Source organism: Apium graveolens, chromosome 4, assembly GCF_009905375.1.
Source record: "Apium graveolens cultivar Ventura chromosome 4, ASM990537v1, whole genome shotgun sequence".
In the NCBI taxonomy this organism is placed as follows: domain Eukaryota; kingdom Viridiplantae; phylum Streptophyta; class Magnoliopsida; order Apiales; family Apiaceae; genus Apium; species Apium graveolens.
This window is the reverse complement of record NC_133650.1, coordinates 241,824,630-241,896,718: the sequence shown is the minus strand read 5'-3', so window position 1 is coordinate 241,896,718 and position 72,089 is coordinate 241,824,630. Positions and strand designations below refer to the sequence as shown.

At 37.4% G+C, this 72,089-nt stretch overlaps 2 protein-coding genes and 2 non-coding genes across 4 annotated transcripts; all 4 read left to right on the top strand.

Annotated features, from left to right (window-relative positions):
* Nucleotides 1-2,863: 2,863 nt before the first annotated feature.
* LOC141722365 (small nucleolar RNA R71) lies at nt 2,864-2,970 on the top strand. The gene has a single exon (XR_012575384.1). It is a non-coding gene; the product is annotated as a small nucleolar RNA R71 (small nucleolar RNA).
* A 13,583-nt stretch (nt 2,971-16,553) lies between these two features.
* LOC141722989 (small nucleolar RNA R71) lies at nt 16,554-16,660 on the top strand. Its single transcript, XR_012575985.1, has one exon. It is a non-coding gene; the product is annotated as a small nucleolar RNA R71 (small nucleolar RNA).
* A 24,172-nt stretch (nt 16,661-40,832) lies between these two features.
* On the top strand, nt 40,833-42,911 carry LOC141720754 (anthocyanidin 3-O-glucosyltransferase 2-like). The gene is made up of 2 exons (XM_074523365.1): nt 40,833-42,556; nt 42,714-42,911. The coding sequence occupies exon 1, from the start codon at nt 41,014-41,016 to the stop codon at nt 42,481-42,483; it is 1,470 nt and encodes a 489-aa protein (XP_074379466.1). The 5' UTR covers nt 40,833-41,013; the 3' UTR covers nt 42,484-42,556; nt 42,714-42,911.
* Nucleotides 42,912-50,433: 7,522 nt separating this feature from the next.
* LOC141719462 (uncharacterized) lies at nt 50,434-51,312 on the top strand. Its single transcript, XM_074521844.1, has one exon. It carries the CDS (start codon nt 50,434-50,436, stop codon nt 51,310-51,312), a length of 879 nt encoding a protein of 292 aa, XP_074377945.1.
* Nucleotides 51,313-72,089: the final 20,777 nt, after the last annotated feature.

Below are 72,089 nucleotides of genomic sequence, written 5' to 3'. Positions count from 1 at the left end.
ATTTGAAAAGTCCTTGATGAATCGCCGATAAAAACCCGCATGACCAAGAAAACTACGGATTCCTTTCACAGAATTAGGTGGGGGAAGATTTTCAATGATTCCCACCTTGGCCTTGTCCACCTCCAGACCCTTGCTAGAGACCTTATGCCCAAGGATAATGCCTTCACGCACCATAAAATAACATTTCTCCCAATTAAGCACCAAATTAGTTTCCACGCATCTTTTGAGTACGGCGCGCAGATTATTCAAACATTCATCATATGAGTGTCCAAAGATGGAGAAGTCATCCATGAACACTTCGACGTTATTTCCAATCATGTCAGAGAATATAGCCATCATACATCTCTGAAAGGTGGCCGGTGCGCCACATAACCCAAACGAAACTCTGCGAAAAGCAAATGTGCCAAATGGACAAGTGAAGGTAGTCTTTTCCTGATCCTCTGGTGCAATACAAATCTGATTATACCCGGAATAACCATCCAGAAGACAAAAATACTCATGATCCGCCAATCTGTCAAGCATTTGATCAATAAATGGAAGGGGGAAGTGATCCTTCCTTGTGGCTTTGTTCAATTTTCTATAATCCATGCATACTCTCCATCCTGTAACTGTTCGAGTAGGGATGAGCTCATTCTTTTCATTTGCGACCACAGTGATACCTCCCTTCTTAGGTACACATTGTACGGGGCACACCCACGAGCTGTCAGAAATAGGATAAATGATGCCTGCATCTAGCCATTTCAGAATTTCTTTCTTCACCACCTCCTTCATAATGGGATTCAGTCTTCGCTGCTGTTCCACAGTTGGCTTACTACCTTCCTCTAGCAGAATTTTATGCATACAATATGAAGGACTTATCCCCTTGATGTCTGCTATGGTCCATCCTATAGCCGATTTGAATTCTCTCAAAATCCTTAAGAGCTTGTCTTCCTCACTACCTGAAAGGTCAGATGAAATAATAACAGGTAACGTAGATGAATCACCTAAAAAAGCATACCTCAAGTGTTCAGGTAATGGTTTGAGCTCCAAGGTAGGTGCTTCCTCTATTGATGGTTTGAGCTTCCCTTCAGAATTCTTAAGGTCAGAAGTACCAAGAGATTCAAATGGTATGTCCAGCTTTAGCTTCCATGGAGAAGCGTTCAGATATTGTAATTGCTCGTTGCTATCTTCATCATAGCTGTCAAAATCCTCCACTAAGGCCTTTTCCAATGCATCAGACATTAGCATGTGATCGAGTTCCGAAGTAACCGCAGTATCAATCACATCCACTTTTAAGCACTCCTCATCTTCTGTAGGGAATTTCATTGCCTTGAATACATTAAAGGTCACATCCTGATCTTGGACCCGCATAGTAAGTTCACCTTTTTGTACATCTATCAAGGTACGGCCAGTAGCCAAGAAATGCCTTCCCAAGATTATGGGAATCTTCTTATCTTCCTCAAAATCCAGAATAACAAAATCTGCTGGAAAGAAGAGCTTATCTACCTTGACGAGCACATCCTCAACTATGCCCCTTGGGTAAGTAATGGAATGGTCAGCCAATTGTAGCGACATGTATGTGGGTTTTGGATCAGGCAGATCCAGCTTTTTAAAGATCGACAACGGCATCAGATTAATGCTTGCTCCCAAATCACAAAGGCACTTGTCAAAAGTTAGATTGCCAATGGTGTAAGGAATGGTGAAGCTTCCTGGATCTTTCAGTTTTGGTGGTAACTTTTGCTACAGAACAGCGCTGCATTCTTCCGTGAGAGCAACGGTTTCAAGGTCATCCAGTTTCACCTTCCTTGCAAGAATAGTCTTCATAAACTTCGCATAACTAGGCATTTGTTCCAGAGCCTCAGCGAAAGGTATATTGATGTGAAGTTTCTTGAACACCTCCAGAAACTTCCCTAACTGTCTATCCAGCTTTTGTTGCTGCAATCTCTTAGGAAAAGGTGGTGGAGGATAGAGTTGTTTCTCCCCTGTATTAGCCTCAGGCAGAGTGTGTTCAACAGTAGTCTTCCTTGGTTCCGCCGCTTTCTCCTTTTGCTTAGATTCTTCATCTCTAACTTCAGCTTCGACTTCCTTTACCTTTTCAGCATCAGCCACTTTTCCAGACCTTAAGGTAATAGCCTTGACTTGCTCTTTAGCTTCCTTCCTGCCTGGTACTTCCGTGTCACTGGGAAGAGTGCCAGGTTGACGATTGAGCACTGCATTGGCTAATTGACCGATTTGATTTTCCAAGGTCTTGATAGAAACCGCCTGACTCTTGCACAACAGCTTAAGTTCCTCAAAATCAGCACTAGTGGGTGCAGCTGTACTTCCCTGTTGAGGATATGATTGCCTTGTAGCATACTGCTGTGGTTGCTGGAATCCAGGTGGGTTAAACTGTTTACTCACTCCTTGCTGATATGGTGGCTGAATAGCATTCTGATTATTCCCCCAGCTGAAATTTGGATGATTTCTGTTATTAGGATGATAGGTCGCTGGCACAGGCTGCTGTTGTCACTGATAATTATTCACATACTGAACAGATTCGTTGACAAGAGAACACTGATCCGTAGCATGAGAACCTGCACAAAGCTCACAAACCATAGCTATTTGATTAACTCCATACGTAGCCAGAGAATCAACCTTCATTGATAGCGCTTGGAGCTGGGCTGCAATAGCGGTGGCTGCATCAACTTCCAGAATACCTGCTACCTTGCCTGACGTCATCCTCTGAGTTGGGTTTTGATGCTCATTTGCAGCCATCGTCTCTATAAGATTATACGCCTCAGTATAGCTTTTAGCCCATAAGGCTCCTCCAGCTGCTGCATCGAGCATGGGCCGAGATTGGGCCCCCAAACCATTATAGAAACCAGTGATCACCATCCAATCCGGCATTCCATGATGTGGACATTTTCTCAACATTTCCTTGTAGCGTTCCCAAGCCTCGCACATAGATTCTGTAGGTTGCTGCGCAAACTGAGTAAGAGCACTCCTCATAGCAGCAGTCTTTGCCATTGGATAAAACTTCACCAGAAACTTTTGCGCAAGATCTTGCCACGTAGTGATGGACCCAGCTGGTTCAGAATGTAACCAGTCTTTAGCCTTATCCCTCAGTGAGAATGGGAAAAGCCTCAACTTGATAGCCTCATCAGTCACGCCATTATACTTAAAAGTGCTGCAGATCTCGACAAAATTCCTTATGTGCATGTTGGGGTCTTCAGTTGCCGCTCCTCCAAAAGAAACAGAATTCTGCACCATCTGAATAGTGCCCGGCTTGATTTCAAAGGTGTTAGCTTGAATAGCCGGATGAAGGATGCTTGACTGAATGTCATCAATTTTAGGCCGAGAAAAATCCATAAGAGCTGGATCAGCTTGAACAATACGATCTCCCATGTTTACTGGTTCTTTCTGCTCAGTTCCTGAATCCGAATCCTCAAAATCTAACTTCTCCGGAATATCAAGAACTTCATCTGTCTCCTCAGCTGTATCTAAAGTCCTCTTGCGAGCACGAGAACGAGTTTGCATAAATGCTTGCTAAAGTACCTGAAACACAACCGAAAAGAGTAAGTAACTACTACGTCCTAATCACTGAGTCCTAATGACCAATGATGGTAAGTACATAAACTAAACAAATACGCCGAGTCCCCGGCAGCGGCGCCAAAAACTTGTTAGGGCGAAAACACGCACTAATATTCACGCAAGTATACGCGTTCAAGTAATATAGAATATTTTCTAGTTCGTTCCCTCAGAGACTCAGACTAAATTATTGTCTAATTAAACTCACTCACCAATGTATGATTACTTCTCAATGTTAAGATAATAACACTTAAAATTGTTGATTAAATATTAACTATAATTAACTACTTAATTAACCACTTAACTAACACTTCAATTTATCAATAATAAAACACTCATGAGATCACAACTTCATTATTACTTCCTTCTATAGCCATTGTTATTACCTTTAGCATGTGACAGTGATGATATTAATCGAATAACACGAAACTGATAAAAGCCAACTTTCATTGTACTAATACCATTCTACCAAGCATCCACAATTAAGATAGAAGTTGAATAGTCATCAATTATGTTGAGTTCCTATATGTCTACAGAAATTGACAACACAACGATTTAAGCTCAAGTTATTCCTTTTGATTACATAGGGCAAATAAAACTGTTAGAGTTACCCACTAATCATGCACAACGTACATGAACCTATGCTAGCATGGCAAGTTCTAAATCTCAAGATCCACCGTCGCTTCACAAGAGATTAACACCCTATCTTATATGTTCGCGACGCACATAAGACGAATACGCACAACCAATACTAGATATCATGCAATCATCACACACTAAAGTATTAAACAATTAACTAAAGAATTCCATAATAAATCCGTTGCAACCCCATGATCACGATTAGCCCATAATAGAACTTATCGCCATCATGGGTTCATATGAAATCATGATAAACAAACACAAGAAAATAATAACCAAACTAATTATATTAAAACAGAGTACGTCACAAGAGTAAATAAGTCAAAGCAAGAAAACTAGCATCCAACATTACAACGAAACAAGAATCACAAGAAAATATGCTTCCTCTTCGTTGCGGTGTGCTAAATCGGTCTTCTTCCTTATCTCCTTCGCTTCTTGCGTAAAACACAATCTAAAACATAATCCCATTAATACTCTCTGTGAAAACGTCTCAAATCTACCTATATAATAGTCCCATAAAACTCAGATTACATAGAAGTTGGAAGCCAAACAGAAGTAGAAGTCTAAAATAATTTATCTTTTTCCCCGACCCTGCGCGGCCGCTCAGCATAGCTGCGCGGGCGCGCAGGTTGCTGCGCGGCCGCTCAGCATTGCTGCGCGGGCGCGCAGGCCTCTACTGGAAAAAATCCAGGTTTGCTCCATTTCTTCGCCGTAATCTGCCCATTCCTTTCCTCTCGCAATGGTGAACACATGCCAAGGCTTATTCTTGATGATTCCTCCCCCGAAATGCAACTAATACCCTGAAATGCATAAACACTAGAAAAACGCATCAAATACACAAAATACTTGATTTCAAGACACCAATTTAAGCCATTTTAAGACGTTCTAAGTGGTATAAAATGCCACTTATCAGAGGGCACATCTTTTGAAGCACCATATCCATTCAGGGGGAGCTGCCAACACTCACTTCTGAACAACAGCTTGTAATCTCAGATATTTCTTCTCCACCTACAATACTTGAATCCAACTCTCAAGTGCAAGCTAAATCAAGTGACTTGGTTCAAGAAACCTTGCTCACCACCCAGATACTACAATCAGATAGGGATAGGCTACTAGCTGGGGTAGACCTTGATGACACCATCAAAACCATGGGGGATTCATCAGTTTTTACTGAAGACCCCATGGATGTCATAAATGCACCTTCATGTGTAAATCAGCCTTCACAGGCTGTTAGGTGTGAGGGTAGTACTCCTGAGGGGGAGCTATATAATCCTCTCCAATTTAATTGGAGGTTCCTCATGTATGAACAACTCCCCTCACAACCCTAGCAGATATTGCATTAGCAGTTAGTGCTAAGAGTACAATTTCCAATTATCCTGCTATAGGGGAGGCAAGTTTATCACATTCAAGTGACAGTGTTTTGCAAGAAGCACAAGGGTTTGAGGCTGGTGTACATGACAGTAACCCAATCAAATCCCCTTCAATTTAATTGGAGGTTCCCACTACAAGTGGAGGACAACACATTGTCATAAACACAGAGCAATCTGTGAGTAAAACTGTGACTTCAGTTACAGGTGGTTCTGATTCCTCAACAGCTCAACACTTAACCTCAAAACCTCAACAACCACACATTTTATCTCAATGGCTGCAAGAATCTGGCTCTCAACCTACATCTGTAGATGATCTTCTAGTTGAGCAGATTTATGGACTGGCAAATATCTCACAACATCTACTCACTTCCAACATGAGCAATCAAGACTATCAAGCTATTATGCTTACATACAATGAAGAAGTTGAGAAACAGAAGAAGAAGATTGTGAATGATGCAGAGCAGGATGGGAATGTAGATGCATGGCTATCTCTGGATTTTGTGTTGCAGATGGTGATAAGTGGCATTTTATACCACTTAGAGCGTCTCATAACAGCTTGAATTGGTGTCTTGGTCTCAAGTATTTTGTGTATTTAACACATTTTCTAGTGTTTTTGCATTTTAGAGTATAACTTGCTTAGATCGGTAGTTTTCATTAAATAAAGCTTAAGGAAGTATAACTTGCGAATCAGTCTAGGTGTGATGAGCAAAGAAATCAGCACAAACAGGAGCAAAATGAAGAATTTTCCAGAAGGGTAACACGCGGCCGCGCGCTAGGAGCACGCGACCGCGTGCCAGCACGCGACCGCGTGGAGGCAGCATGCGACTGCGTGTGTGCGGAATTTTAGATTCTGGTTTTATTTGTTTTCAATTCTGTTTGGGCTTTTGTTGGCGCGGCGACTCCTGAACTCTTATATAAACCTTATGGGAAGACGTTTTCTTCAACAGGAGCGAAGGCGAGAAAATTGAGAAGACCGTTTTAGCACACAACAATGAAGAATAGGGAGCATTAGTTTATCTCGTGATTCTTTTAATTCGTTGTAACAGTGGATGCTAGTTTTCTTTATGCTTTGAACCTTAATACTCTTGTGATGTACTTCATTATTTATTAAGTATTTTTCATCCTTATATTGTTGTGTTATTATCATGCTTTCATATGAACCCATGGTGACGATGAGTTCTGCTATGGGCTAATCGTTATCATGGGGTTCTAACAGATTTACTTATGGATTTCTATAGTTAATTTGTTCTGATACCTTAGTGTGTGGTGATTGATTGATATCCTGGTATTGGTTGTGCTTATTCGTCTTATGTGCGTAGCTAACATATAAGATAGCATGTTAATCTCTATTGAAATGATAGTGAATATAGAGGTTTAGAACTTGCCATGCTAGCATAGGTTCATGTATTTGTTATGTATGATTCGTAGGTAATTTTAACCATCTTACTTGCCCTATGTAATCACGATAGATAACTTGCGCATTAAACCGTTATGTTTTCAATTCTTATAGAAATATAAGGACTAAGCATTATTGGTGTCTATTCAACTTCTATCTCTTTTGTGGATGCTTGGTAGTAGGGTATTCGTACAACGAAAGTTGGCGTTTACTAGTTTCGTGTTATTTGAATAGTGTCATCACTGTCACATGCTAAGGTTAAGAACAATGACTCGGAATAAATTAGTAATGAAGTTAGAATTCCATGTTTGTCATATATAGTAGTTCAACCTCAATTCTCTTAATTAATGTTATTTAGTATAATCTCTTAGTTTAGTAAAAACCCAATTTGTTATTTGTCTTAGCATTGAGCGATAACCATACATTGTTGCATAGGTGCATAAATTGAACTTAACCTAAACCAGTCTCTGTGGGAATGAATCTGATTTATATCTTATACTACTTGTGAACGCGTAAACTTGCATGAATATTAGCGCGTGTTTAGCGACTAACAAGTTTTAAAAACTTGTTAGTCGCTAAACACGCACTAATATTACACGCAAGTATACGAGTTCGCAAGTAGTATAAGATATAAATCAGATTCGATCCCATAGAGACTGTATTGGTTAACTATCTAAATTACGCACATAAACAACAATGTATGGTTATTATTCAATGATAAGACTATAACAAATTAAGATAGGTTAACTAATATTAACTACGAGAATTAAACACTTAAATTAATAAATATTAAACACACATGAGATCCTAACTTCATTACTACTTCATTCAATAGTTATTGTTATTAACCTTAGCATGTAATGGTGATGATATTAATCGAACAACACGAAACTGATAATCGTCAACTTTCATTGTACGAATACCATTCTACCAAACATCCACAATTTAGATAGAAATTGAATAGGCATCAATTATGTTGTGACCCTATATGTCTACAGAATTTGACAACATAACGATTTAAGCACAAGTTATTCATGATGATTACACAGGGCAAGTAAAATGGTTAAAATTACCTACGAATCATGCATAACAAATACATGAACCTATGCTAGCATGGCAAGTTCTAAACCTCTATATTCACTGTCGCTTCAATAGAGATTAACACGCTATCTTATATGTTAGCTACGCATATAAGACGAATAAGCACAACCAATACCAGGATATCAATCAATCACCACACACTAAGGTATCGGAACAAATTAACTATAGAAATCTATAAGTAAATCTGTTAGAACCCCATGATAACGATTAGCCCATAATAGAACTCATCATCACCATGGGTACATATGAAAGCATGATAATAACACAACGATATAAGGCTGAAAAATACTTAATAAATAATGAAGTACGTCAAAAGAATATTAAAGTTCAAAGCATAAAGAAAACTAGCATCCACTGTTATAATGAATTAAAAGAATCACGAGATAAACTAATGCTCCCTCTTCTTCATTGTTGTGTGCTAAAACGGTCTTCTTAATCTTCTCGCCTTCGCTCCTGTTGAAGAAAACATCTTCCCATAAGGTTTATATAAGAGTTCAGGAGTCACTGCGCCAACAGAAGCCCAAACAGAATTAAAAACAAATAAAACCAGAATCTGAAATTCCGCACGCACGCGGTCGCATGCTCCCTCCACGCGGTCGCCTGCTGGCACGCGGTCGCGTGCTCCTAGCGCCCGGTCGTGTGTTACCCTTCTGGAAAATTCTTCATTTTGCTCCTATTTGTGCTGATTTCTTTGCTCATCACCCCTAGACTGATTCCAAGTACTTCCTTAAGCTTTATTTGATGAAAAATACCTATCTAAGCAAGTTATACTCTGAAATGCAAAAACACTAGAAAATGCGTCAAATACAAAAAATACTTGAGTCCAAGACACCAATTTAAGCTATTATGAGATGCTCTAAGTGGTATAAAATACCACTTATCACACCCCCAAACTTGAATTGATGCTTGTCCTCAAGCATCACAGACTCAAACTCAGAATAAATCATGCATGAATGTAACTATATGAATGCGGCGATCCCCTCGCGATGACTAAACCAACCAACACATGACATATCAACAAATGCAATTAGGCGACTAAAGATCAATCAAATCACGCAAGCTAACATATAACTAGAAATGTGGTGTGTGTGAATGCTTAACAGATATGCTCTGAAACTAGATCAATCATCATAACTTAATTATCTTCAAGGCAATCACACGCTTATACGAAGAATATATTCTAGACACAAAATGACTTATAACACTACAAGATTATTGGAGTTTATTATGGATTCATGCTTTTATTCAACACATAAAACAAATGCTTATTTGATCTTGCAATGAGTGAGGTCCACAAAAGACTTATGCAATGGTACCCATTTAGCGAGCGTTAGGTTAGCGGATCCCAGACTATAAAAGCCTTAGGTCACTAGGCACAAAGTCCCCTAAGAACTTAATAACTCGAATACCAAAGAGCCCACTCGTGATCAATTGTGCATTAAACTATATTTTTTTCTCGTTCTCTTTTTTTTCTTTTTTTTCTCTTTTTCACACATATATTTTTTTTTCAATTTCTGAGCAAGTATGTTTCGCTCCATCTTGTTCAACCCTAGACTACTCTTATACAATACGAGCCGGCTACTAGACAATTGATGCCTAGCCACAACTAGCAATGAATTATAATTTTTTATCTCCAATTTTTATCTTTTCATGTCTTTTATCATTAAGAGCCTAGCATGCATTCTAAGTATAAGCAATAGATTAACCTCAAAAACCATCAAACCATGACAACGATGTAGTCCTTAAGCATACTCTAAGACTTAGTGAAATTACAAGTGTTTCTAGCATGCATGTCAACGTAACGAGATTCAACATCACTCTAACGCTATCATTACACACGCATCAATATCACATATTAATTGGTAAAGCAACACAAAGGGATCATGGTATATGCATGAGTTATATGACATGATATATAAAGCTATAAATCCTTAAAAAAACTATATGGCAAAAATATGCAACTATATGAACTAAACTATCATGAAAATGCAACTACATGACACACACACAAATATGTTCCTTAACTACTACCCCAAACTTAAAATCTTCACTGTCCCCAGTGAAGGTAATAGAAAGGGACACAGGGTAGACCTACTCAGACGAATCATCATCATCACCCTCAGAGGGTGGAGTGTCAGGAGGTGGATAAGCAGAATCCTCACAAAAAACGGGCCACTGGATGTCAGCTCCAAGGCCTCTAAATGCAGTCCCAAGTGCTTGGGTGAGCTCCTGCGCAAACCGACTCTGCGACTCATACATCACATCCATCCTCCTTGAAAGCCTCTTGTATTGCACATCAGCCAATCCCGAACCATCTCCTCCCTGGGCTCTCGAAGAGCCTGTCTCTCCATGAGCCTGACTGGGCCTAGCCATGGTAGCACCAGCTGCTGGAACTCCTCCTGGAAGGTGATACCCCAAACCATGTGTGACTCGGGCTCTCCACCCGTCCACTCCTGCATCACATTCAAAGTCAATGAATCAATAGGAGCGGCCGGCATCTACAGCTGCTCATAAGAAGGCCACTGGACTCCAACTGCCTTGCAAAGCTTCGTGACAATAGAGGCATACGGGATAGAGTATTACGATTTCCCCCTCAAAAACTTCAAAATCCCTTGGTAGATGTACTCGCCAAGGTCTACATATTCATCATTTAGAATACCCCATAACAACCTCGCCCTCTCCATTGTAACCTCATGTGCATGCAAAGAAGGAAGAATATTAGCACATATAAACGCATTCCAAGCACGAGCATACCTGTTCATCCGACAACAGGGAAAGTATGATAATCATTGGATCCCTTTTTGAACTTCCACACTGTGCCCGGCTGAAAGAGAGTAGCAACAATCAAGTCCAAATCAAAGTCCTCAGGGGCCTTTGAATTCCAGTTCTCCTCATGTGGTTCCATTTGTTGTTGTCCAATCACATGGAGAATCGCCTTGGGCTGATAATCAACAGTAAGCCCACGAACAACATAAACCCATTCTTGTTGGCCTTGGCATTCGCATAGAACTCGCGAACAATACTCATCAGAACCGCCTTAGGTGATTCGTAGAATGTAATCCATCCCTTCCCAGCAATCATCGGCAGCAACTCACCATCCCTCCCTGATGGCAAGAACCCCCTCTCCCTCATAGTAGGCTTAGTCAGAAGCTTGGCGTACTCTTCTTCAGCAGCCCTATTAAACATCGGGACCTCGCAGCAGTATTCCTCAAAGAATCAGTTTCAGTCGGATTGTTGCTGCTGCTACCGACAGTTCGTGATCTCTTTAGGACCATGAGAACTAAGAATATGAGTTGGAGAGTTTGTGTTTGGTGTGTAGGAGAGATTTTATAGAGTTGAAAGTGTGTGGGATGTGTATGGAGAGGTTGTATGTATTTATAGGGCAAGATTAGGGTTAGAATTTGATTAGGAGTGGGGATTGTGGCTAAGTAGGGGAAGAAATCGTGGTTTAATGGGTAATATAGCTTCTGGAACACTCTTGATAAAAACTTTATTTTTTTGTGAATTTTTTTTACAGTAAAAAGTATTTTTCAAAAGTCAGGGTCGCACGCGGTCGCGTGATACCAGCACGCGGTCGCCTGCTGGCACGTTGTCGCGTGCTCCTAGCGCGCGGTCGCGTGCTAGGCTACCGGGAAAAAAAAATTCTGCAACTTTTTTCGGATTTTTTTTGGGTTTTTGTATAAAGTACTATATTCTAAGGTGTCCTATGATCTCATATCTTGGGTTGCCTCCCAAGAAGCGCTTCTTTTACATCATTAGCTTGACGTGGAGTTATGTGATCAAGTTGACAATAAAACGGCACTAATCACTTCACGGTTTACTGTATCCCCATAATAGTGCTTCAATCTCTGACCATTTACTTTGAATTCTTGGCCCGGGTCGTTCTCAAAAATCTCCACCGCTCCATGTGGAAACACAGTTTTGACGATAAATGGTCCAGACCACCTTGATTTCAATTTTTAAGGAAAAAGTCAGAGACAAGAGTTGAATAGAAGAACTTGTTGCCCCGGCACGAATGACTTAAGCGATAGCTTCTTGTCATGCCACCTTTTTACCATTTCCTTGTACATTTTGTTGTTTTTGTACGCTTGAAGTCAAAATTCATCAAGTTCATTTAACTGAAGCATTCGCTTCTTCCCAGCTGCATCTAGATCAAGGTTTAACTTCTTCAATGCCCAATAAGCCTTATGCTCAAGCTCCGCAGGTAAATGACATCCCTTACCATAGATAAGTTGAAACGGGGACATCCCAAGAGGAGTCTTGTATGCTGTTCTATAAGCCCAAACAGCTTCATCGAGCTTCAAAGACCAATCTTTCCTTGACGGACAAATGACTTTATCTAGAATGCGCTTGATCTCTCTATTAGACACTTCAGCTTGACCATTAGTTTGCGGATGATAGGCAGTAGCAATGCGATGATTCACATTGTAGCGTTGCATCATAGAAGTGAACTTATAATTGCAGAAATGCGACCCTTCATCACTTATGATAACGCGTGGCGTACTAAACCTTGTTAATATCTGCTTATGAAGAAAACTCAACACTACCTTTGCATCATTAGTCGGTAGAGCTTTGACTTCTACCCATTTCGAGACATAATCGACTTCCAGCAAGATGTACTGATTATTGCAGGACGAGATAAATAGTCACATGAATCGATTCCCCAAACATCGAAGACCTCAACTTCAAGTAGCACATTTAAAGGCATCTCATCCTTTCTGGAAAGATTCCCCACTCTTTGGCAATGATCACACCTTAAAACGAACTTATGTGCATCCTTAAACAACATAGGCCGGAAAAAACTTACTTGAAGAATACGAGCTGTTGTCTTTTCACCACCATAATGTCCACCATAAGCTTTGGAATGAAAGTCTCGTAATATCCCCTCCGTCTCACAGAATGGGGATACATCTCCTGATGATCTGGTCAGCTCCCTGTCTAAACAAATATGGTTCATCCCACATGTACCACTTCACCTCATGCAGAAACTTCTTCTTTTAAGCCGCATTCATATTAGGAGGCATTATATTGTTAACAAGATAGTTCACAATATCTGCGAACCATGGCTCTTCCTCCTGAATTGCGAACAACTGCTCATCAAGAAAAGATTCATTGATCAATGTCTTATCATATGAAGTAGAATCGGGATTCTCCAATCTAGAGAGATGGTCAGCTACTTGATTTTCAGTACCTTTTCGATCCTTGATCTCTAACTCGAATTCCTGTAGTAAGAGAACCCAATGAATAAGTCTAGGCTTCGAATTCTTCTTTGAGACCAGATAGTGGATGGCAGCTTGATCAGTGAACACTGTCACCTTTTTCCCAAGTAGATACAATTGAAATTTCTCAAAATCGTAGACAATAGCTAAAAGTTCCTTCCCCGTAGTAGTATAATTCAGTTGAGCATTATTTAGAATCTTATTAGCATAGTAGACCACATGAAATATGTATTCTTCTTTTGTCCAAGAAATGCTCCAACTGCATAATCACTTGCATCACACATCATCTCAAAAGGTTCATTCCAATCGGGTGCAGTTATTATAGGTGCCGAGATTAAACTCTTCTTCAATGTCTCAAACGCTGCAAGGCACTCGTCATCGAATTTGAAAGGAACATCTTTCTCTAGTAAACAGCACAATGGCTTTGAAATTTTCGAGAAGTCTTTTATGAAACGCCGGTAGAAACCCGCGTGACCAAGAAAACTGCGAATTCCCTTAACAGAAATAAGTGGAGGAAGATTCTCAATGACCCCCACCTTAGCCTTGTCCACCTCAAGACCCTTATTAGAAACCTTGTGCCCGAGAATTATGCCTTGACACACCATAAAGTGATATTTCTCCCAATTGAGAACCAGATTGGTCTCAACGCACCTTTTGAGGACGTGTCCAAGATTTTTTATGCATTCATCAAAAGAATCGCCAAAGACTGAAAAGTCTTCCCTGAACACTTCCACATTCTGTCCAATCATGTCAGAAAAATGGCCATCATACATCGCTGAAACGTGGTTGGTGCTCCGCACAGACCGAAAAAAACTCGTCTAAAGGCGAATGTACTGAATGGACAAGTGAAGGTAGTTTTCTCCTGATCCTCTGGAGCGATACAAATCTGATTATAACCTGAATACCCATCCAGAAGACAATAGAACTCATGACCAGCCAACCTGTCAGGCATCTGATCAATAAAGGGCAGGGGAAAGTGATCCTTTCTAGTGGCTTTGTTCAGCTTCCTATAGTCCATGTAGACTCTCCACCCCGTGACTGTCCGTGTAGGAATAAGCTCATTCTTATCATTTGCTACCACAGTGATGTCACCTTTCTTTGGCACACATTGAATCGGGCTTACCCATGAACTGTCAGAGATAGGATAAATGATCCCTACATCTAGCCACTTTAGAGTTTCCTTCTTCACTACTTCCTTCATGATTGGATTCAGTCTTCTTTGCTGCTCGACTGTAGGCTTACTACCTTCTTCTAGCAAAATTTTATACATACAGTAAGATGGGTTGATTCCCTTGATATCTGCTATAGTCCATCCAATTGCCGATTTGAACTCTTTCAGAATTCTCAAAAGCTTTTCCTCGTCACTACCTGAAAGGTCAGATGCAATAATAACAGGCAGAGTAGATGCATCACCTAAAAAAGCATACCTTAAATGTTCAGATAAGGGCTTAAGCTCAAGAGTAGGAGCTTCCTCAATAGAAGGCTTGAGGCGTTTAGGAGCCTTGCTCAATTATTCCATTCCAAGAGATTCAAAAGGCATATCAATCTTCCTTTTCCAGGGAGACGCATTCAAATATTGCAATTGCTCATCTCCTTCGTCATCTTCACTGTCTGAATTTCCCAACAAGGCTTTTTCTAAGGCATCCGACCTTAGCAATTGATCAAGTTCCGATGTGACCACCGAATCGACCAACTCAACTTTTAAGCACTCCACATTATTAGTAGGAAATTTCATAGCATTGAACACATTGAAAGTCATATCCTGATCCAACACTCGCATTATAAACTCGCCCTTCTGCACATCAATCAAGGTTCGGCCAGTTGCCAAGAAAGGTCTTCCCAAGATTATGGGAATCTTCTTATCTTCCTTGAAATCTAGAATGACAAAATCTGCAGGAAATGAGTTTGTCCACCTTTACTAGCACGTCCTCCACAATGCCTCGTGGGTATGTAATCGAACGATTAGCCAACTACAAGGTCATGTAAGTTGGTTTGGGATCAGGTAAGTCCAACTGCTTGAAGATTGACAAAAGCATCAGATTGATGCTAGCTCCCAAGTCGCATAGGCATCTGTCAAAAGACACCTTCCCAATAGTATATGGAATAGTGAAGCTTCCTGGATCTTTAAGCTTTGAAGACAACTTCTGCTGCAGCACAGCACTGCATTCCTTCGTGAGAGCGATAGTCTCTAAATCATCTAGCTTCACTTTTTGAGAGAGAATACCTTTCATAAACTTTGCATATCTAGGCATCTTCTCGAGAGCCTCAGTGAAAGGTATGTTGATGTGAAGTTTCTTGAACACCTCCAGAAACTTCTCGAATTGCTTATCCAACTTTTTCTCCTGCAACCTTTTAGGAAAAGGTGGTGGAGGATAGATCTGTTTCTCCCCTGTATTACCCTCAGGCAGAGTGTGCTCAACAGTAGTCTTCCTTGGTTCCACTTCTTCATCCTGCTGCTCTACTTCTTTCTCAGCTCCAGCTTCCTCATCCAACTCTTGAGTTTGTTCGGGATTAGCAACCTTCTCAGACCTCAAAGTGATTTCCTTTACCTGATCCTTAGCCTCCTTCTTCCCTGGAACTTCAGTGTCACTAGGTAGTGTACCAGGTTGACAATTTAGCAAGGCATTGGCAATTTGACCAATTTGATTTTCCAAGGTCTTGATAGAAACAGCTTGGCTCTTGCACATAAGCTTCAACTCCTCTAATTCATATTTTTCATTAGTTTGCTGTAGCTGGAATTGTTGTTTTGGCGTATACTGCAGTTGCTGAAAACTAGGGAGGTTGTACTGCTTGGATGAATACTGCTAATAAGGCTGTTGAATCACATTCTGAGCATTGCTTCAACTGAAATTAGGATGATTGCGGTTGTTTGGATGATAGGTGGCTGGCACGGGTTGCTCCGATCGCTGGTAGTTGCTCACAAACTGAGCTGATTCATTAGAAATTATGCACTGATCAGTTTCATGGGCACCAGCACAAAGTTCACAGACACTAGTGATTTGATTAACTCCATAATTAGCCAAAGTGTCCACCTTCATTGTCAAAGCCTTAAGTTGGGCAGCGATAGCAGTTGCTGCATCCAACTCCAGAATTCCTGTAACTATTCCCTGAGTCAACCTCTGGGTAGGATTCTGGTTCTCATTAGCAGCCATCAGTTCAATAAGTTCATAAGCTTAATCGTAGCTCTTATCCCATAAGGCTCCTCCTGATGCTACATCAAGCATAGGCCTTGAAGTAGGACCCAATCCATTGTAGAAACAGTTGATAATCATCCAATCAGGCATGACATGGTGTGGGAACTTCCTTAGCATCTCCTTATATCGATCCCAAGCCTCACACAGAGATTCTCCAGTTTGCTGCGCAAACTGGGTAAGAGCATTCCTGATTGCTGCTCTCTTCGCCATGGGAAAGAATTTAGTGAGAAACTTTTGAGCAAGATCTTCCTAAGTTTCTATAGACCCTGCTGGTAGAGAGTGTAACCAGCACTTAGCTTTGTCCCTCAGAGAGAATGGAAAGAGTCGTAGCTTGATAGCATCTTCAGTCACACCATTGAACTTAATGTCGCAGATCTCGATAAAATCCCCGATGTGCATGTTGGGATCTTCGGTAGAAGAACCCCCAAACTGAACTGAGTTCTGTATCATCTGGATCGTGCTTGACTTGATCTCAAAAGTGTTAGCCACGATGGCTGGTCTAATGGTGCTAGACTGAATGTCATTAATCTTAGGCAAGAATAGTCCATCAAAGCCTTCGGATTTGCTGCTTGATCACCCATAGCTGCTATAATTGGCTCTTCAACTTTCTAGTGTTCTATTAAGAGTACGCGAACGCGTATGCATACACCCTCGCTAGATCACCTGAACAAGACAAGGAAACAAATAAGTAACAATGTCCGAGTCAATGAACTTTAACGACCAATGATGGAAAGCACATAAACTAGTAATTAACACTGCAGTCCCCGACAGCGGCGCCAAAACTTGTTAGTCGCTAAACACGCGCTAATATTACACGCAAGTATACGAGTTCAAAAATAGTATAAGATATAAACCAGATTCGATCCCACAGAGACTGTATTGGTTAACTATCTAAATTACACACCTAAGCAATAATGTATGGTTATTATTCAATGCTAAGACTATAACAAATTAAGATTGGTTAACTAATATTAACTACGAGAAATAAACACTTGAATTAATCAATATTAAACACACATGAGATCCTAACTTCAAAATTACTTCATTCAATAGTTATTGTTATTAACCTTAGCATGTAATGGTGATGATATTAATCGAACAACACGAAACTGATAATCGTCAACTTTTGTTGTACGAATACCATTCTACCAAACATCCACAATTTAGATAAAAGTTGAATAGGCATAAATTATGTTGAGATCCTATAAGTCTACAGAATTTGACAAATAATGATTTAAGCATAAGTTATTCATGATGATTACACAGGGCAAGTAAAACGGTTAGAGTTACCCACTAATCATGCATACAACACATGAACCTATGCTAGCATGGCAAGTTCTAAATCTCAATATCCACTGTCGCTTCATAAGAGATTAACAGGTTATCTTACATGTTCGCGACACATATAAGATGAATAAGCACACCTATACTAGATATCATACAATCACAACATACCAAGGTATTAAACAATTACCTAAAGAATTCCATAGAAAATCCGCTAGAATCCCATGATCACGATTAGCCCATAATAGAACTCGTCGTCACCATGGTTTCATATGAAAGCATGATAATAACACAATGATATAAGGCTGAAAAATACTTAATAAATAATAAAGTACGTCACAGGAGTATTAAGGTTCAAAGCATAAAGAAAACTAGCATCCACTGTTATAACGAATTAAAAGAATCATGAGATAAACTAATACTCCCTCTTCTTCGTTATTGTGTGCTAAAACGGTCTTCTCAATCATCTCACCTTCGCTCTCGTTGAAGAAAACGTCTTCCCATAAGGTTTATATAAGAGTCCGGGAGTCACCGTGCCAACAGAAGCCCAAACAGAATTGAAAACAAATAAAACCAGAATCTAAAATTCTGCACGCACGCGACCGCTTGCTCCCTACACGTGGTAGTGTGCTGGCACGCGGTCGCCTGCTCTTAGCACGCGGTCACGTGCTACCCTTCTGGAAAATTCTCTATTTTGCTCATGTTTGTGCTGATTTCTTTGCTCATCACCCCTAGACTGATTCCAAGCACTTCTTTAAGCTTTATTTGATAAAAACCACATATCTAAGCAAGTTATACCCTGAAATACAAAAACACTAGAAAACGGGTCAAATACACAAAATACTTGAGACACCAATTCAAGCTGTTATGAGACGCTCTAAGTGGTATAAAATGCCACTTATCAGATGGATCAAGTCTTGGCTAGATTCAGGGATGAGTATGTTACAATTCTTCGGAGCAATGCCAAGGCCTTAAGTCTACAGGATGTCAATGATGCAGTCATTGAGGTCAACAAAGCTCAACTCAAGGCTTTTCACCTGTTTGGTAAAGCCCTAGAACTCAAGTTGACTGGTCATGAAGACAAAATAAGGAAGTTGGTGAAGGAAAAAATGGATGAGATCATCCCATCTCAAGTACAGATCACCTCCAAGTTCAAGCATTTTGTTGATCAAATGTCGAGGATGGATTTTACTACCATTGAAAAGAAAGTCAAAAATCTCAAAAAAATCCTTCATCTCTCTTCATACAGTGCTCCAACAGCAAATCACTCATTCAAATGACACAAAGGTCAAGTTAGAACAACTTCACCAAAGCAGATATGAGCCTTCAGCTTTGCTCATGGATGGCATCAAACAGGCTGTGGAAGCAATTTCGGCTCCTCAACATCTACTAGCTCTTATCAGCCTGGCTCCACTTCTACAAATCTGCAAATCCAATCTCTCCAAAACCAAGTCTCAAAATTGCAGACCTCTAATGCTTCTCTCAGTGCACAGGTCCAAGCCTTGACTTCTCTAGTCAAGAGTCAACAAACAGACATCCAGACCCCGGTGGACTCTCATAAGCACCTTCAAATGCAGAATTATGTTGCTTTTGGGGCATCATGGGGAAGCTCAACATTTCACTGTCTGCTTTACCTGAACAAATAAGGCCAGAGTTACCAACTCCCCTCCTCATGCCTGTCACCAAGACTAAGGGGGAGATTGAGGCTAGGATTCAACAATCCAGGGATGCTAAATGAAAATCCAAAGAGTCTGTTCAGGTGGGACAAAGCTCAAGTGCTCAAGTTGATGTTGGGAAAAAAAGACTATCAAGGGCTGCAAAAGGACCCAATCAAGATCAGGAATTCAATGACCTTCTTGCAGTACTAAGAGTATCTCTTCAACACAACTATATGGCTTGCAAGAAAGCTTTGGGAAAGAACATCAATTTCATAAGAGCAGTGGTGGTGAAAGTTGATAATTTTCTAGAGAAAAAGATTGTCATGAACATCAATGATGGTGGTGTGGACAGGTGTCTCCAGGTGACTCTTCCATATCTTCAAACTTTAAGAGCATCTGAACTGGATGTAATGATTGACAGCGTGAATCCAGTTATTCAAGAAGATACTCAACTTCTCCAAGATCTCAAAAAGGCACAGATAGCGGCTTTTCCAGAAGCCTATCTATATCCACACAAAGGAGTATTTTATGTTTGTCCAACAACCAGTCAAGGAAGGCATCTCATTGTTCCTAAACATTGTGTCAGATCAAACATGAGGTTGATCATGACATTGCAGTCTGACTTGAAGCATAAAAAGAACAAAAAGCATGAGGATGTTGAAATGATAAAAATCTTGGACAGATATCTCTTGAATCCTGACACCATGTTGCCAAACACTCAATATAATTTAAGGAAAGATGGGGATGATGATGAGCAGAAGGATGACAAACAAAAGCCTTTTGGCTCAAATCCAAGTCAAACCTTTAAAGCAACTAGTAGCAAGGACAAAATCAGGGGGAGAACAAAGAAGATGGAAAGAAGAATGATGAGAAGAAGAGAGGAAGTGAGAGGAGAAGCAAAAAGAATCATGATGGCTCAGAACCACGCCAAACCCTAAAAATCCAAACACAACTAACTCAACCTTTGGCTCAACCTTCAAAGTCAAATGTCTCAAACATCAAACCACCTCAATCCTCTAAGCCCAAATTTCTATACAGACAAACTGCTAACTCTTTTCTAAAAATTCCAATCACCACAAGCCAAACATCACTTAAGAAAATCTCAACCTTACCTTCTGTCAAACCATCACACAAAACTCATTTCAAGTCTGTTGGGAGAAAACCTAAGAAAGCTAAGCCTACTGAAAAAGTTGAAGTTACTGAAAGGGCAATCTGAAATTGTTCCAATCAAAATGATTTTCTACCCTTAAACCGGTGCAGTTTAGATGAAGACTATTTTCAACAACTGGCTAAGGAAATAGTTAGAGTCTGGGTTGTTACTCTAAAGCAAGTAAGAATCTACTTTCAAGATGGATCCATCACTTTTCTAGGAAGAAATTTGATGGACACTCTCTCTCCAACAGAAATCAAGAGAGTGATAAGTTTATTGAAGGATAAGGATACTGCTACAAGAGCATAGAGATCAGTTCTAGCTGAATGGTTGATTACAAGGGAGGAAAGAAGAGCAAGGAGTGAAGCAGAATATGAGGAGAAAAGGAGAAAGTATTATGAGGAGACTGAAATGTATATCAAAAGATCAGAAGAACTTAAAGAAAAAGGGATGAGCAGAATCACCAAGGATGGAAGATTTTTAAATGTAAAAGCTGGCTCATTTTCAAGATTCAGAATTCAAATGTTAGATGGTTATCCAAAGCAAGACGGACTCAAAATGATAGAAGCTCTAACAAGAACTCCAATAATAGAAGAACTTGAAATTCTTGTATATTTAAAAGACCTCATTATAGCAGAATCAGAAGTTCCAATCTTTATCTGATACTTGTAATCACTCAAACTCAAAATCATCTAATGTACAATTGTTGTAATTGTGTCAATTTTATATTAGTCTTATTTTCCATTTTAACTTGGGGTTAGTCTTGTTAACAGGCATGAATTTATGTTAAGCAATCTTCTCACAAATTGGGGGAGATTGTTATGCAAGACATGCATGTACGTTAACAAGACTAAATCAAATTAACAATCCTAAGTAAGTTGTATTGTAATCTTAGTTTGTATTTTGTATTGTAACATTAAAATATGTAAAAATGTCAAAGAGCAGACTGGAATCTTTTTCTTTTAAACAGTATCAAGCCTAAGAATTCTATCTGGAAGAAGATCAAGAAGATCATGCCTCAGAAGAATTATGAAGAAGCTTGGAGTTGAATACTTATGTTTTGGGAAAATGTTCTAAGTCAAGATCTCTACAAGTCACAGATTTAGTGTTAAAGAGAAGTCATTCGAGAACTTCACAATGACTTATAGAGAACTCATGAAAGCTACTAGAGAACTCAGAGATATTGACAAACCAAATTGAAGACATGGAGATTGGAGATATCGACAAGTCATTTCTTCACTAGAGAACTCAGAGTTATCGACAAGTTAAATTTCACTAGAGAACTCAGAGATATCGACAAGTCAAAATTTACTAGAGAACTCTGTGTTATCGACAAGTCAAATTTCACTAGAGAACTTTGAGATATCGACAAGTCAAAAAGTCACTAGAGAACTCAGAGATATCGATAAGTCAAAGTGAAGATATGAAGTGGAGAGATCTCGACAAGCCAAATTCTCTTATAGAGAACTCAGATACCTCTACAAGTCAAATCAATAATAGAGTAATTAGAGATCTCGATAAGCCAATATACTTATCGAGATGTCAAGTTTTCTATATGCCTAAACTGGAGATCTCGAGGTAAAATCTCAAAGTATAAATTGCAGACCAGTTCAATATCCAAGATTAACAATCAACAAACAATCCAACCAGTTGGATTGACAAGTCTACAAAAAATAGCTTGAAGAGTGTGCAAGATCAAGGGTGAAGATTAACTGACAAAGGAAGATCAAAGTTAACACAGTATGCAAAGATATGCTAAGCCAAATTTGGATGATATACTTTTCCTAAAATAGAAATGACAAGTGACAGTTTACTAAAGTTAATGGCATGTCTTATTATACACTGTGTAAACCAGCAGTTAACTGAGATATAAAGTAAACAATGGTCCTTTGTTACAAGTAACAATTTAGATCAGAAATCTTATATTCTCTCAAGGAAGAAGCTAAGCTCTTTATTAACAAAGAGCCTAGAAATTTTATAGCAAAACATTCTTAATTTTAATATAAAATTAAGTGAGTTTTGAAAGATCTGTGTTCACTATTATTGCATGCTTAAATTCAGTAGTAACACGTATCACTGCAAGATTTACACTTACTTTGTTCAAACCATAAATACTTCAAGAAAAGCATAAAAACAAAAAAACACATTCACCCCCCCCCCACCTCTGTGTGTAATTCATCACCTAACATTTAAGATATTCATTTCTTGTCTGACAGACTATAGGCTTACAAGTTGCAGTTCTAGTTCTTGTTTCTCAATCTCAAATTTTCCATTCACTTATGATAGCCTACTCATTTCCTCAATAGCAGCCACCATGCTTGTATGAATGTGAAACATTTCTACATTCATCTTTTCAACAGTTTCCTTATATTGTGAAGCATTCAAATCAATGGTGGTTAGGATAGGTACCTCAGATTTTGATGCAGATGATTCTCCTTCCTCCAAGGTCATGAGAGTATAATTTTTATATTCTTCACCATCATATGTGTCATCTCAACTTTGTCCTTCAACAATATAAGATTTTTCTTGTTATTTTGTCAGAAGTGTTTCATACTTAACTTCAAGCTCCAAATATGCCATATCTTTCTTCACCTTCTTTGGCTTTCAACATTGTGTGGTAAAGTGACCAAGTTCATCACATTTTTAGCATCTAATCTTTGATTTGTCCACAAATCCTGACTAATAGCCACTTTTTCCAATTGCATTTTACTGAGTATTTTCTTTCTACTTGTTGTTGTAGGATGTTTGACCTTTACCCTTGAAGTACCTAGGTTTTTTGACTTATATTTGAAATTTCCTCGCCATATAGGCCATAGACTGGTCCATTTCATCCAACTCATCAAGAGTGTAATACTCATCTTATTTCAACTCCATAATGACTTGCTTTTGAGGTTCCTTGTTCTAACGCTCAATAGGTTGTACAACTTGAGTCCGAGATTCAGTTTTATCTTCATTTATTTTCTTGTCATTAGCTATCAAGGCACTTGACACATCTACAACATGTCCTTGACTTAGCTTTACTGATTTTTTCTACATCATCTTTAGCTCATAGGTTTTAATAATACCATATAAAACCTCCAAATTTATTCTTCCTATATTTCTCCTTTCTCTTATTGCAGAGATCTTTTGTTCTAAATGGTCTGGAAGAGTAAGCAAGAAATTGAAGTTGACCTCCTCAGCTTCATAGAACTTGTCATGCAGCTGCAAGTCATTTATCAATTTGTTAAACCTTTCAAAAACCTCAGTAATGCCTTTTTTAGGTCTAGCCATAAAACCCTCATCTTGTGAGATCGGAATTCTTCTTTAACTTGAACTTACTTCCTCAGTACCTTCAATAGAATCTATGTCTTCTCCAAGATCTTCTTGGCTGACTTACAGTTGATAATGTTGTTGTACATGACATTATCAAGAGACTCAATCCGAATGAGTTGTAAGCTATTGTCAAGTGAAACTTTCTCCTTTTATGGTTCAGTGTATGTAGATCGATCTTTCGGAGCATAGTGACCAGGAACGACCATATCACCTTTACTTTCTTCAGGTACCCTCACCATAGAAATGAAGGGTCCATGCTTGAGAATTTCAAGATATAGTGGATGAGCTATCCTGATTAACAACATCTCCCATAAAGTGTAGTTCACTTTATCAAAGATAGGAATCTTGATACTGCTAAGTTTCTGTGCACTCATACTTTGAGGATCTAATCTGTTTACTTTTAGATTTTGCTCTAATACCACTTGTTAGGTATGAAATGCAACACATAGGGAGGGTGAATGTGTTTTCTTGATTTTCTTTGAATAACTGTCTTGAAAATTAGATTGGGCTTTGGAACTTGAACAACTAAATGTCAATTTGTAGTAATTAATAACTTAATGTAAAAGACATAAGCAATTTATCAAAACTCACTTGATTTATATTTAAATCAATTTTGTTGTGCTAGAAATCTATGTTCTTGAATAATAAGAACTCAGCTACTTCTCTTGAGAAAATACAAGATTTCTAGATCTGTAATCTTTTTCCTAAACAAAGGACCCGTGACATATTTTATAGATCAACATGCACAGCTTAGACCAACTTCAACCCAACTCTAAATATTTACTTTTACACCATTTTGGTGTAAAACTCCTCTCCAACCCAACTCTAAAAGTTACACCATTTTGGTGTGACAGCAAAAGTTACACCAAATTTGGTGTCACACTAAATTTTTAGAGTTTTTGTATATTCTCATGTTACCCTTGTACACCTTTAATAAAACAAATGTGTTCCATTTGTATCCCATTACTTTATTACTTTTAACTTTTAACTTTAGTTTTTGTATCCCATTACTTTATTACTTTTAACTTTTAACTTTAGTTTTATACTATAATAATAAAATAATCTATTTAGTACAAGAATGTTGTAAAATTTAGTGTTGGTGGGTTGGAGTTGAATTTGAGAATAATGTAGTTTTTACACTATTGTGGTGTAATTCACTAAATTTTTAGAGTTTTTGTATATTACCATGTTACCCTTTACTCCTTTAATTAAATTAATTTTTTCATTTGTATCCCATTACTTTATTACTTTTAATTTTAGTTTTGTACTTTAATGATAAAATAATCTATATAGTACAAGAATGGTGTAAAATTTAGTGTTGGTGGGTTGGAGTTGAATTTGAGAATAGTGTAGTTTGTACACTAAAAAATTACACCAAAATAGTGTAATGGGTTGCGGATACTCTTACAAAGATTACACTAAAATGGATTAACACATTTTCTAAAGTTATTTGTCTGTTTCCATTTTGAGTGCAGCAAATCTACATGTAATCTTACAGGTTAGTGACCCTCCTTTGTTCAGTTCATTTTGGCCCTTGATCTTGCATTCTTCAAGCTGCATTTGTAGACTTTCCAATTCAATGATAGAATGATTTGTTGACTGATAATCTTGGATCTTCAAATTGTCGGTATTCTGAATTTTGAGCTGTTGTCGAGATCTATTTTTATGTATAGAGAAGTCATATAGTGACTTATCGATATCTCTACTTCTCTATAGCATTATGACTTGTCGATATGTTTAGTCTTCTATGGGCAGTTTTGATTTGTCGATATCTTCATTTCTCTACATGCAGTTTTGAATTTTCGATATCTCCATGTCTCTACATGCAGTGTTGACTTGTCGATATCTCCACTTCTCTACATGCAGTTTTGACTTATCGACATCTCCCCTTCTCTACATGCAGTTTTGGCTTGTAGATATCTTCACTTATCTACAAGCATTTGACTTCTCTATAAGTAGAATGACATCTCTACAAGTATAGTGGCTTCTCTATAAGTTATTCTGACTTCTCAATAGACATCCTTGTACACCTTCATCTATGACTTGTCGATATGTTTCCAAAAACAACATTATTCAATTTTAAACTTCTACACTTCTCTATGAGGCGTGATCAGGCTTAATCATCTTCCACAGTTTATTCCTTAGCTTGATGGATGTTCATAGAAAAATTTTCCGGTCTAATCTCCCTAACATTTTTACATACTTAAGAGATACAATTACAAAATACAAAAGATTATTATATAACTAAATTTTAGGGTTGTCACTAGTGACTTAGTCTTGTTATGTACAGACATATCTTGCACAATAATTTACGTCCTGAACCCGCCCCATTGAGAATCCTAGTACTCGGTACTTACACCTAAATATCTTAATTTCCTCTTGACAAAAAACATACCTTAATTTCCTTCTTCCTTGCATATTTTCTTTTAATTAATAATTTTTACTTATCATAATTAGACCTTACTTACAAGTAAAAAAAAATCTTAATAAAAATTGCAATTTTTTGTTTCCTCTTAAAATATTAACATTCTACTTTCCATTAAGTCAAAATATTAATATATATATATACATAATTACAAGTAAAAACTTATATATTTTTAAAAATAAATAAATTTGTATGCATATACACAAAATAGTTTATTTGCATACGCATTCTATTCATGCGAATTGAGTGGGTATTTTGGGCGGTAATTATCGCCTACAGATATTTTGGTATTTACTTTTAAGAATGTATGGTAGAAAGGGCTTTCATCCTTATATATATTATAATAGTATAATTTTAATATTTAAATAAATTATGTAGATATTTGTTACGGGTCTCGTAAGTTCGGCCAATATAGTCAATATTACAAGGTTAGCTATAATTTTAGCTAAGAATAATATTTCATTATAATGTAACTTTTTTAATACAATATCTATAATTTTAATTTATGACCTGTCACGTAAATTTTTAAATAATAGTTTTCTTAGTTACTCCAAATTTATTATTTTAAACTTATCTTATTAGGATATCTCTAACCATGATCTTATTAGAAAAATTAGGAAACTTCTTGGAACAAAGTGTGGGTAGTCTATTCTTGATATCTAGCAATTTTTTTATTTGAAATGCACAGGCTCATTTGGGATTTCTTAAAAAATGTAATTTATGATTTAAAATTGAAAAGTGTCATATAAGTGATATGAATATTATAACTTATAAGTTATTTAGGCGTCTGGACAATTACTTATAAGTTACTTATGAGTTGTCGAGGTGTTTGGTAAATTATAACTTATAATGCCCACAAGGGTTGACTCAATTGGTTAAAAAGGGGATAACTAGGTCACATGTTCGAATCCCAGAGGAAGAGAATTTAGGATTATGTCTCTTGAGCCAGAGCATGTCGCTTAAATGCGGTTTACGTTGGTTCACGTGATTTGCAGGCTATTGCGTGAACCCGTAAGGTTTACCAGTGCGCACCCACCCGAAAGGTAGCGGTTACGGGTTACCTACGATAAAAAAATATAACTTATAAGTATAATTTTTTTAAAAAAATAAAAATTTAATATAATATAATTGAATAAATAAATAGAAAATTTTAAAATGTATTACCTAGTGCGCACCCGAAGGTAGAGTCTGCGGATTACCTACTAAAAAAAATTAAAATGTATGTTGACCACTCTTTTCGGAATGTAAAGAAATGAGGCGGGCGGAGGAAGTATTATATAAGTGTGACTCCTTTGTCATATCCAATTGTATACTGTTTTTTTAATACTCGACACGTATTTTAAGGTGAATGTTAAGTATACTTTCATATTTATTTTTAAATTTTTATTTTTTTTATTAAACTCTAAACAATATATTTTTATATGTAAAAGAAAAAAAATTAAAAACTACTTACAGAATTTTATTTTAAAGGAGTATTAAAATGTATGTCAAGTATTTGTCCCCAATATATATTATATAGGAGCAGAGGGAGTAATAAGTAATTTAGGAGTTTGAATAAGTTTACTTATAAATTTAAATAAGTGTTAATTTATAAGTTATTATATACTTTTTATAAAAACAATTATATTTAAATGTAACGGGTTTTTTTTTATGAATGCATGATTTAAAGAAAAAAGTTTAAAATTAATTAAACAATGTCAAGCGGACAACTCATATTCATACTTTTAATTTAAAAATCATTAAAATGAAAAATAAGTTAGAATGAAAATGAAAATGAAAATGTTGAGATGACTTCACTTTCATCATAAGTCTAAATATGATTATTTTAATCGTCATATCTTATTTACCCAAACACTCTTAATAAAATAGAAACGTCATTTACATCATAAAATAGGCGATGTGAGCTCCCAAACATACACAGGGTCAGTCATTCCTTATTTTTATTTGCTAAAAGTAAATGGTATTTCCCGGTGATTAACGGTGTAAGAGCTTGCTCCAATAATTACTTAGCATTCTCCTGGTAAATATTATTATTAAAATGATTCTTAAAAACCTAAGATACAAAATTAATATTTTACTACAACAACTCTCCTCAATTTATTCTTTATATATTTTGTATGCATTTTTTTATCTATATTTAAGGAGAAGTATGGTGAGATTTGTAAAAAAAAGAGGGAAAATAATAAATATCAATATATATATATATATATGAAAGAGGAATGAAGATGCTGCTTAATATTTGAGGAAAAATTGAAAATCCTAAATATTTGAGGATCACTTAAAAGTGTGTTAGAGACATTTTTCCTTTCAAAGTGGACAGACACCCATCTGTCTTTTGGCTTATTTGTGTCCTCACTTATAAGTTATTCTTATAAGTTATTCTTATAAGTTACTTCTGATTTATAAATTTGTAATAATTTATTGATGAGTCCCAATTTATAAGTTGAATTTATAACTTATAAGCTGATAAGTGAAATGTCGGTAACAACATATTTTTTTTCAACTTATTTTCATTTTTTTCCTTTTTATTAACTTTAATTTTTAAATTATATGTTTCAAATGTTAATTTAATTTAAAATTTATGAATTAAGATAATTATATTTAGAAATTAATTATTTTAGTTCGTTTAAATTAAAAAAAAATTAACTTATAAGTAAAATTATCCAAATACTTATATAACTTATAAATATTCATTTACTTATCACTTTTAAATTATTATTTATTCATTTTAATTCATAAGTTACTTATTAAAATAAGATTTCACCATCCCTATCCAAACATAGAATTGAACCCCCGCTCATAAACACCACCGTCTATGGCAGCCACAATGTCCACTGCCGGGTTATTCTCTCCGGGTAAGAACCCGTTTCTGGGTCCGATCCCTCTTTCATCTTCCTTTGTTATGCTTGATAAACTTAATATTAAGTTGCAACAGAGGAGCTGCATGCGTTTTGTAGTGGAAGGTGGCAAATCGGGTCCTCGAGCTGACAACCAGACAATACTAGAAGTGTTAATGTTTGAAGAAGATACGAGGGAGAGATTTACTTGTGTTGTCGCGGCTGTTATGTCTAGTCTTGGGATTATTTTTATGTCTGTCTTGGCTGTTTATTACAGATTCTCTTACCAAATGGAGGAGGTAATTACTAATTACTTCTATGTATAGTTAACACATTTCATGTGATATACTAGCAATGTTGTTACTGTAATTGCTTTATAAATTAGGCATGTGATTGTGTCGAGCCGAGTTTTGTACTGATTGAGCTTCGGTTGTGACGCTCGTAAGATTATAATCCAGCCGGTTTAGAGTACTAGAAATGGTGTGTAGTTCGAGCTCGGTTATAAAGAAAGCAAGATTTTTTAAAAGTTCCTAGTTTTGAAAAGAACTCTAAAATTTCATATTTTTGGAATATGAAAATTTTGTTTAAATTTCGTTTAGACGTGTTTTAGTGCCTAGAACACTTTAGTACATTCACTCATCACAATTTTATTTAATGTTTTAATATGATATTGATACCTTCTAGTCTACCATGTTAACAAGCCTTTCAATCAACCTTTTCTGGGCCAACATAGCGTGAAATTGTTATTACATATTTCAATTTTTTCTTTCTAATAAAATGTTCTTTTGTTCTTTGAAAGAGGTCGACGGCTCTCACCTCAATGGGGGCATGTGTGCATGATTATTTTAAAAAATGCAGAGTGTGACAAATATGTAATCTGTGTTATTTTTAGGGTGGGGAACTTCCTTATTTGGAGATCTTTAGTACATTTGTGCTCTCTCTTGGTGCTGCTGTAAGTTCCATTTGCTATATACCGACTAACATCTATAACTGCTACAAAAGGTTTAATGGCCATTGACATGTTCCAAAATTTCCTTAGATTCATTTGGAACTCTTTCTAATGTTTTTAAAGGCCTACAGTGTTTTGTGACGATTTATTGGATACCATTACAATTTTTAGGTTAGTATGGAGCTTATGTCAAGATGGGTACACAAAACCTTGTGGCATGCTTCATTGTGGCATATGCACGAGGTATGTCATATGTTTTTCTTGCAGACTTGGTGAATATATGAAATTGGTTATGATTTTATTATAAATTGACTCCTAAACTTAATTTTAGAATTTCGAAAGCTTCATGGAAATTCATTACTTTCACAAATAATATATTTAATTTTGAATGCAATATGATTATCATTTATCATGTTATTGGGATTTAGTGCTGAGATCTGAAAATATGTTTATTTGACATGAAAGTCTCACCACAAACCAAGAGAAGGGCTGTTTGAGCTGAACGATGCATTTGCAGTAATGAACGCAGTTCCAGCAATAGTTTTGCTGGCCTATGGTGTCTTTCACAAAGGCCTTTTACCTGGTATCTGTTTTGGTTCGGTAAAAATCTCTCGCACAACTTCATTTTATTCCACCAGATAGTTTCTATTTATAGGATTGAAATTGATACATTCTTGTCAATTACTTTTGTTTCACAACTACTAGTAACATTAATTACTATGTAATGCCAAAAACACACTCTGTTCACAGTGATAAAAGAACCATATAAGTTTATTCTCTTATCAATTTCATAATAAAACAGCTTAAAATAATTGCATTCAATTACAGTAACATGTTATAATTGTTAGAAAATGGAGTTATTAAGTTCATAATTTTATTATGTTCTTGTTGTTAATTCCATAATCTAATGATTGGAAGTTGGTTCTAGATATCGGGACTTAAACTTTCATGTATGGGTTTAAGAATTTTCTTAATGAAATCCATAAGAGAAATGAAGTTGAAGTTAGTAGCTTGGAAAAGCTTGTTTTGAGAATGTGTTTGTCCCACATAGAAAGAAATAAAAGGGGTGTTGGCTTTATATAGTATAACACACATGGGTAGTGCATAACTACTAAGGTGTGTTATGGTGCGTGGTGTTCTCACGAGCCCACGCGCGCGCCGCCGCCGCCGCCACGCCTCGGCTCGGCACGGCACGGGTCGAAGGGCGATTTGGGCGAATGTTTCGGCGTTTCGCGTACGCGAGGCGACCTGGGCGGGGAATTTTATTTCGTATCGATTTAATATAATATTTTAATTAGAATTTATTTATCAGTTGGGCTGGGTTGTGTCTGTTGGGCTCAATTGGACTGGGTCGGATTGCATAATTGGGCTAAGTCAGATACAATGAACCTGGACTTGTAACTGATGATATATATTCAGAAATTAAAGTATATATATATAAAACGGATGGTTTAATGTGTGGATTAATATATATCAGCTGTTACATTATAATAAATCAGCTGTTACGATTTATTTTAAATGTGCAGTTTAAATTCATATATTAAATTTGGGGTGGTCAGTTACACTTAGCCTCTAGTATAAATAAAGGACTAAGCTGCTGAGTTTTACACACCACACCCTACATTCTCTTCTCCTCTTCCTCTCTGCTCTCTCTCCCAAACACAAGTCAGTCAGTAGTTGGTTTTCCGGCGAGTGAGGAGCTAGTCGTGGTTGAGCTTCGAAGGTGCTGTAATTCAAAGCTCTGAGCTGTTTTATCCTGGAGGAGGTGTTGCAAGCATCCCCAGTGCAGCAGGTGGGGGCAATAATCTCTTCAAGAGCAGTCAGGTCTTCGTATAAGGCCTGACGACTCAGCTGTTCTTATAATTTTCTTGTTGTACATGTTTTTGCCTCAAGCTATGGCTACTGGTACAACTTCTTTCCTTCCTCTAGTTTTACAGTCACTGACATGCATGTATTTTACCTTCACGTTTTGTTTCAACTTGCTTGGCCTTGGCTTGTTTAATATGATATATAACTGCCTCTATGTTGCTATAATAATCAGTAATTCCAACATCCTTGAAGAGATTAATTGTTATATAATATTTAGCATAATGTCGAGCGAAACTGAGGTTCCCGTTGTTGGTGGTGGTAGTGGTTCTGGTGCATCTGTTGTGGCCATTGATTGGACCACTTACAGTTTTCCACAAGCCGTTGAATTAACTGGCTTGCCAGAGAAGTTCAATGGTGGTGTAGGCTTTTCTCGCTGGCAGAAAAGAATGAAATTGTGGTTGACTGTAAAGGGTCTATGGCCTGTTGTGGAGTATGAGAAACCAGTGGTGGATCAAGAGAAGGCTGAAACTGTTAAGGGTTTTGCGAAGTGGGCTGAGAAGGATGGTGTGGCCAGGGCGGCCATTCTGGCTGCTCTCACTAACACATTGTTTGATGTGTATTCTTCTGATGCCTACTCTGCAAAACTCTTATGGGAGAAGCTGGACCAGACACATAATACTGACTCTCAGGGTCTTGAGAAGTATTCTGTGGCTAAGTTCCTTGAATTCAAGCTGGTGGACAACAAGTCCATGACTGAGCAAGTGCATGAATTCGAGATGATAGTGCATGCTTTGAAGGAGTCCGGAATGGACCTCCCTGAAAAGTTCAAGGTTATGAGTGTGATTGAAAAGCTTCCGAAGTCTTGGGAGGAGTTCTCTCTATCCCTGAAAAGACAAAAAGGAGAGATCACCTGGACCAACCTTATGCTGGACATCTCGGTTCAAGAACAACACAAGTCCAAACAAGGACATGTGATGCCAACTGAGGCCGGGAGCTCGAAGGTAAATGTAGCAACTGTAGGACAGAAAAGGAAGGGTGTGGCTAAGAAAGTTAGCGCTAATAAACCTAAGAGTGACAAGGACAAGGCCAAGAAACCCAAGGCAAACAAACCGTGTTGGTCTTGTGGGCAGGTTGGGCACTGGAGTAAGGACTGCCCTACAAAGAAGGCGAAGAAGGCTGAGGTGGTAGCACAAGCGAATGCTGTGCTTGCAACTACAAGTGGGCCCGTAGTGAACATGGTTGTTGGTGAGGCCACGGCTTCTGAAACCAACGCAGACCGGTATGTTTCCTACAACCCTGTATTATTTTCTACCTATCTGTCAAATGAATGGTTGATAGATACTGGAGCTAATGTGCATATTTGTGCTGATATTAGTCTATTTGTATCTTATCAACAGAGTCATAGCTTGACAGTGACGATGGGGAATGCTAGTGCTGCTCAAGTACATGGAATAGGAAACGTAGACCTGAAGTTCCCTTCTGGACGTATTCTATCCCTAACTAGAGTGCATTATGTTCCCGACATGCGTAGAAATATAATAAGTGGAAGCTGTTTAGTTTCCAATGGCTTTGAAATTTCCTTCAAATGTAATAAAGTAGTTCTTATTCACACTGGTACATTTTTTGGCAAGGGTTACTTGTCAAATGGTTTATTTGTAATTAATGCTGAACCCGTTTTGGGTACATTAAATAATGTTATTCTTCCTTCTGTGAATTGTGTTGAATCCTCAAGTTTATGGCATGCTAGACTAGGTCACTTAAACTTTGGTGCTCTTAAGAATATGATGAACTTAGAGTTGATTCCAAAACATACCATAGAAAAGAATTCTAAATGTCAAGTATGTGTGTCAGCTAAACAAATAAGGAAACCTTTTCATAACATTGTTAGGGATTCAGACTTGTTAGATTTAGTACACACTGATATTTGTGAATTTGGTGGTGTGTTGACTAAGGACCAGTTTAGATACTTCATTACCTTTATAGATGATAGTAGTAGATATTGTTATGTTTATTTACTTAAACATAAGGATGAAGCACTTAGTAAATTCATTATATATAAAACTGAAGTAGAAAAACAAACTAGTAAGGTACTTAAACGTTTGAGATCTGACAGAGGTGGTGAGTATACAAGTAACTCCTTTAATGAATTTTGTGAAAACAATGGTATAGTTCATGAAGTTACTCCACCATACACACCTGAGTCTAATGGGGTCGCTGAGCGAAAGAACTGAACATTTTAAGGATTTTGGAAGTGGTTTTATCACTTACAATGTCGAGGACGAACCTTTAACTTTCCGACAGGCTATGGACTCTTCGGAGTCTAGGCATTGGAAGGGTGCTGTAAAGAGTGAAATTGACTCTATTGTTTCTAATGGAACATGGGAGTTGGTTGATCTCCCTCCTGGGTGCTCTACTATTGGGTGCAAGTGGGTCTTCAAGAGGAAGTTGAACCCTGACGGCTCAATAGATAAGTACAAAGCTAGACTGGTGGCAAAAGGGTTTAAGCAAAAAGAAGGAATTGATTACTTTGACACATACTCTCCGGTTGCTAGGATGGTAACAATCCGTATGCTTATAGCATTGGCTTCGGTCCATGGTCTTATCATCCATCAGATGGATGTAAAGACGGCTTTTCTTCATGGTGAACTTGAAGAAGAGATTTATATGGATCAGCCTGAGGGATTTGTTGCATCTGGCAATGAAAGGAAAGTATGTAAGTTAATCAAGTCCATCTATGGCTTGAAACAAGCTCCCAGGGATTGGCATAAAAAGTTTGATGATACTGTATTGCCATTCAGTTATGTAGTTAATGAAAATGATAAGTGTGTCTACACCAAAGTTAAAGGTAGTGAGTATGTCATCTTATGCCTATATGTGGATGACATATTATTGTTTGGAACCAATATTGAGATTATTAACGAGACAGAAGCATTCTTAAAAAGGCACTTTGAAATGAAGGATATGGGGAAGGCTAGTGTGATTCTTGGAATCAAATTGATTCAGTCAACTGAAGGAATAACCTTGACTCAATCTCATTATATAGAGAAATCTATACTTGAGAAATATGGTTATTCACAGTGTAGAATCGCTAGTACACCCTATGATTCTAAAGTTGCCCTTGTCAAGAATACTTCTAGAGTTCCTGTGTCTCAGTTAAGGTATTCTCAGATTATTGGGAGCTTGCAGTATCTTGCTAACTGTACTAGACCAGATATCTCATATTCTGTGTCTAAGTTGGCTAGATATACAAGCTGTCCAAACAGAACTCATTGGGATGCTCTTGATAGAGTACTTAGATATCTGAAAGGCACAATGTACCTTAGTTTACACTACAGGAGGTTTCCTGGTGTACTTGAAGGGTACAGTGATGCAAGTTGGATAGCTAAGAAGTCTGGTTCCAATGGAGTGACTGGATATGTGTTTACCCTTGCGGGTGGAGCAGTATCCTGGAAGTCGACTAGACAGACTATTGTGACTCGGTCGACATTTGAGGCTGAGCTGTGTGCACTTGATGCCACTGGGACGGAGGCTGAATGGCTACATGGGCTTATGTCCACGTTACCTGTAGTAAGCAGACCGCTTCCTGCGATTGCTATTCATTGTGATAGTCGAACAACTATTGACAAGATTAGCAGTAAAAAGCATAATGCTAAAACAAAGAGACACATCCAAGTTAGACTTAAGTCTATAAGGGGGTTAGTGTCTGACAGGATTATAGCTATAGAGTTCATAGGAACTCAGAATAATATAGCTGATCCTTTGACTAAAGGACTGGAACCTGCAGTAGTCCTTAAGTCAAGGTTGGGGATGGGACTGTCAACCCATCATAATTCATCAACAGTGGGAACCCAATACACATGAGAGGAGATCCCTCGAAGTGTATTCAATGTGGTAATAACAAGCTGTAAGGGTGAATTGGTAGTACCTTTGCTACATAGATGATACTCATGTATCTGAGTCTATCCCCTGTAAACCTAGAAGGTACTGTGACTGCTAAGAAAGTAAGAGTGTTACAACTCTGAATGGGATCAAGTCGTTAGACGAGATATTAGCAGTATATCTCTGGAGATGCCCAGCTAAGCGAATGTAATTGTGTGGTCGCAATTAGAGGAAAGGGTTATTCCTTGAAGCATTCGACGAACAGGATCGAGACATGACCATTAATGTCTCAAAGCCGTAGATTGGCTCCATAGCCGTTGATTTGTTGTTGTCTATGGAAAGTGGTAACACCCAACGGATTAAGATTCAAGGTGCAATATTCCATCTGAATCCGGTAGCCATTGAAGTAGAGAACTTAGGAGGGTTCAAACCCGGAAGGGTACCGACTCTGAAAAACAAATCATGATGAGAAACCTGAAACGCATTTCTGTATGGATTTGTGGGGAATTGTTAGAAAATGGAGTTATTAAGTTCATAATTTTATTATGTTCTTGTTGTTAATTCCATAATCTAATGATTGGAAGTTGGTTCTAGATATCGGGACTTAAACTTTCATGTATGGGTTTAAGAATTTTCTTAATGAAATCCATAAGAGAAATGAAGTTGAAGTTAGTAGCTTGGAAAAGCTTGTTTTGAGAATGTGTTTGTCCCACATAGAAAGAAATAAAAGGGGTGTTGGCTTTATATAGTATAACACACATGGGTAGTGCATAACTACTAAGGTGTGTTATGGTGCGTGGTGTTCTCACGAGCCCGCGCGCCGCCGCCGCCGCCCCGCCCCGCCACGCCTCGGCTCGGCACGTCACGTCACGGGTCGGGTCGGGTCGAAGGGCGATTTGGGCGAATGTTTCGGCGTTTCGCGTACGCGAGGCGACCTGGGCGGGGAATTTTATTTCGTATCGATTTAATATAATATTTTAATTAGAATTTATTTATCAGTTGGGCTGGGTTGTGTCTGTTGGGCTCAATTGGACTGGGTCGGATTGCATAATTGGGCTAAGTCAGATACAATGAACCTGGACTTGTAACTGATGATATATATTCAGAAATTAAAGTATATATATATAAAACGGATTTATTTTAAATGTGCAGTTTAAATTCATATATTAAATTTGGGGTGGTCAGTTACACTTAGCCTCTAGTATAAATAAAGGACTAAGCTGCTGAGTTTTACACACCACACCCTACATTCTCTTCTCCTCTTCCTCTCTGCTCTCTCTCCCAAACACAAGTCAGTCAGTAGTTGGTTTTCCGGCGAGTGAGGAGCTAGTCGTGGTTGAGCTTCGAAGGTGCTGTAATTCAAAGCTCTGAGCTGTTTTATCCTGGAGGAGGTGTTGCAAGCATCCCCAGTGCAGCAGGTGGGGGCAATAATCTCTTCAAGAGCAGTCAGGTCTTCGTATAAGGCCTGACGACTCAGCTGTTCTTGTAATTTTCTTGTTGTACATGTTTTTGCCTCAAGCTATGGCTACTGGTACAACTTCTTTCCTTCCTCTAGTTTTACAGTCACTGACATGCATGTATTTTACCTTCACGTTTTGTTTCAACTTGCTTGGCCTTGGCTTGTTTAATATGATATATAACTGCCTCTATGTTGCTATAATAATCAGTAATTCCAACAATAATTGTAATGTATATTAATGGTGGCTTACTCTTTGATTGTGATACAGGGCCTGGGATTTACGGTATTGGGAATCACTTACATATTTGTCCATAACGGTATTGTCCATAAACGTTTTCCAGTAGGTCCCATTGCCAATGTCCCTTATTTCAGAAAAGTTGCTGCTGCTCACCGGGTAATTTCTGGATTATTTAAGAACTTATGTACACCATCCTAAAAATCTCAGCTCATAAATCACCTGGCATTTCATTTTATTGCACAATTAAAAGAATTTATTTGCTAGAAGGTCACCCTCCCTTTTATCTTTGCTTAGTGCTTTGTAAAAAACTTGGACAATTTCCTAAACAATGCGTATACTTAAATTTCGGTACCTCCAGACTTTTCTTTCTAAAAGTTCTTATATTTTGTAAGTGTTGGGAGAGGGGGAGATGAGATTCAAGCCTTCTTAGCACTAGGAGCACCCTTGCCACTGCCCAGCACTCTTTGATTATCAACCTCCAGTCTTTCATTATAGAGTAACAATTAGAAGCACTGCCTGATCCGTAAATTTCTGAGCGAGTTAAAGACAATATTGTTACACGTGCCTTCTAAAATTCGACATATAATTGGACTATCTTTTTCGTTGATTATTTAAAAAACCTACAATGAGAGCAATACAATTTTTTTGAAAAAAAGTGGAAGAATAACACGGACATTAGGTAAGTGAGTTTTTTCAGGATTGGGACCGACAACATTTAAAATATTTTGTACTAAACAAAACAAAACAGGGGTGGATGCTTAAATTTTTATCAGAATTTAGGTCATGTAGTAACGCCTTCAAAATTAGATGGGGCGGACCACTGCCTGCATCCACCTCTGAGTCCCTACCTTTGTGATACCAGTATCAATTTCTTATATGGTTCATTATGTAAAGTTTAACTACCACAAGTACTACTGCTCCATTAACTTTGTATAAATTTTCTTATATATTTTATTAACTAAACAATATTAGCTGATACTGATGTTTGTTTGTAGCTGCACCACATGGAAAAGTTTAAAGGAGTCCCGTATGGGCTGTTTTTGGGTCCTAAGGTATGTTCATGCATGACACTTGTAATCCTTCCTGTTGCTCTTCTAGTTTCTTCTTTTATACTTGCTCCACAAGTGGTTATGGTTATATTTACTTGATTACATATAAGAACTCTTATATATCTAAGATGCGTGTCTGTGTGAATAGGCGGACCTAGAGTGGGACGAGTAGGGGGACTACATGCCCCCAAACTTCCATCTAGTACTATAATAAGTGTACTATTACTGAAAATTTAAGTTACCTGGAATGAAATTTGAGATTTGAGAAACAAAATTGCCTGTCTTTGGTTCAAGTTCTACTGATATACATATATATCTGTGCCAGTTAACATTTTCTTATTTTAGCTTCTAGTTATAAGTTTATACTCCACTAAGTCCGGTCTATTACACTAATAGACATATAGATTATTTATTATTTCAAAAAATTTATATGTATTTAGACCCATGGTTTTATTTTATGTGACATGTTACCAAGCCAACCCAGGCATTGAAGCATACCTAGTGTATGCCCCTCAGGCCTCACGAAATGAGTCTTAAGAGTTGGGAGAGTAAGATGTACGCAAAGCTTACCTCTATTCATACACCTACAAGTAGAATTTGACATGTGTATTAATGCATTATAAATTTTTAAGTATTGGGAAGCCGGAATGGGGAGGTGATAATGCTAGCAGTAGGAGTTCTATGTCCGCCCCAATTTTTGTCTATCTGTGTCTTACTTTTGATATTCGTGGACTATAGGAAGTTGAAGATGTGGGAGGCCACGAAGCTTTAGAAATCGAGATCAATACCAGTATCAAGTCATCTGCTTCTAGAGCTAAAGATGACTGGATGTAGGTTTTTAAGTGTTAAAAGGAAATAGTTCAAGGTTATTAGTCTCAGTTTATAATTTACTTTCGTCTGATAGAAAGGTTGATAGGAATGAAAAGGTAATGATGTGAAGATTTGAGGTTGGACAGTCCAGAATAGAGAGCTGGGAGGCTGGAGGATGTTAATCAGTGGAAATTCGTTGTGGATTTTTCCACGGCATTAGATTACCAGGTTCATTTTATCATTAGTAAGGAGAATCGCATCTTCCATTTTTTATTTTTATTTTAACTAAATAGGGTCAAAGGCCCAAGGGAATTTGTTGAGAATATGGTTTTTCTAAGATTTGTACATTTCCTTCTTTCAAGAAGAGTTCACGATGTTCAATTGTATGTATTTGTGTACACACGAATCATGCATAGTTAAATTGCTACAAATCCATAGCTTAGTAAGAAAAAAGTCCAAATACTGTTAAACTCAAAATAAAAAAGAAGAGGAACGTGAAAAGGATATGAGGTTTAATAGAATAAAATGAAAAAAATTAAGCACTTGATAGTTTATAAAGTTATAAAGAAGATACACCAATGTCACTCCTTTACTTGAAGCTTGTGATCATGATCTGTATTGCAAAATCCTATATACTATATAAAATCCATATCTGAGTAGTCATTCTTGTAGATAAATTGTCAACACATACACATCAACACACTCACCTGATTACTTTGTCCAAAATCGGTTTGATAGGAGTTGGGATTAGCAGGCGTAACTGCAGCTAAACAGCTTTCCAAATAGCACTCAGCTGGTATTGGAGTCCTCAAACTCACTTGGAGGAGTGTGAAAACATTGCTTATTTCGCATTACAAAACTACAAACACGATCCCCAGATTATGGGTTCTTTGATTTCCTTGAACTACAAGGGATAATTCGAAATGTTGGATTATCTATATTAAAATTTTCCTTGTAGTCCAAGGAAAATCAGAGAATTCATAATCAACAGTTTCTCCGAGCTCACATGCAAGAATGATTATGAACCGGAGGTCTGCCGTTCCTTTTGTGACAGCTCCACAGTGACCCTGCTATACAATCTACAAACGTCTGCTGACATTTCGTAAAAGAAAAAGAAAGGAGTGGTTCAGGAAAGCCGCCAGCAACGGGGTACTTGTAATGAAAGGGGAATTAATCTAAATGTTTGTCCAAGGCTCAGAACTAGGAAACAACAAATTTATTTTTTCAGATCTTAGTGTGTTTTTTTTTTCTTTCTAAATTATCATTTTATCCTTAAAAATCAGTATAAATTTTACTTTGAGTCCTACCTTTAAGAGAAGAATCAGTTAAAATTTTATTACCAAGTATTTTAGTATAGGGTCATATTAAATCTTGGTTCCGTAACACACGATGATAATGAACCGGATGTCTGGTTTTCCGTTTATGATATAGCTCCCCAATTACCTGCTGTACAATCTAGGAACGTATGCAGCCTATTAAAGTGTCTCACACGTTTCACTAGAAATACAATATTTCCTAAGAGAATGGGACCTCAGTGTTTATTATTTTTGCCAAGTGACGTAATAGCTTACGTTCAATTTTGAAGCAATCATTAATGAGTCGGTGTCGTTGTTATTACTTTTATACCAGCATATAACAATTTCGAAGTAGAGTTTCTGTTCAATCTTTTTAGTGATTTTTGCCTCCAAAATGATAACTTCAGTGTTGATCTTTGTCCCTGCACCTGGAGTTGGCCATTTGGTATCGGCAGTTGAGGTTTCAAAGCTTTTTATCGGTCGAGATGATCGGATTTCCATCACTATCCTGATAATGAATCTGTCTTCTGACTCCAGCATTGATGCCATCACTCAGAACCTTAAGAAAGATGTTCCTGACAGAATATCCTTTGTAGACATCCCTGCTCTGGATGACGCTATCATGACGGGGCTCCAATCTAATTATTACCCCAAATTTCTCATGTCCTTTCTTGAGATCCAGAAAACGAAAGTGAGAGATTTAGTTGCATCGATTTTGAGCCGTTCCGGATCTTCTAAGCTAGCTGGATTTGTCATTGATTTTTTTTGCACAGCAATAATAGATGTTGCAAATGAGTTCAATGCCCCCGCATATGTTTTCTTCACTTCTGCTGCTGCTTCTCTTGGCTTTATGTTTTACAGTCAAAGTCTCAAAGACAACGAAAACCAGGAAATCTACGAGTACAAAGACTCAGAGGCTGAGTTGTTAATCCCTAGTTTCTCAAACCCGGTTCCTGCTAAGGTTTTGCCTTCTGGGATGCTGAGCAAGGATGGATCTGACATAATGACTAGTATTTCTCGAAGATTACGAGAGACAAAAGCTATTGTAGTTAATACGGTATTGGAACTGGAACCCCATTCAGTTAAGTCTCTTGTTGAAGATGAAAACACTCCTCTCATTTACCATGTTGGCCCCATCATTAAGTTAACGGACGGTGAGTCAACAAGCCAAGGCCAAATATCTAATGAGGCCATTATTAGCTGGTTGGACAGCCAACCACTTTCATCTGTAGTGTTTTTGTGCTTTGGGAGCATGGGAAGTTTTGAGCCAGAGCAAGTATCGGAGATAGCACGTGCGTTGGAACTCAGTGGACAGCGTTTCCTATGGTGCCTTCGGCGCCCATCGCAAGAAAAGGGAACAGGGGTACTGCCAAAAGATTACGAGAATTACAATGAGGTCTTGCCAGAAGGATTCTTGGAGCGGACAGCAGAAATAGGAAAAGTTATTGGGTGGGCACCGCAGGTGGCTATTCTTTCTCATCCATCAGTTGGAGGTTTTGTTTCCCACTGCGGGTGGAACTCGATACTAGAGAGTATATGGTGTGGGGTACCGATTGCTGCTTGGCCTATGTATGCCGAGCAGCAATTAAATGCATTCAAGTTGGTTAAGGAGCTGGGGCTGGCAGTGGAGATTAAAATGGATTACAGAAAAGGCAGTTTTGGTCCGAGTGTACTTGTGAAAGCAGAAGAGATTGAGAGGGGAATAAGCTGTTTGATGGATGAAGAAAGTGAGATAAGGAAGAAAGTGAAAGAGATGAAAGACATATGCAGAAAGGCCATCACAGACGGTGGCTCATCTTATAATTCAACTGGACAGTTCATTGAGGACCTGATGGATAACATCCGGAACGGAAGAGAGGCGTGAATCCTATGCAAATAATGTCCGGAGCTCTGAACTATAATTCTGGTCAAAGCTTTACCTAAATCTCCAGTGTCAGGTAACTTGAAGCTTCTGAATTCGATCTATTTCTTTTATGTCAGGCATTTCTTAGGAGCTGGAGACCTTCAGGCTTTAAGATATATATCTTAATATTGTTCTTGAGTCATTGTGTGTAGCTCAGCTTAAAATTTTGTGATACCTGATATCTCATGTAGTCACATGTGGGCTAAAGTTGAGAATGTGGGTCGCTTCCAAAGATACAAGGACAAGTGAAGTTGTATCCAGTTGCATCCGAGACGGTTCAGAGGTGTTTCGCATGCCTCGCTTGATTGTATTGGTTCAGTACTATCATGTAATAATTGTAATCTTTGTTCTTCAATAAAGTTCGTATAGTTTCGCAGTTTTCCAAAAAACCTTTTTGAAAATATATTCTGGTGGTTTTTCAGCGTCATACTTCTAGTTGAATGTGCAAGCCACGGTACATACAGGGTTTAACACTTGCAGGCTGCGGCTATGTTCAGAGCAGCACTTAAAACCAAAGTTTTGCACCTCATTCAACAATTCACTAATGCTCAACAAGTTATTGTCACCGATTTTGTTGCCTTAAAACACATTACTGAAATGCATCATAACAGAGATTAAGCACACTACAGAATTTGCAAAATTAATATACAAGGCCTGGCCTGAAATTGAGTCAAGCAGTTGTGTTAATAAACTTATCTTTCAAATAAACAACGCGTTAGATTGGAGATTGTAATTAATAAACTTATCTCTGTTATATTTAGAAACACCCTTGCAGAAACTAGAAACAAACCCAGCCCAATATGAATTTTAAATACACAACCCCACACATAACTTATATGCACCCTGTCACATACATCGCCACCTAATTTCTTTCATTTTTAAATTATTTTTTCTGTCATTTAACGAGTTTTTGTTTAAATTTGACTTCACTATATTTTTGTATATCCTTCAACGATCAGTAGTTATGTTTACAAGAATCACTAAAATTTAGGAAATTATGAAATTACCTACGCAACCTACTTCGACCTTCACCAACACAAACACAAACGTTGTTTCTCTATCACTTTGTCTATTCTCCATTACAACTAATCAACCACTATCTCTAATCTACCTCAACCCACCAACATGTTCGATCTATCTCGGCCCACCATTACTACCTACCACTAAATTCTTCGATTTCTATAATCATCTATCTCCAATCATTGTTTATATTATATAAATCACTAGCTTGTATAACAAAAAATGATGGAGATGATCAAAGTTGGAAATACAAAATAAGGGTGTTGGTACTTGGAGTCTATTGAACGATTACTTTGAAATAGAAGGGAGATATATATTAATGAAATATAAAATCAATGAACATTCACCAATAACCACCAATTTCCAATAAAAACACCAAATCTGTAATTTGAACATGATATATGAATACAGATACTAATACGTATGAAATAAATCACCAGATCTACTCTTCCATCACTAAATCATATGATGAAAATCACTGATTTATATCACAAAAATCAACAATTTGTATCATGAAAATCACCAAATGTTATATACGAGACATATACATACAAACATATTTTTACGACATAAATCAATGAAAATCGTCAATCTTGTTGGTTGGAGAAGTTAGTGATGATTTATTGTAGTAGGGGTATAATTATTTTATTAAGAATGAGTAGGGGAGGAAGTGCTCCAATTGGTGTGGTAGAATGATTAGTCTTCATATTTTTTTATTATAATTGATAGACTAATTCATTCTTGGCCCTAAACCCTAAAGGACCCTAGACTCTACACCCTAAACCCTAAATAGATGCAATGTTTATCCTAATTTCTTATTATTAGAAAGATATAAATATTTTTAAAACCTATTTAAGCAATTGGTGAACCCTAAAAAATTAAAAACTGTTAAATTAAGTTTCATTTTAAATTACACATAGAATTAACTAATTATATGGTCTGGTTTCTAGGGGTTTAGGGCCTAGACTAAATTAGGGTTTAGGCTATACGGAAAGGCCTTAAACCCTAAACATTTATCAACTAATTTCTTATTATTAGAAAGAGCTAAATATTTATAAAATCTATTTAAGAAATTGGTGAACCCTAAAAAATTAACAACTATTAAATTATGTTATAATTTAAATTTTAGATGGTAATTTCTAGATCTTGAATTATTAATTTTTGTAAACAGAAAAAACACACTATTCAAAAAAAGTTGAAAGAAACTGAAATACAAGAAAGTCAAGATCAATTTCAAGAGCAAGTACCAAACAAGAAACCAAAAATGAACAAGTGGAATAGGAGGACGGTGAAAAAAAGGTAAAAAGTCACTATATTACACATGTTATTCAATAAACTAGTAGTCTGTGTGTAAAAGTTAAAAGGTATAGTAGGAGATTAATGGTGTATGATGGGAGAAAGAGATGGGACACCAGGAGAAAGGTGTGGTACATGAGAAAGGAGTTAAATCACTAGTTATACTTACGAGAATCACTAAAATTAAGAAAGTTCTGAAATTATAGTAATTTCGGTTTAGTGATCCCGTTAAGTATAAATAGTGATTTATCATCGAAATATAGCAAATATGGTATGCAAATTGATTGTTGGGAGATGGAGAAAAATATAGTAAAGTCGGATATTAAAAAAAGTTTGTTGGTTAATGGAAAAAATTAAATAAAAAACAGATAGAAAATTAATTACATATAGATGTATGAGAGGGAGTGACAGTTATAATTGAAACGAGGAGTAAGAAGTGGTTGGATAAAATTTATGTGGCGTAGATTCAATTCATGTTATAAAATTAGTGGTTGTCATTGGTTTCTAGTTTTTAGAATAAGATTGGTTTCTATTTGATCATCTCCATATATATATATATATATATATATATGAGATATGAGATGCCAGTTTATAAACCTTCTAAACTAAATTTGCTAATTTCTTATTTATCTACTTGACTACTTCCTAAAAAAACTATGACGCTTGGTTGTATCAAGCAACCTAGTATCAATCCTTCCCTTTAACATTCATTTTCACGCCCTTAAAGATCAAGGCAACAACAAACGAAGATGTATATTTATTTGTCACCATTTCTTAACATCAAGGTAGGGCTGCTCATGGCTTACATAACCAGCAAAATCCAACCCGACCCTAAACTGAGCCGTTCAAATCGAGTCGTTTATACTTAGTTGAGTTATTCTTTATATGGGCAGTTTATAATGAGTTAGGCCAGACTTTACCTATTTGAAAACATTAACCAACCCAACCCAGTTCTAATTATTAAGCCAATCCATTTCAAATTTATTACACTCCGACCCATTTCTATTCCATTACATCCCTAACAAAAAAAATAGAAAAATATTCAAATGTTAATCATTTAAGTATACAACTTATAATCTTTGTTATATCCAGATTTTTCATTATTCAAGACGTGATGAGATGAGCAGACGACATGGGTCATGATGGACAGGTCGAGAGTAAGAAGACGTCTTGGATAACAACGAACTTGGTGTCGATAGGTAGAACTATAGACTCAGTCAGCCAAAGACCGTGTCTTAAGGGATAATATTCCAGAATCATAACAAAAACTGAAACCATGATGGAAAGAGGGAGAAAAGAAGGGGAAGTTGGAGAAAAAGAAGGAACAACTCAAAAGATAAGGGAACTGATTTTGAAAACATAAGGGGAGAGGACAATGACTGGATATATCATCACAAACGAACACAATGAAGAGGAAGAAGCATCTGGCAAGACACAAAAACAATTTTTATTCAAGTTACAGGCCTACATACAATAAAAAAACACTAGTCATAACACAATTGATAGACAAAGTATCATGATTAAATTCTTTGTAATCATCAACAATTTTTGAGTGGATCATATTTAGGTTGGGTAGTCAATACCACCCGCGGTTTTTTCCCATTTAAGAGTTTTTCGCGTCACCAATTCTTCGTGTTATTTATGTTTATATTTTTCTTGGTTGAGTCGTATCACACGAATAATATAATCAACCTACCTTAGCATTTAACCTGCAAATTTTGGTAAAAACAATTGGCGTCGTCTGTTGAAAACTTGCTAAGAATTCGGTTGGTTCATTACGATGGCAGGCGACGGCACAGAAGAACAAGTTACAAATCAAGAGGCTAAGGCTGAGAGCAACAAAGAAATGGTAGCAACATTGAAAAAACTACAAGATGAAATGGAGAAGGTACGCTCTGAAAATGAGACGTTAAAGAAAGAATTAACCGCAACCAAATCCAGAACCAAGATAGCAACAAAGAAGACGATCCCAAGTGTGATTAGATGTTTGGACATGGATGATGTTGATGAATGAGATCAATATGAAGGGCCAACAAAGGGTACTGATGATGTCATTCAGATAGAAGATATAGAGAACATACCAAATAACGATGACGACATAGAAAGATAATGTGATGAGCAATGTTATGATGATCATGATGATCGAGAGGGGGGTAACGATAGAAGGAGATCGCGCCACAGTAGTACAAGGTCTCGAAACCAAATTGCATAGGAATTCAAAAGAGAATTACAGGAAGTGAGGGATTTAATTATAAAAATCCTTGGTGTCCCAAAGCCATTAGAGAAAGCGACTCCTACAAGCTATGTTGATTCACCTTTTCACGATAACGTTGCTTTGGTAGAGATACCAAAACGCTTCATGGTACCACAAATGGGGCCATATGATAGAACTAGTGATCCATTGGAACACATCGCACAATATAAGCAACGAATGTTCACGATACCAATCACATGTGACTTGAAGGAAGCTTGCATGTGCAAGGGCTTTGGTTTACATTGTCAGGACCAACCTTACAATGGTTTGTGAATCTTCCACACAGGAGTATCAAGACGTTTTCCAACCTAGAAGACGCATTCAACATGCAATTTTCTAGTAGCAGAGTGTTCGAGAAGACCATCAATGATTTGTACAAGATTGTGCAACGTCATAGAGAGCCATTACGTGACTACTTGACACGATTCAATAGAGGGAAGTTGACTGTCACCAACTGCGATGTACCCACAACCCTTGAGGCGTTCAGAAGGGGATTAGAGAGGGAATCTCCACTTTATGAAGAACTGACAAACTACCTGTGTGGAACTATGGATGATGTGCAAGCTAAAGCTATGGCACAAGTGAGATTGTAAGAAGAAAGAAGGGAAGATGGTGAGAAATATTACAGGCCTTCGAGAAAGATTACAACACCAAGGTCTAGCGAATACAAACCTTATTTGAGGCCTTCTAGGGATGAAATTTATGTCAACACGATGCGGGAACGTAATGACTGAAGAAATGAGGAACGTAGTGATTGGAGGAAGGACCCTAATCTTCCACCTACGTATGATAGTTACGGTTTCACGATAACACCTTTAGCCATTATGAAGGAGTTCACCAAGTTGGGAGATATAGTCAAATGGCCAATGAAGAGCAACAAGCCTAAGGCGAATCCAGATTCCAAATTATGATATGACTATCATGGAGATTACGGACATAAAGCTTATGATTGTGTGACTTTATGAAAGGAGCTATAATTCCTGACCAAGAAGGGATATTTAACTGAGTTCATGACATCCAAGAAAGCATCTTACGTCTGGAGAGACAAGTCTCCCAATGGAGACAACATGACACCAGTAAGACAACCACCACCACCACCACATCACAAAGTAATTAACTTCATTGTAGGTGGTTCTGAAGTGTGTGGGTCTATATATTCACAAGCTAAAAGGGTGTCTAGAGAGACAGATATACGAGTCACTCGGGTAGGAGTTAGTAGTAATACTCTACCATCTTTGATGTTTGACAAATCAGATAAAAGAAGTAATAGAGAACCACAACAAGATGGACTTGTCATTTCACTCCCTGTGGGGAATTGCCTGATCAAAAGAATATTAGTTGACAACGAGAGCGCGGCCAACATCATGATGCTGAGCATGTTGAAACAAATGGGTTTGGCAGAAAGTGACATGATTAAGAAATCGACAATATTGGTGGGATTTAGTGGAGAAACCAAGCATACATTAGGTGAGATCACACTACCAATGTACGCACAAAGAGTTATCTTTTGAAGAAATTTTGCATAATAGACGTCGATTCGACATAAAACACAATCATGGGAAGGCCTTGGATTCACAATTTGAAAGTTGTACCATCGACATACCATCAAGTTCTCAAATTCCTAACACCATGGGGAGCTTAGGAGATACGGGGGATCAAGATATGGCACGTGAATGTTACAAGATATGTTTGAAACCAACGGTCCAACATCATGGGAACGAGACACTTGTGGCCACGGTCACAGGACCTGAAAAATTGGCTGAGGTCGATCTAAAGATGGGAGACAAGAAAGTGCTAAAAGGAGAAGACCTGTCACCAAAAATTGAGGCAAATTTGGTGAATTTCTTGACTACGAGATTGGATGCGTTCGTGTGGGAACATGACGACATAACAGGAATAGACCCAAATGTCATCACGCACAAGTTAAATGTTGATCCTAGCTACACACATGTTCAACTAAAAAGAAGGAAGTTCACGGCGGAGAGAAACAAGATAATTAACGATGAAGTCGACAGGCTTATGAAGGCTGGGATGATAAAGGAGGTTGACTATCCCAAGTGGCTAGCAAATATTGTCATAGTGCAGAAAAAGAAAGGGAAGTGGAGAGCTTGTGGCGACCACACGGACTTGAACAAAGCTTGCCTAAAGAACCCTATCCACTACCCCACATCGACACCATGGTGGACTCAATAGTTGGACATGAATTACTTACATTTTTTGCCGCTTCAAGTGGTTTTAATCAAATATAAATGGAGCTATCTGATTGCGAGAAGACAACATTCATCACGGACAGAGGGGATATATTGTTACTTGGCCATGCCTTTTGGACTACGCAACGCTTGGGCTATATTTCAAAGGCTTGTCAACAAGATGTTCAAGGACCAGATAGGTAAAAAAATGGAAGTTCACATAGACGACATGGTGGTCAAGTCGATAAACGCTGAGAATCATATTCGCGACCTACAGGAGGTGTTCGATATATTGGGATCATACAACATAAAGCTGAACCCATCTAAATATAACTTTGTTGTGTCATCGGGAAAGTTTCTCGGACATATGGTAACCAGGAGGGGCATTGAGGCTAGCCCAGAACAAATTAAGGCAATTTCGAGTTAAAGAGTCCATCAAATGTTAAAGATGTCCGGAAACTGACGGGAAGAGTTGCAGCCTTGAACAGGTTCATCTCACGATCATCAGACAGATGTAAACTATTTTACGATGTTCTAAGGAAAAATAAGGGGTTTATGTGGTCAGGAAAACATGAAGATGCACTTAACGACCTGAAGAAATATTTCACTACTCCTCCACTCTTGTCTAAGCCTCTTCAAGGAGAGGACCTTTATGTTTACTTGTCTGTTACAGATCATGTTGTGAGTGGAGTGCTCATCAAAGAAAGTGAAGGTGTCAAGTCGCCTATTTTTTGTCAGCAAAAGCCTAGTTGATGCGGAAACAAGGTAAACATCTCTAGAAAAATTGGTGCTTGCATTTTCCATGATTTCAACTAAATTAAGGCATTATTTTGAATCACACAAAATACATGTCATGATGAACTTTCCCTTGAGAACTATCTTGAGCAAACCTGACTTGACGGGAAGGATGGAGAAATGGGCCATACGTTTGAGCACTTACCATATTACATATGATACAAGGAGTGCCATAAAATCACAAGCTCTAGCTGACTTGGTGGATGATTTCATCCCAAGCTAAATGACGACAACTGATTAGGAGTTTTAACGAGTCATTTCAAGGGTGGACACCAAGCCATTGACATTGTATACTGATGGAGCTTCGAATGTAAATGGAACGAGATTGGGGATTGTAATCAAATCACCACAGGGGATATGATAGCACATTCAATATGTTGTGACTTCAAAGCCACCAATAATAAAGCCGAGTACGAAGCACTGATTGTGGGGCTCATGACTGCTAAGGACATGAAGGTCAGAAACATTGATGTAAACTGTGATTCATTGTTAATTGTTAATCATGTCAATGGTTCCTATGAAGCTAAGGATCCCAAGATGATCACATACTTGGACATCACCAAGAAATTAACAAATTACTTTGACACTTTCAACATACAACAAATTCCAAGAGAGAATAATGTACAAGCCGATGCACTAGCCGGTTTGGGAGCTGTTTCTAAGGGTCTCGACTTAAATAACATTCCAGTTATTCATATCACAAAGCCTGTTGTTGAAAGATTGGTTCATGATATAGAAGTATTGGCTCTTAATCAATATGATGACAATACCAATGAAGACATGGACAGCTGGATTCAAGCATACAAAGATTACTTACAACTTAGTGTTACACCAAACAACAACAATGAAGCTAGGATCCTTAGGATGAAAGCTTCGAGGTTTACAATCATAGATGATGAGCTGTTCAAGAAATCTTCTACGGGGCTGCTTCAAAGATGCTTGAGAAAACACGAGGCTAACATGGTATTAAGAGATGCACATGAAGGAGAGTGTGAAAATCATACCAACGAAATAAATCTCTCATTAAAGATTCTACGCTTAGGTTATTACTGGTCGACGCTAAGACATGATGCTCTAGATTACACAAGGAGATGTGACGCATGCCAGAGACATGCACTTGTCATACACCAACTGTCTGAGCACCTTAACATGTCTATTCCCTCTTGGATTTTTATGAAATGGGGGATGGACATTGCGGGGAAGATGCCACCTGCACCTGGGCAAAAGGTTGGGTAATCAACAATTATTGAGTGGATCATATTTAGGTTGGGTAATCAATCCCACACGCGGTTTTTTCCCATTTACGGGTTTTTCGCGTCACCAATTCTTCGTGTTATTTACGTTTATATTGTTCTTAGTTTAGTCGTATCACACGAAGAATATAATCAACCTACCTTAGCATTTAACCTGTAAATTTTGGTAAAAATAATCCTAGTTGTGGCAGCTGCACTCCTCACCTTGCAAATGCTTGAATTAAACTATATAATTCATACAATTAACCTTCCAAAGCCCTGGTTTAAACTAAAAGGAAACCTAAATAATAGAATCGAGCTGAATAATATATATATATGCCCAGAAATATTTAGAAAAACAAACCTAAAAATATTACGAATAATTATCAACTAAGGTAGCTATAAATATGTCATTATGTTTAAGATATGTGGGAATGCTTTGGTCTAACTTTACTCGTACATCCATGCATATCTTTGGTTATATAATTATATTCGCATCTTGAGTTTATATAAAATAGTAAGAGCAACTCCAAGAGAATACTGGTTCATTTCTTATATTTAATATATAATATTGGATCTTAGTAATGCGGAACATTGAAAAGGACTTTGAGTTCCAACAATATTTCTTATATCAATTCCTTATTTGATCTTATATTATTAAAGGTACTTTTCATACACTATATAATAGAGAGAGAGAAATAAAGTGCTCTAATATTATATTAAAAAATGAAAGTTATTACTTGCTAAGAAGAAGGGATATGTTAGTTATTTATAAATAATGGAGGAAGGATATTATTGAAATAAGGACTCACTGAAATTCTGTTGGAACATTTTTAGCCTCATTCTATATATTACATCTTAGGATAACAAATAAGGAATATCTTGGAGTTTAGTACAGCTGCACATCATTAAAATGACTTTCTTTCATAATTTTATTTATTTCTCCTACAATGATAAAGTGTTGGGCATGCTGCTACCTTTCTTGTGTTTACAATGCATGCTTATACCTTCACTTAATATGTAATAGCATAAGGAAAATCCTTCATCAATGCAGATGCTCGGTAAAAAAACATGAAAAAGATGCTTGCAACACGATCAACCCTACCCGTCACACAATTAGTAGGATTGGGTTTTAATTTATTTATTTTTTAAATTGATGATTTGATATTTTTCTAACTCGACCAAAAATAAATTAAATCATTGAAATGATCAAACTGACCCAACCCGGCCCATATATCAAGGCATTAACAACAAAAACATGTTGTAGTTCCCTGTAGTATGTCAGGCACACTTGTTATGGGTAAAAAACTAGGTTATAATTATTATGATATTTATTATTAGGGTTCGAGAGCTCAAGGCCTTTAATGGCTGCACTAGTGTTTCGTAGCTTAAATCTGCCTTTACAAGATGCCTACGTATCTGTGAATTTGGAGAATCAAGCCAAAACGTAGTTCTGAATGGAGGGGTGAGACCCTTTATATAGATACTGGATGTCCTTGAATTGGACTAGGATTAGGAGAGTTAATGAATAAGTCTCCACTTTAGAGTAGACTTTGGAGTCCTAATAAGTAGGAAGCAGATTTCTTGTTGGCTTGGGTGCCTTGGAGGCTACTCAATAAAGAATTATATCCTCTATGGGATATACTTAATGAGTTGTTATTTTACTCTAGTTATTAATTACAAAATTAATAAATAATCAATGCTTTGGGCCTCAAAAATCGGGCTTCGTTACAAGACCATATCGGGTTTAATTAATTCAACATTAATTATGCTTCTACGCTAATTTCAGGCCCATATCATTTGCCCCCAACTTTTGCGAAATTCAGTAAAGATTTCATAGAAGTTAAAGTTTACACCTTTTCGGGTTATCGTTTTTATCGTAAAGTATGGAATGACCTACACATTTACAACGATTCTCCCGTTGGGATTCATCCCTACGGGCTTCCCTAATTTTCCAGGATTATTTTGGTACCTTCTGGCATTTTTCATTATTTTTCCTTAATTTTTCAGGAATTTTCCAATATTCACGGGTATTTTCCTTAATTTACAGGAATTTTTTGTCCAAAAATAATTTTTGAAAATTATTTTCTAATTTTCCTGAATTTTTGGGATTTTTCCCTCTATTTTCCCCTATTTTTTGGGATTTTTTTAGCTATTTTCATATTTTGCCCATTTTCTGATTAATTAAATAATCAGAAAATGGGCTGTAGGGTGTCACGCATCCTAGGCGTGGGTCACCCCCGCCTAGGAGACACTTTTTGAACAACTCCTAGGATTCATGTCTCCTAAGCGCTGTTGACTCTCATGCAGACATGAATCCTAGGCGTGGGTCAGCCCCGCCTAGGAGACACTTTTTGAACAACGCCTAGGATTTATGTCTCCTAGGCGTTGTTGACTCTCATGCAGACATACATCCTAGGCGTGGGTCACCCCTCCTAGGAGATACTTTGTGTACAACACCTAGGATTTATGTCTCCTAGGCGTTGTTGGCTCCCATGCACACATGCATCCTAGGCGTGGGTCACCCCCGCCTAGGAGACAACTTGTGAACCACGCCTAGGAATCATGCCTCCTAGGCGTGGTTGGTATTCATAGCTTCAGTATATCTTAGGCGTGGATCACCCACGCCTAGGAGACATGGTTTGAATCACACCTAGAAATTGTGTCTCCTAGACGTGGTTTGACCCCTTCATTCTTTAATATATCCTAGGCGTTGGTCATCCCCGCCTAGGAGACATGGTTTGAATCACGCCTAGGAATTGTGTCTCCTAGACGTGGTTTGGAACCTTGATTTTCCCTTGTGATTTTTCACAAATTCTTGGTAAATAATTTTATGCCCTTGCTTTTTTGGTAAGGAACATTCTAGAGTTTTCTCGAATTTGGTAGCGTATTCCAAATTTTTAAATTTTATGGGATTCCCGCCCTTGATGACTGGCATGCCCATTTTTTTAGGCCCAAATACGGTTGAGCTACCGCATGTAGATGGCTATATAAAGAGCGAGGTGTGAGTTTATTTCTCACACTTCACTTCAACAAAAAATTTGCTTTATATTTTCTTTTCTCTGCAACTTTTCTCTCATCCTTTTCCACCGCAAGGCGATTTCCGGCTTCCTACACCGTCGTTGTATTCCACCGCTTTCTGGGTTTACTTGAAGATTCCGTTTGAATCTTCATCTTTTTCACCAACTTCAAGAATTTTCTGGGTTTTCAAGCATTCTTCGCAAGAATTTCCATGGTAGATTCCGACTCCTCCCTTTCTCAGTCTCCTCAGGTCGCTCATCGTCCTTCTAGGGCTACTCGAGGTAAAAAAATCCCTAGTTCATGCTTCTATAGTTTCTCTTAGGGATCTTTTAACAGAGTTTGGTCAATCCTTTCATAACATGCCTCATTTAGATGCATATAATTATCCTTCTAAGTATGATTCTGACAAAGTAGGTGTTGTACCTCGTTTATTTGGAATTTTCGCTCTTTATAAGGCCGAGGCCCCATGCCTAAATGATAGGGCTTGTTACCCAAAACCTGGGGCCATTCGAGTATATAAAGAAACTTTTTATGCTGGTTTTCGTCTTCCCCCTCACCCCTTCATTTTTCGTATTTTAGCTGAGGCTTGTGTCTGTCCAACCTAACTCACACCTAATTCTTGGCGCTTTATTCATTGTTATATGGCCCAATCTCGTAAACATGGTTTTGAGCCCAATGTTCGTGTTTTTCGCTATTTGTTCAAATTTGTAAATGCTCGTGATGACCAAGGATGGGTCAAAATAGTTCATATGTCCTTTGCTCGTTCTTGCTTTATTTCTGGTACCAACCCTGACTCATATCCTACATGGAAGAGCGAGTGGTTTTATGTATATCTGGATGCCGAGGAGGGTTGGGACCATTTTCTCAGGCCCAATTTCTCTAAAAGCGTAGACAGCTCTTTAAGATATTTAAAATTGGGGATAGACAAAGATGCGGCCATCAAGGCCATAACAGCTGATAACTTGCATCACTGTGCTCTCATCCTCAAATTTGCAAAATTTAGGTCTAAGCGACCGGTATTTCTTTTCTCTTTTTGACTTCATTGTTTATTTTTATGCATTATCATTTTTCTAATGTTTTTTGTATTTTTGCAGCTAAGGCAGCTTTGGACTCCCTTTTCAAGAAAAGGGAGTCCCGCGCCTCTCGGGGCTCCGCAGTTGAAGCTCACCGCGAGAAATGGGTGAGGATTGGTGACGGCCCTTTGGTAACCGTTACAGAGGCCGTTCCCACCTTTATATCTGAGAGGCCTCTCAGCCTTGATGGGGATACTTCCCCTTTCACTGTGACTTGGGGTCTACAGAGAAGGGACACAGTCGTGGGGAGTCTCGAGGTGGTTGATATATGGTTCGAGAGTGTGGTTACACCTCATGATCGGTCTGAGATCGTGGAGTCTTCTGACGATCTTCAGATTGAGCGCCTTGGTTCCCAGGAAGTAGCTTCAGTAAGCTCTTACTTCCCTCTTTTAGCATTTTTTTTACACATATAGCTTATTGTGCTAAAACATGTTTTTGGCAGATGAACACCTACCTTCAGGCAGCTCTTCATAACCTGAAAGAGTTGGGAGCTAGCCTGACTATCGTCGAGAGGGATATGGATAGGTACCTCAAGGCTTCATAGGCCAATTTCACTCACTTTCGGGAGGTGGAGAGAGAGTTAGCGGAGGAAAAGAAGAAAGTTCGCAGGCTGGAGTTGGATGCTCAGAGGGGTCGAGCTTAGGTGATAGCAGAATACAAGGAATCACAGGACTTTCAGGAGGTCCTGAATGCTGAGAATAATGCTAACTTCCCTGATACTTTTGCCACCTGCTGGGAGCAGATTGTGGGAGATATTGGGAAGAAGGTTCCAGATGTGACTCTTGTGGCGTACCAAGTGCCTCATGTTCCTAGGCAAGGGTCTCCTTTCGAGGATCTTCCACCTTCTCCCATTCCTAGTCCCTCTGATGAGGCCACAGCTTCTCCTTCCTAGGATGGTACTCCTATAGAAAATGACCCCGTTCGCCCTGTTCCTACTACTTCTGCTGATGGGGGGAACGATGATGATTTGTTTAAGGATTTAGATTAGTTTCCTGTTCTTGTTGGCCCATCGGGGATTTCTTGTATTAACTTATTGTACTTTGACCTTGTGGCCCATCGGGGTTTTATTTATAGTATTTTCCTCGCTTACTTGATTTACATAGCCTTCCCTTTAAGTTTTTAAATACTTTTGTATTTTTAGGGAGATTGATATGACAGACTTTCAAATGCTGCGCAGGGTATTCCTAGAATAGAAGAATTTCTGAATTTCTCTTTCATTTGTTATTTATTACTTTGTCCATTAAAGCATAAATTTTACTAAGTAAACAAACCACTAGCATAACCTGGTTCTTCAAAGTTTAAAATAACTTTAACTCAAGAATATAACTTGGTTTTTCAAAACCTTGTATAAGATGGGCTCGACCCTGATAGTCACAAGCTAAAATACAAAATCCTATTAAAACTGAGTTATAAAACCCCAAACAAGCAAAGCTTCATGGTGCTTTTGACCCTCGTTACCACTTTAATAAGTAAGTACGAACTATATATAATAAATTTTCAGGTATTGAGTATGCCAAGTCCTAGGTACTTTTTCTCCGTCCACAGTCTCCAACTTGTAAGATCCTCTTCCTTAAACGCTCTTAACCTTGTACGACCCTTCCCAATTTGGGGCGAGCTTTCCTTTCTTCCCTACTCCAGAAGCTTCCACCTTCCTTAGGACCAGATCTCCTTGCTTAAAGAATCTCTCTTTCACCCTCAGGTTGTAGTAAAAAGAAGCTTTCTTTTGATATTCCACAATCTTTTCATGTGCTTCATCCCGCACTTCATCTATTAATTCCAAGGCTAACCTTTGGCCTTCCTCATTGTGTTCAGCATTGTATGCTTGGATCCTTGAGGACGAATGTAATATCTCAATTGGAACAACTGCTTCTGCCCCGTATGCTAACATAAATGGTGTTGCTTCATGACTCTACATGTGGTCTAGTAAGCCCAAAGTATTGGAAGTATTTCATCCACCCAACTACTCCTGGACTTCTCAATCCTCTTCTTTAATCCATCTAAAATAACCCGATTCGCAACCTACGCCTGCCCATTGGCTTGAGGGTGAGCAACAGAAGTGAACCGCAGCTTGATTTCATTCTCTTCAAAATACTTTTTGAATTCCTCATTATTGAACTGTGTTCCATTATCGGTCACAAAGATTCGGGGAATCCCATATCTGCACATGATATTTTCCAACAGGAATTGGGCAACTTGTTTAGTTGTAATCTTGGCCAAAGGTTTGGCTTCGATCCACTTAGTAAAGTAATCAATTGCTACAATCAAGAACTTCCTTTGAAAGACCCAAGAATATCCATTCCCCACATAGCAAACGGGATTGGGGAGTTGTGGAAGTAAGCATTTTGGGAGGCTGCCTTACTGCAGGGGCATTTTTCTGACAACGATCACATCTCTTCACATATTCTTTGGCATTAGCCATCATTTCTGGCCAATAGAAGCCTAAGCGGGTAATTTTGTGGGCTAAGGACCTGCCCCCGAGTGTTGACCACATATACCCTCATGTACTTCCTCCAAAGCAAGTCGAGCCTCATCCGGCCTGAGACACCTTAAATAAGGAACTACAAAAGACTTTTTATAAAGAATCCCATCAAGCAAAGAATATATTAGGGCTCGTACAGACAACTTTCTTGCTTCCACAACATTATTAGGAATCCATATGGTTTATAGATGAGCCTTAACAGGAGCTATCTATGACCCTTCAAGCCCTATGGGGGCAACTAGCTTGACGTCTATGCTCCGTGTTTTCAAAACACGAAAGTACACGCTCCCAGAGCTTTCTTCTATTTCTGAGGAGGCAAATTTGGATAATGCATCGGTTTTAGCATTTTCTTCTCTTGGAATATGCTCAACATGGCATTCATCGAACTGAGTCATCACGGCTCTCACTAGGCGTACATACTTCACCATGGTTTCATCCATTGCTTCAAACTCTCCCTTGACCAGGGATACCACAAGTTTCGAGTCCCCACAAACTTTCAAGTTTTTGACTCTCAACATCCCTGTCAGGACAAGGCCAGCTATCAAAACTTCATACTCAGCTTCATTATTTATAGTTGGAAAATCTAACTTCATAGCATATTCAATCAAGAATCCATCGGGGCTTTATAAAACTAGCCCTGCTCCACTTGAATTTATTTTTGATGCTCCATCAAAATAGAGAACCCAGAATTCCTTGTCTTTGTTCTGCCCTCCTTCATTATCCTTTTTTCCCTCCATGCCCTGAGGTTCAATATCTTCCTGCCCCCGACTTCTTGGTTGGAGATGGTACATTCAACCACGAAGTCATTCAAGGCCTGGGCTTTTATCGCCGTTCGTGGCTTATACTTTAATCGAATTCCCCCAACTCTATTGCCCATTTAATCAGCCTCCCACTGGCTTTAGGACTATGAATAATGTTTCTCAAAGGCTAATTTGTTAGTATCTCAATCTTATGAGCTTGGAAGCAAGGCCATCACCAAGGCTAAAGTAAATTTTTCAAAGGTCGAATAATTCAACTCAGTCCCGTATAGGATCTTACTGACATAATATATAGGTTTCTGGATTTGAAGTTCCTCCTTAACCAACACGGCACTCAAGGCATTTTTTGAAACAGCCAAATATAAGTACAAAGTTTCATCAAGAATTAATTTGGCTAATAGCGGTGATTGAACCATGTATTTCTTTAGTTCCTCAAATGCCACCTGACTTTCTTCTGTCTATAAAAAATCTTTCACATTCTTCAAAGCCTTGAAGAAGGGCAAACACTTATCCCCAGACTTGGATATGAATCGTCCCAAAGCTGTACCTCTTTCAGTGAGTTTCTGCACATCCTTTACGGAATGTGGAGGTTCCATATCTAAGATGGCCTTTATCTTGTCGGATTGGCCTCAATTCCCCTTTTGGAGACCATCAATCCTAAAATTTTCCAGATCCCACTCCGAAAGCACACTTTGCAGGATTTAACATCATTTTATGGTATCTCAAAACCTCAAAAGGTTCCCTCAAGTGGGATATATGATCAGTCTTCACAAGACTCTTGACTAACATGTCATCTACATATACTTCCATAGTTTTCCCAATAAGATCTTTAAAAATCTTATTTACCAACCTTTGATAGGTAGCTCCTGCATTCTTGAGACCAAATGCCATAAAAAGGTAATAAAAAATACCAAAATCAGTGATGAATGATACCTTTGGGATGTCATCCTTATGTATTTTGATCTGATTGTAGCCGCTGAACCCATCCATCAAGCTTAACATCTCGTGACATACGGTCGCGTCTATCAGAGTATCTATCTTTGGTAACGGGAAACAATCCTTTGGGCATGCATCATTCAGATCAGTGAAATCCATACACATTCTCCACTTTCCATTAGCCTTCTTTACCATTACAGGATTTACTAACCATTCCAAAAATTGTATCTCTTCAATAAAACCAACCTCTAAGAGCTTTTCAACTTCTTGCTTGATGGCTTCTTGCCTTTTAGGAGCAAAACTCTTTTTCTTTTGCTTCACGGTCTTTCAATTAGGATCCACGTTCAACCAGTGTCGAGCATATCTGCTGCCGACCACGCAAACACATCATTATTCTCTTGCAAGAAACTCACTAACTTCCCTCTAAGGGGCTCCTCCAACGATGTTCCAATGCAAGTTACTTTTTCGGGGACTTCAGAAGATAAGGGAACAGGAATCAAGTCTTCTGCAGGCTTAACTCGCTTCTCATCATTCTCACGGATATCTGGGTCTTCAATAGGCAAGACCTGCTCCCTACTCCATCTGCCCTCATCGAGGCTACATAACAACTTCTGGCCATCTTCTGGTCTCCCCTTTCTTCTCCTATTCCGTTTCTGGTTGGAAACTTGATCACGAAATGGTAGGACGAGGGGACTGCCTTAAAGGCGTGTATACATGTTCTTCCCATGATCACATTGTAGGTTGATCCAGCCTTCACTACCACAAAGTTCAACATCTGCATGACCTACCCATTAGGGGTAGCTTAATTATTCCTTCCACGGGGCACTCAACTCCAGCGAAACCATATATCGGCATATCAATTGAGGTTATTTCAGAATCATTGAAACCCATCCCTATTAAGGTATCATAGAGTAAGATGTCCACCGATGCTTCATTGTCTACAAGGACTCTTTTCATCGGACTGTTTCCTATTATGGGTGTTATGACTAGCGGATCATCATGGGGAAACTTGACCCCTTCCAAGTCAAAATCATCAAACACCATTGCTACTCCCGTCCTAGCTGTAATATCCCATATTTTCAGATATTATTATTATTATTTGGAATTGTTTATGTATTATTATGTGAATTTTAGTGAATTATCTGGTAATTGGAGTTGATGTTTTGGATGTTTATATGTGATATTTTTAGAATATTTTAATTTTTATATGTCAAGAATAAAATATAGATAATTGTGATATTTTCCTGATAATTTTTGGACCGTTATATAATTTTATAGTGATTTATGGATTTATAAATTATTTTCTGAGTATTTATAAAACTATTTTATAAAGTCGGGAATCATCCAACTTATGTTTTTACAACCCGAAACTCTTCGTAAAACTCACTCCTAACATAATTTGGTACTTCCAGACATTTTCCGTGTTTTAACTTTTTCGATCCAGATTACGGTTTGACCCGTGCGCGTCCCGGCATAAAATTTTCGATACGATAATCATTTCGATAGATCAATAAAACCCGTATTCTCAAGAGACGGGATATTTTTACATTATTTTCTCATAGGGTGTTTTATAAGAAGCCCAGTATTGATAATTATCCAAATCTAATATTAAATGGTATCGTTTTATAGTTACTTAGCGGCTAAGTAATCTATTTTCGGATATTTATTTGCATAAATACTTGGATTGTCTCTAGAATTATTTTTATGGTTTTATAATTACAATAAATGTTTTTGGGATTTTACAGAATTTAGAAATCAATATTTCATCAATTATTTAGCTCTGTATAATTTTCTGATTGCATTTATTGGTAAAATCCGTATTTAATTCCAGAATTCCTCAAAAAATTACGAAACTCATATTTTGTGAAGTTTATAATATTCTGAGAATTTTAAAATTTCTTTGGAAATTTTTGAGATTAATTTCACCTCGCGTTGATTCGTTTAATTGATAAAAGCGTGTTATAAATTGCATTTCAAGAATTGTTTTAAAATTTCAGAATTTAGGATTTAATGAACTTCGGGATATTTACTACATTTTAAGACTATCTCCGTAATTTTCTGAATTTGTTTCAAATACATCACGGTTCGTTAATTATGAATTGCGGACATGGTGTGCGTTTCAAAAATGCTTCAAAAATTATGAAAATTTTATTTTATTAATTTTAAATTATTCTAATAATTTTAGAATTTAATTGGTAATTTTTAGAATTAAGCTTATCCGTAAGTTGCCCAGTTAAATATGAAATTCGGGTCAAAATTCAGTCTTGCGATCAGGAAGTGGGACACGTGTCCGTTTAATTGGACACGTGGCTGGAAATCATGAACCCGACACATTTTAAACCCACAAATTATTTTTCAGGCTTCTTCAATCTCTCTCTCTCGACTTGTCTCTCTCTAAAATCTCTCATCCCCTCTTTTCTTTTCTTCCTCCTTCGATTTCTTTTCTCTCCTAATTCCTGTGCTTGCCCCCGGATTTGGTAAGTTGTTGCCATATTCCTAGCCCATTTTCTGATTATTCCCCTGTCGGTACCTTCCGTATCGTCGCCGCCGGCCTTACTTTTCCGGCTGGTTATGGTGGCGCGTATACGGAGGGGGGGTTTGATCGCGTATTATTGATTGCAGTGTGTGTATTGTGTGTGTATAGTGTGTGTAGCGTGTGTGAGTGTGTGTGTCTTGTGTGTGTGAGTTGGTGTCGCCGGCTGTTTCTTTCCGGTGAAACCTGCCGCCCTGTTTCTGTTATTTCACAGTTATTCGCGATTGTTGCAATTATATACACACACGTATATGTGTGTATGTAATTATTTATGATTGTTGGGTTGTAAGTTTCTGCAGTTTTGTGATGAATTGGTCCGATGGCTTTCATTTTCCGTTTTATTTTCTGAGAAACTGAATACTTGTTGTTGGTTCAGAGAAATTGCTGAAAATTTGAATGGATTTTTGTGATGTTTATTCAAAATTAATTCTAGAAAATCCGAATGAATTTATGATGGTTATTCGGATTATTTTAGGAAGAATTCGTATAAATTTTATACTTATTCAAAGAATTCTAATCGGTGAAATTCGCGTAGGACGTCCAATAAACGGAAACCCGCGAATTTTGTCGTCGTCGATGATGAGCCTCAGCGAGTCGACGGTGGACGATGATGATGTATATCTGAGTCCTAATATTTTAAAATAAATAAATATAAAAAAAATGCGAATAGTAATAATTAATTAGTTTGAATCGGTGACTGGGATTTGTGAATGGATTTCGGTTGTGATATCGGTTGATTTAATTGTTGGGTTGTTTGTTGTTGATTTAACGTCGAATTGCTTCGACGGATAGTCCGATAAACAAAGGAGACACTGCCCGATTTCCGGAAAATTGACCTACGGAAATACGGGAGCGTATCCGATGATTATCGGGACGTCGAGTGGCTATATAAATATATATGTGTTTTATACGAAACTTGATTACACGAAGTGATGAAATAATTTGCTAAAATCAATAACCTTGATTTCGTAAAATTACGAGTATACGTATTTTCTGGAAACGAACACCGAACCGATTTCTTGGAACTTGAACCCTAATTGTTGTGTGTGTTACTATAATATGAATAATTATGAGTCGGGATATGTTATCGTAGGGGTAGGTTGTTAGTGAGGATATGTCAAGCATAATCGAATGTCTGAGTCATATGTGATATGAATTATGTGATACGTGGATTATGTATTTATATATTATATGAATTACGTACGTACATGAGTCAAGAATCTGGTGTTGGAATGTTTTCATTATGTGTGGGCTATCGTATGGGTAGACAATAGGATTTTGACGCGCAGTTCGTTGAGTAATTATCGTTTAGACGATTAAAGTGTTATTTTCTAATTATAGATACGAGTCGATCGAGACAACCAGGACCAGATGGAATGGATGAAGACTAGAGTTGAATAATATGGAATATTGGGCTGCAACACTGCATGAGCAGTAGATCACAGGTTTAGCAAAGTAAAAGACGGTGATGCCTTGAGATGACAGACTGAGATAATTGTGTTATTGCGAGTGTAACTAACTGCTAAAAACCAAAGGCAAGTATCTCTATCATCGCTTATTGTTCGAGTTATATTTATTTTAAATCTTCTTATGCAAGTATTGATTTTCCTATTCTCAGTTCGGAATAGATAAATATTTTACATATCGCTGAATTAAATGATTCTGTGTATGCAATTACTCTTCTGCTATTCTATGTTCAGAATAGCTAAGTGATTTTACTTATCTAATTACTGGATTTACAAATGTTTCGGATTTTGAGAAAGATGATTTGCGAGTATTCCTACCCAAGTAAATGGGGAAATACAATTATTGCAGGTGTCGATTATTATGGCCCCTCTCAATAAAATGTTTTAAGGTTGGATCATAATTGCGTAAGTGACCGGGACGGACGGTCCAATGGAGGGCTATTTCCAAGTGTCATATGAAATATTATGACACACTTTTTGCCACAGGCAGGTATATTGCCTTTTTATTTGAGTACTCGTGTTTTTGGGGACATGTTTCTACGAATCATGATCCAGTGCTATCACATAGGCTGATCAGCATGTGATAGTACGTCCGTCGGAGAATGATCCCAATATAAATTATAATATAATTTTTGATATTCATAGAATAAATGAATTATCAACTATTTCTGTTCTGGATAAAAGGTGAAATGCAGTTTTGATTCAGTTTCTGCTTGATGTGGATATTTAGGTTGTTGTTAAATATCAAAGGTGGTATTAGTATAGATGATTGTTGTTGACTTCAGTATGGGATGTTGTGAGCATCAAAGTTCGTATTGATATCTAATTTGATATGACAACAAAATGAGTATTAATATTAAGAGTTCGGTTTTGAATAAAGTTATGATTCATTTCATAATTATTGTTTCTTGTTATTGTTGTTTACGATATTTCCGTAAACACTGTTTTACGAATTTTATTCTCGTCAAGATTTAAAGTACTGATGAAGCATTTCGCTCGAAAATATCAAAAAGAGTTTTGAATACAGTGAGAAACAATTATCCGATTCTTTAATAAATTTTATGTTTCAGCAATTATGATTTTAAAATATTCTGCGCTATTGTAGAAGTCGGTTTTATATCAAAACGGCCATATATTTATGCTATAATGAACTTGCTGAGCATTTCTTTCGCTCATACTTGCTTATTTTTAAATTTAACCTCCAGTGAGGATCAACTTGTGCTGTTTAGCCGCGTAATTCGAGGAAGCAAAGAAGAAGCTTTTGGAAGGTGGTTGGTCCACGGTTGCGGACTAATGTAAGTTTTATTGTATAAAGTTGTTTGTATTTTATTATATTATAGTTGTGTTATTTGATATTTGGGCCTAGTATACTTCTTTTCGAAGTTATACTAGCGGGTTAAGTTTTGAGATTGAGAAATGTTGAAAAGAGTTTTAAAAGGAAGTGAAAATTATCTATGGAATTTGGAAATCTTGTTTCTAGAACTGTAACCTTAAAAGATCTTGGATTAGTTTGGGGTCATAGATGCTAAATATCTTCCGCTGGCTTTTATTTATTGATTAAACAGGTTAATTTGGATTGAGGTTTTATAGTGACGACCAAATCCTCTGACCCCGGATTTGGGGGCGTTACACTAGCCTTTTTTGGAGCTTCCCCTACTATATGCATGACATCTCTAGCGTAAGCTTTCCTCGAGTTCTTAGAGGATCCAACAACAGTTGGTCCTCCAAAGATCGTGTTTATCACTGGCCCTCAGGGTTGAGGGTTTCGCCCCTGATCATCTTGATCTCTCCTTCGATCATCAAAGTTCATTCTTCCATCATTGTGTTTCTCTCCGTCCCCGGTATACCTACTCAATCTCCCTTTTCGTATTAGGAATTCGATTTCATCCTTTAGTTTCCGGCACTCATCAGTGTCATGACCAGCGTCCTTGTGGAATCCACAATATTTGCTTTTATCTAGCTTTGCGGGATCAGCCTTTAGGGGTTTAGGTCAATGAACATCCCTATCTTTCTCGATTTCCATTAAGATCTGGCTCCTAGGAGCATTCAGCCTAGCATTTTCAGTAAAATTTTGTCCAGGCCCTCCCTTCTCTGGGATTAAGTCAACGTCTTTTCTAATTCTAGGATACTTGTCCTTGGCTCGTTGTTCACTACCATCTTCTTCATACTTTCCTCCACCTTGATATACTTCCCGGCCCTATCTTGGAGCGGTAACATGCTTTCAGGGGGCACTTAGTTAAGGACATCTTGAAGAACTCATCTCTAGCTCCCTACTGTAGTGCTATCATAGCTACTTTGTCATCAAGATCTGGGACCTTCAAGGCATCCTTTGTGAAACGATCCAGATAGTCCCGCAAGGACTCCTTTGCTCCTTGCACAATGCTCATGAGAGATGCCGGACTTTTCTCATGTACTCTACCACTGATAAATTGCTTGATGAAAGCTTGGCTCAATCCCTAAAAGATCCAATCGAGTTTGGAGGTAGACGGCTGTACCACCTTTTAGCCATACCCGACAAAGTTTGAGGAAAGGCCCGACACTTGATAGCATCGTTTACGGGCTGTAGTAACAGGGCGTTAGAAAATGTCCTGACATGATTCACCAGATCGCCAGTACCATCATATGCTTTGATGGTGGGCATCTTAAACTTCCTTGAGATGTGGGCATTCATTATCTCTTCAGTGAATGGTGGAGTTGGATCATCAGGATCTCCTAGAGGCATTAAATCACTAGGGTCATCCCTTGGGGTAATAGCCCTTCTTGGTATTGGACCATCCAGGTCTATGATTGGAGGAATATCCCTTTGTCTCGTAGTAGGTGGAGGCCTTGAAGTCAAGTGCGCATCCAGCTCACGCTTCAGCCTTTGGATCTCAGCTTCATGAGCCCTGATCCTCTCCTGAACATCTTGGGGATTCGTCCATTGAGTGCTTCTGGGTCGCTGGTTGGTAATATGCATTGGTTCTTTACCAGCACGCCTTCTCCTTGGAGCGATCTCTTCGTCCGATGATTCGGAATCTCTATCAGAATAGGGTCCAGAGAACTCTCGACCTTCTGGGATAGTTGTCAAGCCATGTATATATTGGGGCGTCTGCCCTTGTGCTTCGCTTCGGTTAGAATGTCCATTCCCTCCAACCTCGGGGTATAGGGGCATCCCGTAAGGGGGTTTAGTGGCTACGATTGTTGAGTACTCATACCCAACGGGTTGAGAATTCACAGGTGCATGTAGCTGCTGAAATTGGGGATTCGAACCTTGAGGAGCCGGGGGACTCGTCCCTTGTGGATGGACTTCAGATCCCCCTGCTGAGATCCCTCCTTGAGTGGAGGCATAGGTTGAGTGCAGGGGTATCTCCATTACTGACGAGATCGTTTGGGTCGTCCCTGCCTGTGTTCCTTCAGGGTCGTTGTTTCTGCTCCGTGTATTCACCATGGTTGTTGTTATGCTTTCCCACAGGCGGTGCCAAATGTTATGGGTAAAAAACTAGGTTATAATTATTGCGATATTTATTGCTAGGGTTCGAGAGCTCAAGGCCTTTAATGGCTGCACTTGTGTTTCGTAGCTTAAATATGCTTTTACAAGATGTTTACGTATCTCTGTGAATTTAGAGAATCAAGCCAAAACGTTGTTCTGAATGGAGGGGTGAGACCCTTTATATAGATATTGGATGTCTTTGAATAGGACTAGGGTTAGGAGGCTTGATGAATAAGTCTCCGTTTTAGAGTAGACTTTGGAGTCCTAATAAGTAGGAAGCAGATTCTTTGTTGGCCTGGGTGCCTTGGAGTCTACTCAATGAAGAATTCTATCCTCTATGGGATATACTTAATGATCTATTATTTTATTCTATTTATTAATTAAAAAATTAATAAATAATCAATGTTTTTGGCCTCATTTAAAGGGTTTCGTTACTGGACCATATCGGGTTTAATTAATTCAACATTAATTATGCTTATAGGCTAATTTCAGGTCCATATCAACACTCTTGTATTTTTGTTGGATTGAAATCTAACAAATTCATTTAGCAAAAAAAAAGAAATCTAATGAATTCTTCTTTTAATCGAGTATTCTTGTTGTTTTTATCTTTTCTTTATTCATATTTTTGGTCTTGCTTTTCAGCGAAATCATACAAATTTTAATCATAATTTGTTTTGAAAAACAATCCACTAAAATTTGTTTCAACAAAAAAAAGTGGTCGGAATAATATCTCATTACAATAATATACTATAAAAAATTAATTAACCAATTTTTTCATATTTTTATTGAAACTCATACATATTGCTAATATATTTTCTTAAATGTATTGTTAAATATGTATTTTTATTTATTCTATAAGATAGGGAAATATGTAATAAAATTGTTTAGCAAACAAAAAAAGGTACCAAGAAAAAGAGGGATTGACGGGAAATGACGGAGCATTACTTATTACAGTACATTATTTTATTAATTTTTTTTCAATAAACAACAAAATTAACTAACAAGGGAGGTCAACTATTCAAAAAATTTTGAGGCTCTTTATACTATCGGGATCAGAAAATATTCATAAAAATTAATTTGAGTATAACGAATTCAGTAAAACACAAATAATATATTATTATATGTAACACACTATTTTTCATATATCAAATTAATTATCAAATAAGTATTGTAATCAAATATATTGTTTTTAAAATAATTCTTGAACTGCAAGAATTGCGGTTTTATATCTTATTCTATATTATTAATAGCATATGTCTTCTTTAAGGTAAAAATAACTTAAATTATTAATTTAGTTAAAAAATTAAATTTTTGTTGATTATCTCATATTAAAATATAAATAATAGTATAATATTAAATATACTAGTCAAAATTTAAAATTCTAATGCCTTCAATCACATGTTTAACCAAATATTTATATTTTAAGTTCTTAAAACACAAAAAAGAATATTTTATTATATACTGTTTAAAAAAATCAAATTCAAAATATTTTAAGTTAATAAAACTAAATTTAAATAAGTGTAGTTCTCTTCAAATATAATATTTATCAATATTATTCTTAGTTTTTCTTTGTTACGTAGAATTGTAGATATGCTAGGGTCTCTGTAACGTCTCTTCGAGTCTATTGAAAAGACTTCAACACCTTATATAAATATATTTCAAAATATAATCTGTCGTCATAATTCCTTATCTCATATATCGTGTTCCAAAATGGAAGTACCCCATTACCTGATATGTCAAATTCAGCATGAGCCTTTGACGTTTATTTTTTTGGAAGATATGATTTGACACTTGAAGGCGGAGTGGTACCTAAAAAATCAATTCATTATTCAAATATGTAGAGCATAATAATGGACTGCTATTAATCACGGAATAAGAACTGAAAACTTACGATTAGATAAACATGATATGTTTGGGCTGTTATTGGAAAGCGGTGTATGATTCATTATCGCATGACCAAAGCCTAAGCAAAACAAAGTAAATTAAAAACTCTAATTATTAGAAGACCAAACCCATAAATCATGACCACGCATCTTTATTTGAATACAGCCATATAAGGTGTTATGCAAACATGGTTAAATAACGTATCTTAAATCGGGGGGCAAAAAGTATGAATAAAGTTTGAAGCTAACATACAAGTGCTGGAATTGTGAGATCTTGATGTGAGATCTCGATGATATAATTGGTGTATTATTGCTTGACGCGAGATATGCTGATATATTTTTGTTAGGAGTTGATCCTACAAATGTCAATTCGTAAATAATAACAACTCAAGTATAATATATATTTATATATAAGTTATCTGGATTGAGAAATGATTAACAACTGAACACTCACGATTAGTTATACAGGATAGTATTGGGCTGTTATTGAAATTCGGACTATATTTCAGTTGAGCTTTACTAGAGCATGATAAAAAAATAAAGTAGAAACAAACATTATAAATCAATGTAAAATAATAAATGTTAACTACATGTTATCTACATAACTTACGGATACTGGCAAGGTGAGATCTCGATGACATTATAGTAGAGGTTCTGCTAGATGTAGAATTTGTTCTTATATCACTTTACTGAGAACCTGATAATTGAAGAATGATATTAGATCAAAGATTAGTTGCATCAATAATTTACAGAATATATATGATAACACAATGTCGTCAAGAAACATACCCAGGATATTTGAAGCAAAATTCTCTTTATCTGTAACTGCTGATTGAATTGCATAATAATAAATGGATATGGAAAATCCAATAAAAAAGATGATATGCTAGGTAATATGTTAAGAGATGCTGCAAATACAGAATACTTAGATTTTCCAGACCAGTACGATTCATGTTGAGTAACCTATTACGTAGAAACCTGTCCAAAGCTGATTCACGACCTTGACAAACTGGGCTCATAAATTTAATTTATACATTATTAAACACAATCATTCTAAGCTACATTACAGATCTTTCAATTGTTGAAAGAATTATACATACTGTAGTCACCAGACATGACAGATGCGTAGGTAGCCGTCACAGGCTGAGAGATATTTTATCGGCTATCTGATATGTTCTCATTCAGAGGTTGGAGAATCGGATCGCATATCTGTCCATGACCTCGTCGCTTAACAGCCAAAACGAATACTAAATGTGAAAACGATGACTACAAACTATCGATAACAACGTTTGTTAGTCCCTTAACAATATAGCAAGAATTACAGAAGGGGGGTTGAATGGAATTTTTAAACCTTTTTCTTAAAATAAAAATGTTCAAACTCGAATACAAATATAAGTGTTTTGATTAGCACAATGCGGAATAAAAACTTAATTGAATCAAAACATAAGTAATTAAAAACAAGAGTCTTTAAAAACTTTCTGGTGGATTTAAACAATTCCACCAGAGATATATATTATATCGAGAGAACTCTGTGTGTAAGAATGCTCACAGCTGCTTACAAATTTGAACTACTGAGAATACAGAGAAATGCTAATAATTCTGCTTACAAATATTTCTCACTTTTTGTATCTCAGCTTTTTGTTTCTATTTACTACTTTTTGGTTTATATATTACCAAGATTACAAAGTCAAAAGATAGAATCATTATAAAAATTATCAGTTTTTATGCTTTGCTACTTTGTTCTCTATTACCCAGTTAATAGGCTTCCTCATTCCATTTACATACATCCCGACGCATGTGACCAGTTGTCACTGTCAACTGATGTTTGAATTCTTTATCCGTTGGGTTCATGATCATCCGTCGGATTGTTGATCATCCGTCGGGTTGTTGATCATCCGTCGGGTGCTTTGTAGTTTATCCGTCGGGTAGCAATCAGGTACTTGACTTCATTTCACTTATACAGAATTACAAGACATCATCTATGTATAATTAATCAACCTATTCTGCATATCTAGTTAAAGTCCACATGACTTATATGCTACTACAGACTCTATACAAAGGTGTATGCAGAAATGTGCTACAGACTCATTATTACATAAGCTACTCACTCGATGGATAATAAATCATTATCTGTCGGGACTATAGATTTATCCGTCGGGACTAAAATTCTTATCAGTCGAGTGCTACATTATTTCACTAAGTAAAATCTACTTAGGTGTTTTGTTTGTGAAATCATCAAGTACACAATATATGCACAACAATCTCCCACAATTTATGTCTACTGGAATTGTAGCCATAAATTAAGAGATACTTGATGATAACAAAATATCCTAAACATACAACTTTAAAGAAAAGTAGATAATACTGAAAGTGCTTCAATTAATCAAAATGTACAAAGTTTGGCTCATAGTCATTTTCAAGATGCTCCTCTAGCCTGAGCAGATTTATCTAGTTTCTTGAAGGTCTGGATCTTCTTCCAAGCTTTCTGTTATTTTCATTAATCTGATTTTGGAGCTGCCTGTGGAATTCCAGTTCATCAGATTCTGAGAGATTTAGCTTTTCTTGCATTTCCAAGAGAGTCTCATTGCTGGAGATGCTCAGTTGGTCTTCTAATCTGAAGAATCTTCTCACACCTTTGTCATCCATGAACTCCATCAGCCAGTAGGGCCTTAGATGCACTCTTCTCCCTGTGTATGGGATGATTAGAGTCTTTGGGAGTGCATCTTTAGCTCTAGCACTCCTTAGTTCTTCAATCTTCTTCAATACTAGTCTTCTTGCAGTGACATTGAACCCAAAGTTCTTCTTGAAGGATGAATAAACTTTAATCAGTACAGCTTGGCTCTCATGAAGAATCCTGTGAAGTGGCCACTTAATCTCCTTTCCTCCTTTGTACTTGAACACTAACCTTTCAGGTAGGTTTCTGTATACATCAATTCCCCTCACTTCATCTAGTTCATCCAGATAGAGGTTTAGATCAGAAAATTCTTTGATGTCACACAAGTACAAGTAGTCTCCCTTATTGACTTTGGGCTGAGCTTTGACTACAGATTTGGATTTGAGAGGTGACAGCTTCACCTTCTTGACTGCTCTTGACTTTGTCCTTTTTGGCTTGCTAAGGATTGGTAGACTGAAGTCAGGAATTGGTATGTTATCCCATTCTATT

What these genes read in the sequence shown, in the direction of transcription:
- LOC141719462 (XM_074521844.1), top strand. Translation starts at nt 50,434, where the DNA reads ATGATAGCACATTCAATATGTTGTGACTTCAAAGCCACCAATAATAAA.
- LOC141720754 (XM_074523365.1), top strand. Translation starts at nt 41,014, where the DNA reads ATGATAACTTCAGTGTTGATCTTTGTCCCTGCACCTGGAGTTGGCCAT.